Source organism: Procambarus clarkii, chromosome 70, assembly GCF_040958095.1.
Source record: "Procambarus clarkii isolate CNS0578487 chromosome 70, FALCON_Pclarkii_2.0, whole genome shotgun sequence".
NCBI classification, from domain to species: Eukaryota; Metazoa; Arthropoda; class Malacostraca; order Decapoda; family Cambaridae; genus Procambarus; species Procambarus clarkii.
The window spans coordinates 29,301,507-29,373,595 of record NC_091219.1 but is presented as its reverse complement, the minus strand read 5'-3'; the positions used below and the strand labels follow the sequence as shown (position 1 = coordinate 29,373,595).

At 42.0% G+C, this 72,089-nt stretch overlaps 2 protein-coding genes, 2 non-coding genes and 1 pseudogene across 4 annotated transcripts in view; 2 read left to right on the top strand and 3 right to left on the bottom strand.

The window, feature by feature from the left end:
- Positions 1 to 24,506, top strand: part of LOC123775312 (bromodomain testis-specific protein) — a 277,850-nt gene extending 253,344 nt beyond the window's left edge. Inside the window, 5 exon segments of the mRNA XM_045770359.2 lie at positions 2,627 to 2,716; positions 8,197 to 9,794; positions 13,588 to 13,757; positions 15,135 to 15,354; positions 22,146 to 24,506. Coding sequence (XP_045626315.2) covers positions 2,627 to 2,716; positions 8,197 to 9,794; positions 13,588 to 13,757; positions 15,135 to 15,354; positions 22,146 to 22,217 — 2,150 coding nt within the window. The 3' untranslated portion in view covers positions 22,218 to 24,506.
- A 5,353-nt stretch (positions 24,507 to 29,859) lies between these two features.
- On the top strand, positions 29,860 to 34,987 carry LOC123775216 (ELL-associated factor 1-like). Its single transcript, XM_069311844.1, has one exon. The coding sequence runs from the start codon at positions 33,869 to 33,871 to the stop codon at positions 34,616 to 34,618; it is 750 nt and encodes a 249-aa protein (XP_069167945.1). The 5' UTR covers positions 29,860 to 33,868; the 3' UTR covers positions 34,619 to 34,987.
- Positions 34,988 to 41,262: 6,275 nt separating this feature from the next.
- Positions 41,263 to 60,511, bottom strand: LOC138356107 (uncharacterized; annotated as a pseudogene).
- Positions 60,512 to 64,312: 3,801 nt separating this feature from the next.
- Positions 64,313 to 64,385, bottom strand: TRNAV-UAC (transfer RNA valine (anticodon UAC)). Its single transcript has one exon. It is a non-coding gene; the product is annotated as a tRNA-Val (tRNA).
- A 3,876-nt stretch (positions 64,386 to 68,261) lies between these two features.
- On the bottom strand, positions 68,262 to 68,343 carry TRNAL-AAG (transfer RNA leucine (anticodon AAG)). Its single transcript has one exon. It is a non-coding gene; the product is annotated as a tRNA-Leu (tRNA).
- Positions 68,344 to 72,089: the final 3,746 nt, after the last annotated feature.

Here is a 72,089-nt window from a genome sequence, read left to right as displayed (position 1 = left end):
AATGCAAAATGGAAGAAAAACAGGAAATAATTGAATATTTATAATTTCACTGGGTGAAGGCACTCTGCAAGGCTGCGACTGGCACTTGTCAACGCCTGGAGCTCGACTTTGCTGACACTTAAATACATGGATGGCAAAATACTAAAGAAATTTCTCATGACTTGTGAGACAAAAGCTGGAATGTGCAGCGGTTGTATGGTGCCCATATCTTAAGAAGAAACACATTAACAAACTGGAAAAGGTGCAAAGACATGCCACTAAGTGGCTCCCAGACCTGAAGGACAAGAGTTACGAGGAGAGGTTAGAGTCATTAAATATGCCAAGACTAGTAGATAGAAGAAAAAGAGGCGATATGATCACTACATACAAAATAGTAACAGGAATTGATAAAATAAATAGGGAAGATTTCCAGAGACCTGGAACTTCAAGAACAAGAGGCCATAGATTTAAACTAATTTAACAAGAGATGCCAAAGAAATATAAGAAAATTCACTTTTGCAAACAGAGTGGTAGACAGTTGGAACAAGTTAAGTGAGAAGGTGGTGAAAGCCAAAACCATCAGCATTTTCAAATCATTAAATGACAGAGTGCTGAGAAGACGGGACACCACGAGCATAGCTCTCGTCCTGTAACTACACACATGTAATTACAGTACTTCCTGTTTTATCCTCTGAGGTTTCAATGATTTTATAATTTGTTTTTCTTTATTTACATCCACAGTCAGTTATTATAGCCAAATTTTCATCATACATGTAAAACTCAAAAAATACTAATTGTTGTATGATGACTGCATTCCCCTAGTACCATTTGTGATGATAACCACATTCGTATTGATGAAATAGTAGCATAATTTTTTCATGGGTCAAGGTAAACTCCATTACATCCACATAGACCTCTTATATCCATATTTGCATCATACATGTAAAACCCAGACAATAATTGTTTAAATCATCATATGATAACTGCATTACCCTAAGGAGTGTCAATAGATGATAATCGCTGCCTAAGGGGTTCAATATACTGTACTGTATAGTTGCCAGGGCATGTATAAAGAGGATAGGGAGAAAGTAAAGAAACCTAGGGAAGAAAAGCAGGGAAATGATGTAAGGAAAGGAAATGGCGTAAGCAGTGCACAAGAAGAACAGGCTCACCTGGCAACAAAGAGTCAGCATGGCAAAATACTGTCAGCACAGCCTAGCTAAAAGAATCAGAGAAAAAATACTTGGGAGTGGATATATTGTACTGTAACTTTATTGTAATTCTAGCACTAACATCAAAGGCACATATAAACAGGATAACATTAACAGCATATGGGAAGCTGATGATCATTAGAACAGCATTTAAAACCTAAATAATGACATTTTCAAGACAATCTTTTTAGTCTTGAAGTCAACACTAGCTTACATAGCACCGGCATGGAATCCACTCCTCTTGAAATTCAAAACTAAACTTGTTAAAGTGTAGAGGTTTGCAACGAGACTAAGCTATGAGGACAAGTTAAGGAATGTGAATCTCACAACCTTATAGCAGAGAAGGACCAGAGGGAATATGATCACTACATATCATATACTGAGGGATAGACAGCTTCTTTAAACTGAGAGAAAAGCACACAGACACGTATGAAAGCTTGAAATGGAAATGAGTAAGAAATGTAAGAATATACGTTTTTTGTATCCTGTTGTTGTGCTCAAGTGGAATGCATTCAAAAAAGTAGTTATGAAAGCTTTCTCCATCTACACTACAACTTTGAGGCCAAATAAGGTTAATCCCGAGTATCAGGAAAGTTAAAATATAACACATCAGGTATATTAAGGCTTTTAGGCAGGACTTACAGAGCTAGACTGCACTCCCCCATAGTCACTGTTAGGTAAGTACCACATTATTTCCATCACCACAACACCATCTCCACTTCATCTTCTTCGTACCCCCTTTATCACATTATATTTTTTTGTACTGTTTTCGTTACGTGCCCTACGAACATGACACCCCCGGTATTCATTACACCTTGGAGAGGTAAGAACCACCACCACTCTGTATACTGAGATATGGTGGGCTGGGCATACCTCTCTTCATCGGCTGTGATCCAAACAAAAAATACTATATATTCCTAATTCGTAGTTCACATATTGTATATATTCCTAATTCGTAGCTCACATAGTATTATATAAGAGAAAAGTCATATCAGTTTACTATGGTTGTGATTTTTTGGATTACCCGCTCCAGGACTAGTCTGTGTTGGTGCTCATACAGTGAAGATCTTCTACATGCAGTAGTAGTTAACTTTAGATATATTGTAGAATAAGGGGCGTACAATTGATTGGGTTTTGTATTGATTAATTAACATATAAAGTTGTTATATTGTAGATTATGTTTTAATTTATTAGTTTAAAAATAATTCACTTGTTACAAATCTTTTATCAGTATTCTATTTGTAGTCAGAATTTTGAACCAAACTCAAATTTTGTATTACTCTTAGGTTTTTTCTTCACCTGTAAGTTGTTTCCTTCTTCTTTGTCTTTAACCACCTGTATGCCAGTTTTCTATGAACAATTAGATTATGTAGTAATAATATTGTACTTGTGTTGTGGTGCTGGGTATGTAAAATTAGATAACCTTTCATTTATAGGCAAAGGGACATCCAAGGAGGACTCCACAGGCCGCGTACAAAGTTTGAAAGTCACTCTTGGAATTTCTGGAAGTAAAATTTCTTCTACAGGTAAGGGAATGATGATAATTTGGCAGACAATATCCTGTCAATATTTATAAATGATGCCCGAATTCTCTTTGGTTTTAAACATTTTACCCATTACGGATATTACAGATCCTTCTAAACAATGAACCAAATCTGTCCACCAAATCATCCTCATGAAATTTGGATTTGTCAGGAACAAAACCTGGATACTGACTGGAATTGCTGTAAAAACCAAAATGTTAAATATACAGTTTCCAGCTGATTATGTACATTTTCCGAAGGGTCAGCAAAGTATAGGTCATCAAAGGTGCCAGACATATTATTCAGAAAATTAGATACAGGACTGCCTATCCTTAATTATTAATTAGAACAGGTTTCAACATTATTTTGTAGACAATTTTAAGCACAAGGTATTATGTCTATGGGAAAGTTGTTAGACTGAATTTGAAAAAAAATTTTTTGCTAATTTTAATTCTGAAAATCAGAACTGAATATTGGCTCAAATCTCTCAAAATTTATTTTCTGTGGGGAGCCCCGGAGTCTCCCTTGAGCTATCGGGCTGATGTTATCTATATTAGTCTGGTGCTTCAGTTATATTGAGTTCTTATGTCTACCGGGAACCACGAGCTAGAACCTGGGTTCCCTCAGAGAGGCAATGCCATTCTCAGCAATGACCTATGAAAACTCCACTCTGAGAGTATATTTATGTCTGCCGTCGACCGGGGTTAGGCACCCAGAAAGGTAGACGCCCCAAAAAAGATCCCAACTGGTAGAACATTGCAACTCAAGACCAAAACGAGCCCAAGAGAGGGCACCTACCTGGCCACTAGACCGTCAATTCGTCGACTGAAGCCGGCTTGGGTCGACGTCTACTCTGGTCTCGATTTCCTGTCAGGATTTTACCCCCGTGGTGTGCCTGCTGTGTGCTGAGGCATTGGCCAGGAGTATCAATACTTAGTTTGGGCTGCATGCGCTTAGGGTTATCTTTCCTAGGCACCCAGTAAGTTCAAAAACAGTGTTCAACCGGCTTTGCAGCACCAGTGCCTGGGTTTCCTGTAGGGACACTTTCCGCTGCGGGCCCTGGAAACCCCCGTCGGGACTCGGGTGACCATGGATATGTCTTACGAGTCCCATCTCGCTTTGCTCGTGTTTGAGGGTTGTTCGTTGCCCTTGTCTCAGGATGACAATCATTGGTTTTGCCTCCGTTATGCTGCTTGTTGGGTTGACGACACCTTTGACCCGGAATCGTGCGAGACTTGTTACCCACTCATAATCCACTATACTCATTCTTCTTTAGGAGATCTTAGGGGTCAAGCAACTGTCGCATTGCACGTTAGTTTTAGGTTGTTGCAATGTGTTAGGTTGGTTGCCTGCTCGAATGCCCCGGGGATGCCCTGTTTTGGTTTTAGGGACCTGGACTTGGGGCATTTGGTCGCTTTGGTTGTAGGCGCTGCTTGCCCTGTGTGCGAACCTGGGACATTTCCGCGGCTCCGCCTCTTGCAGCAGGTCGAACCAGTCCGGTACACGGCTAGGTTCCGTCTTCTCTGGTCTTTTTGGCATGGGTTTATCACCATTTGTATGGTGATCAGGTGGTTTCGTTGATGGTGTCCCAGCTGAGAGCTTTGTCTTGGCGACAGTATGATGTTTCCAGGCTTTCTTTCTGCCATTTTCTCTTCCTTCCTAAGTTGTCTTCTATTTTGGATTGGGTTGTCTTGTCCTTCTTGTCTTGGCTTTTTCAGGGCCGTCATTTGATGCCTAATACTGTCACCTCGTATCGTGTGGCACTGGCAAAGCTGCTCCAGCTTGCATTCGGGGTGGATGTCTCTTCTGCCCCGTTATGTAAGGTTTCTTGTGCTTTGTTTCACCTCCAGCCTTCTCATGTGCCACCTGAGCCGTCCTGGTCCTTGGACAGCAAGCTCTCCTATCTTTCCTCTCCTCAGTTTGTGGTGGCTCCTTTAGTTCAAGACTGTTTTTCCAAGGCTCTGTTTCTGTTGGCACTGGCTTGTGGGGGGGGGGGCTAGGTCGGGGAGGCGCATGTTCTCCTCCGACGCAGGGGGTTTCTGTTCTTTCGGTCATGGTGGTAGGTTTGTTCGGTTGCAGCTGTCTCCTTTTCAGGGGAAGAATGAGACAGCTGCTTTCCAGAGGGGGTCCTTGGATCATTGATGCTTGGTTGGTCAGGCCGGGGGTGCATTATGTGTTGTGTCGGGTTGCGGCTCTCCGCCATTATCTGCGCGCTTCGGCTTCAGTGGCTGGGGATGCACTTTAGGTTGATCCGGTTTCCCCTCGGTCCCTGTTCCAGGACTTGGGTCTCCCAGGTCGTCTGCAGGGTTATTAAGTCTAGCCAGCCTGCAATTTATCCTCGTGCCCATAACGTTAGGAAGTTTGTTACTTTTACTGTCGTGTTTGGCGACAAGTCTTGAGCGGATATTCAGGCCGAGGGGATTTTGGAGATGGAACAGGGTCCTGGCCACCCGTTATTTGGTTAACGTTCCTGCTCCTGGGCGTTCATGTGTATCTTTGGGTCGCAGGTTGCTGCCAGTTGTCTCAACTTCGTATTAAGGAGTTTGTGGCAGCTGCCTCCCAGGTAAGTCCCCTCTTTTGCTTATCTTTGGTTATGTAGCTCCAGGGAGCCAAAGGGGCTCCCCATAGAAAACCAGCATTTAATGTAATGAAATGCCATTTTCAGGGTGAGCCCTGGAGGCTTTCTGGCAACCCTCCCTCTCTCTGGTCGGCGATTATTCGCGTTGTTTGATGCTTAGATTCTGAACTGGAGTGCTGGGGTACCGGCGCAGGGAGGTCCAGGGCTGCCTGCCCTGCCCTGGCAGTCTAGCTTCCTTTCCCTCTCGGGGAGGGGATGGGCTGCGTGGACAAGCAGCGTGGCAATGAAGTGTGACATTTGCTTGTCTGTTTCCCTGGGATTGGAGGGAGTTCTTCCTCTCTTTTTGGTTTTTAGTTGTAATTGGCCTACCATGTGGGGTTTGCTTTGTTATGGCTACCTTTCTGGGTGCTTAGCCCAGGAAAAGGAAAACCTCAAACCACAGGGAGGTTTTCCAGGACCATTACTCCCTACAACCTTTCTACCGGGGAGGGAGGGGGGATAGGTTCTGGCCCGTGGTCCCGGGTAGATCGAACTCCTTAGACTGATGCCCCCGTCTAATATATCACACATTAGCCTGATGGCTCCAGGAAGCCTCCAGGGCTCACCAAGAAAATAGCGTTTCATTACAGTCACCACTGTATTTTTGTTGGCTTTGGCCTCTGGGAGCTGGGTTGGTGAGCTTTGTGCTCTCCTCTGGCGTAGGGGTTTCTGCTCATTCAGTACTGGTGAATGTTTTGTTCATTTGCAGCCATCTCCTTCTTTTATGGTGAAGAATGAGATGGCAAGCTTCCGGAGGGGTCTGTGGGTTATTGATGCTTGGTTGGCATCTGCCCAAACAAGACTCTTTGAAAGAGTGGTTTCATTACATTCAACAGTGGATATCTGGAGGGTGTCCTTTACCTCCCAGACCTATGTCACTATGGAGAAGAAAACAATTCAGAGGCTGACTACACTGGTAGGGGAGCAGAAGAGCCAGAAAATGCAAGAACGTGGACAAAATTGAAACAGTGGCCAGCAAAGAGCAGGAAGGTGAATGAAACCACCCAAGGAGCCAGAAATAAAAACTGGGATCTTGTATTATTCAACACCCTCCCAGCGAGCATAAGAAATATTGCCGGAACAACCGTGGACATCTTCAAGAGGAAACTAGATTGTTTCCTCCAAGGAGTGCCGGACCAACCGTGTTGTGGTGGGTATGTGGGCCTGCGGGCCGCTCCAAGCAACAGCCTAGTGGACCAAACTCTCACAAGTCAAGCCTGGCCTCGGGCCGGGCTTGGGGAGTAGAAGAACTCCCAGAACCCCATCAACCAGGTATCAACCAGGTATAAGGAACCAGGGATGCAGACACAACAAATAAAGCACCAACCCAGACATTCGAAGTGAAGTGTAGAGAATAAACCAAATACCCAAATGAGCAGAGTGCCAGAGCAACCCAAGTTTAGCATTAACACTTTGTAAGAACTTTTTCAGACAGCTACAGACTCGAGCAACACCAGAAAACACAAAGTAGGTGGAAAGAACTGTATCCCAAAACAAAAACCTTTTACAAGAATATATTAAATAAAATATTTAAATTATTGAGTCTCTGGAGTGCAGGCAAGAGAGTGTACATAATAATTTACTCTTGGGAAATATTAGAGGGACTGGTTTCAAATCTGCATTCAGAAATAATTCCTCATGAGACCAGGTGGTGTGATAAGAAATGCAAAATAGCCCAGTTAAAAAGTAGAAAAGCTAGGAGACATGTCTGTGAACATTAAGGGACCAAGACTTTTCAACACTCTCCCTCTAAATATAAGAGGCATAACTACCAACTTCTCACAGTGTTCAAGAAATAACTTGATAAACACATCTAAAGGATACCTTATCAACTGTGCTGCAATTCATGTCAGACTGCAAGCAACTGTGTCCAACAGACTGGTTGACCAGACCAACAACCAGGAGGCCTGATGAGAGACTGGGTCACAGGAACATTGTTCCGAGAACCAACTCGAGGTAAATATGCTAAGCCCGAAGGACGACCAGAACCAGTGGGGACACAGAAAGGAGGAGGAACCCGACTAGCTGACATTCAGCTGAAAACCACACCAAAAAAGACAAGGTGACCAGCAATCAGGAGGTCTGGTCAGAGACCAGGCTTCAGGGACGTTGGGTTGGTCCTTGAACTCATCAACAGGTACCGAACAGGTAACCAGTTATTGCTGTATTGCTTCGAGATTAACACACCCTCCAGGGTTCTGAATAACATGTGTATAAAGTGTGATAAGGGCAAAATTAGTATGTTTTATTATTCTAATAATATAATGAGATGCAAATATTAGTGACATGTACATATCTATACATACAGATGTTCCACACATTCTGAGATGTAAATAGTACTACAGCCCAGTGCATCATTGCACTGGAAAATAACATGTAAAAACATTAAAATATGAAAAATAATAGTACTTAAAGAGTACAGTATATTCAATGCACTTGGCAGTCAATGCCTGCTTTTGATACTGCTTTTGAGATTGAGAAGTGAGATTGCTCAAATAGGTTTATTTAGTTTGGTTTGTCTTCATAATTTTTCAAGCATTTGTCTGTCACTGCTGAGACAGCCTCATTAATCACCAACCTGTTAGTGTGTAAATCAGTTTACTGAATATAATCCAGAAAATTTATTTGAAACACAAGATTAATATATTTCCTATTGACCCAAGAAAGCTCTTGAATGAGAATTTGGTGTAGCAAATATCAAGCTGGCTTTGATTTCTTTCTATATTTTGTTATCTTTTGGGCTGCCAGCTAGAAAAGCAGTTCCTCAGGGTTTTTATTTTTGATAATGTGAAGCTAAAACTTTCCGAGGCTTTTGCAGTTATTATTAGCATTTTAAATTAAATGTTAATTTTTTGTTTTTTTTCAGTGTCAGAAGATGTAAAAACAGAAGATGTAGGAAAATCAGAATTAAAAAATATATTGACAGGAAGCAGAGTTCCAAAATCACAGTCACAGCTGCCTAGCAAACAGCTTCAGCAACAACAGCAGGACCAGCAAAAACAGCAGCAGGACCAGCAAAAACAGCAGCAGGACCAGCAAAAACAACAGCAGGACCAGCAAAAACAGCAGCAGGAGCAGCTAAAACAGCAGCAGGAGCAGCTAAAACAGCAGCAAGACCAGCAAAAACAACAGGACCAACAAAAACAGCAGCAAGAACAACAGAAACAGCATGAGCAACAAAAGCAACAAGAACAGCAGCAGCAGCAAGAACAAGAAAAACAGAAACAAAAACAGCAGCAGCAGCTTCAACAGAAGCAGCAGCTAGAACAGCAGCAGCTAGAACATCAAAAGCGACAGTTAGAACAACAAAAAAAGGAAAAACAGGAACAGCAAAAATTGCAACAGCAACAAGATGAGCACCAGCAACAACTGCAGCAAGAACAACAACAACAGCAACAACATCAACACTATCACCAACAACCTTCACCACCACCCTCTCAACAACAACAACAGCAGCAGCAACAACAGCAGCAGCAGCAGCAACAACAACAACAGCATCAACAGCAGCAGCAACAACTTCAACAGCATCTTCATCATCATCATCATCATCATCATCAAGAGCAGCAACCCCATCATCCATCACATTCAATACCACAGACACCAGAAGAACATCTACACCATCTTCAGCTACAAGAGCATTTAGAACAGCTTCAACAACACCATCATCTACAACAGCACCATCATTCTCATCATCAGCAGCAACACACATTCTCAGGGGCACCAATAGGTCATAATGTGGCTGGACTCTCTCATCCTTCTGTGTCAAATGGGTTTTCTGGTGATATGCCATTAGGCATGGCTCAGTCATTGGTTAATAGTTTGGCAGGAATAAGTGCAATTGCTGGTTTAGGTGGGTTATCTGCTTTAGGACCAACTGGATTAGAGGGTTTAGGTAGTGCAGTGTCGGGTGGAATGTTACCTAGTCTCGTAGATACGGTTTCTTCAAGTAACGCTGCTATGTCTGTGGCTGCATCCTCTAATGCGGTACCATCGCATAATTCGATGATGGCAAGTGGTCACGATTCTCAACAAGATATACCTTCACACCTACCAGAAACAAGTTTAGCTGATCTAAAAGCAGCGGGTCTTGATACCAGTTTAGGTTACTACCCGTCAGTTTCACAAACACAAGGTGACCCTTCTTTGATGCATAAACAAACAGAAGAACAACTTCATGCAGATGCACAAGCAGCTTTGCAAAGAGAAAGTGCAGCAGAAGCATCAGCACTTGCAAGTTATTTAGAAGCACAAGACAAAAAACCACCTTCTTCAGCACCTGAAACTCCGAAGTCATCAGGTGGAAGCTCATTTAACAAGCCTAAGCCAACACCTAAGAACCTAAGCTCCTGGTCCTCACTAGCCCAAAGTGCCGTCCCATCTCCTACTGCTTCAACCTCTCTCAAGACCTCTGCAAGTGATTCATTTGCTCAGTTCAAGAGAGTTGCAAAGGAGAAGGAAGCTCGGGTAAGCATTCATTGTGTTCAGTATTATTACTATTGAAGTGTAAAATATTGACATTTAAAGTGGGTTATTGTAAAATCTGAAGTAATTGTTAACCATTAGCATGTTTAGTGTTACAGTATTTAAGTGAATTAATATCTGCAGGACAGCTCATTGCAAAGTTTTATAATAAAATGCACTATAAAAAAAAAAAAAAAAAAGAGTCAAAATAAGAGAAGGATTGGATGTTGTTATAAGCCTTTGCTATCAAAATATGTATTGTTGACACAATGGTCTCTCTGAAACTTTTTTATCACTAAATTAAAGAAATAGACGTGGAAATAAGCTATATAATATAGGCCACTGTTGAAAGAAAAAAAATTGTGAATACTGGAAAATTTATATTTATGAACACCAAGTTTTCTGCGGATGGAACCCCTTGTGACTTCCTTAAACTGTAAGCCGAGATGATTACCATCTACATTAGCGGTAGAGTTTTAGAGTCCTTCCAGGGACTGGAGGTAGAACCTCCCCCTTTTCTCCTCTCTTTCCTGAGGATATGGTGGCACAGTTCTTGTCAGTGGCTGTGGTCTGTTGGCCTGTTCTGGCCAACAGACCTTACCTTCTCTGTTCTTGAAGTTCTCGTTCCTGGAGGCAGTCGGGAAGGGCTGATGCGTCGCCTTCTGTGAATCAAGGTAGACCATCAGTGGTCGCAAGCACTTCCTTCCTTCTTCCATCAGGTCTGTGCCGTACTTTCTCTGCTTGGAAAGTATCGGTTGCCCGTGGTTCGCGTTGGCCCTTCTGCGGTTTGCCCCATTGACAAGGCATTGAGGGGGTGGGTTTGCCCAGTTTGCCAACTTCTGGTCCCATGATTAGTGAGTCTTTTGGATTGTTTCGTGCAGCCTGCAGTGGAGTTGGTTGAGCCCTTTCCCTTTTGGTAGTTTGGGTTTTTCCATGCAGTCCTCTCCTCACCTCTGTTGGGTCATCTCAGAATGGGTAGCTCCTGGAATGGTTAAAACAACTGCATTGCTTTGGTGGGTTTACTGCCCACCTAAGCGCTGCATAGTTGCTCCTTTACTGTGATCCCAAAATGGGACTCGCTGGACCTCTAGTTCTTCATCAACCTTTCATTGTTGAACTGGTGTACACGTCCCAGGGGTTCAGTTCTTAGAAGGTTGTTTGGTAGATTTGGGCGCCGGTTAGCAGTACCCTGCCTGGGATTACCTGACTGCAAGTCCTATTATAGTAAACGCTCTGGACCCTGGGAAACCCCTGGGGGCGTGCAGGTCTGAGAGATGTGACCCCAGAGTCCCCCCTCGCTTCCAGCGAGTTTGAGAGTTGCTCTCACCCCTCGTCTCAGGGGTGACTCTCTCTGTCTTTGCCTCCGTCTGCTGCCTGTGGGGTCGGTGACATCTTTTGCCCGGAGTCCTGCGAGTTTTGTTGCTTGTTGTGACTCAGTTACCCAGTCTTATGCTGACTATGTGGGTGCAAGCAGCACGGGCACTGCACGTTGAGCTTCGATGGTGGCAACGCTCTCGGTTGCTTGCTAGTTACCCAGTCTTATGCTGACTATGTGGGTGCAAGCAGCACGGGCACTGCACGTTGAGCTTCGATGGTGGCAACGCTCTCGGTTGCTTGCTCCCTGGAAGCCTCGAGGCTGCCCCGTTTTGGTTGGTGTTGGGGTTTGGGGGTGTTGGTTGCTTCGGTTCCTTCCACGCCCCCTTGTCTTTCCCCTGTTGTGGTCTAGTCTGGTCCCCCCTTCCTGCCTGCATCTGGATCCTTACCGTCTGTGGGTTCGGGGTCGGGGCTGGGCTTCGTTGGTTTTGAGACTCGGGCGGTCTCGGGGAATTCCCCTTCCGGGATAGCGATTGGGGCATTCGAGCCTGTTCCTCCAGCCGCTTAGTAAGAGTCTGCCAGTGGGCTCCCTCCCTTAGTATTTTTGCAGCTGCCCCGGTTTTTTCTTGTGAGGCCGGGGCTTTGGGGGGACGGCTCGGCCTCGGGGCTTGCTGTGTGGGTTCCTGGGGCTGGGAAGGGGCTGACTTGGGGGGGGGCCTAGGGCCCTGTTGGACCCTGCGGGGTTTTTTCTACCCTCTAAGTGGGGCTTGTGGTTATTTGGAGTGAGGTTTTCCTCCCTCCTCTCTGTACGAGTTGTTGGGCATCGGCCTCTCCCCAGGCTTGGTTCCTTGTCCCTTGAGTCAGCTGGTTCCGTCCTGTTGGTGAGTGCTCTTCTCCGTTATTCCTCCCCTTTTTCATGGAACTGGATTTTTCCGTCATGTTCCCCTCTTCTTGGGGTTCTACATGACTTGGTTTCAGGTACGACTGTGCCTTTATGTGCTTTCGTGACTTGTGCTTGCTGCCCCGTTTCACAGGTTCTCGAAGGTTCGGGAAGGTTTTTCGCTTCTTCCCGTATTATTGGAACGTCTGTCGTCTTTCGGTGTTGCTTCCCTCCGGTCCTTTCTAGGGCTTGTTGGTCCTCTTCTGTGCTTATTCTTGGTTTTCAATCCAGTCTCGTTCTTTTGTGCTGTCTTTTCTCTCTGCGCTCTGTCTTGGCACTGCTCGTTTTCTTTACATACTCCTAGTCTGGGACACCGGATTGGGCTACTTTTAGCCCAGTTGGGTTCCCGATTAGGTTCCTTGTCTTCATTTCGTAAGCTGGCTATGTTGTCGCTGCTCATTCCTCTTTTGGCTCCTGTCTCATGAGATGAGCTGTTTCTTCTATTTAGCGGTTCACTCAGGTGAAATGGCTACTTTTCTTGTAAAGTAGTCCTAGTTGGCGCCTTCCTGCCGAGCAGGTTGTGCGGTTCGGACATCGTGTCTTGCTGCATGTGCCGTGGGAGTTGGTTTTGGTCTGGGCGGTGTGCACCAGTGCTGGTGTTTTGCGTCCTTTTTTCTCAGGTGCTTCGCCTCTCGCTCTTCTCCATTCTCCGGTCCGTGCCCCGTAGCTCCTGGGGTGGTCTGGATTGCAGCTATGGGGAGGACGCCGAGGTTTTCCCCGTGTCATGGGTGTGGGGCACCTCCTTCGCCTCTACCCTGCTCTCCTGCGTGTGCAGCTCTGACCTTCTGGTCCTGGCAGTGCTCCTGGGATTTTCTCGGCAACCTTGTGTAATTACCTAAGTGTAGTTACAGGATGAGAGCTACGCTCATGGTGTCCCGTCTTCCCAGCACTCTTTGTCATATAACGCTTTGAAACTACTGACAGTCTTGGCCTCCACCACCTTCTCACCTAACTTGTTCCAGCCGTCTACCACTCTGTTTGCGAAAGTGAATTTTCTTATATTTCTTCGGCATCTGTGTTTAGCCAGCTTAAATCTATGACCTCTTGTTCTTAAAGTTCCAGGTCTCAGGAAATCGTCCCTATCGATTTTATCAATTCCTGTTACTATTTTGTATGTAGTGATCATATCACCTCTTTTCTTCTGTCTTCTAGTTTTGGCATATTTAATGCCTCTAACCTCTCCTCTGTAGCTCTTGCCCTTCAGTTCTGGGAGCCACTTAGTAGCATGTCTTTGCACCTTTTCCAGTTTGTTGATGTGCTTCTTAAGATATGGGCACCACTCAACCGCTGCATACTCTAGCTTTGGCCTCACAAAAGTAGTGAACAATTTCTTTAGTATATCGCCATCCATGTATTTAAAAGCAATTCTGAAGTTAGAAAGCGTGGCTTAGGCTCCTCGCACAATATTCTTTATGTGGTCCTCAGGTGATAGTTTTCTATCTAGAACCACCCCTAGATCTTTTTCTTTATCAGAAAGTGTGTGTGTGTGTGTGCTTACATCAAATAGGTGCAGATGATGGTGAAAACATTTTTTTTTAACAGCAACGTCAGATTATTGAACAGCAAGAGCAAAGAAGACAGCAAAAGGAGCAGGTTGAAAAAGAAAGAGCAAGACAAGAAGCAGAAAGAGAACGTGCTCGCTTGGAGGAAGAAGCCCTTGAGAGAGCCATGGAGCAAGCTAAAGAGGCAAGAGCTACTCAGGAATTGCAAAGGTGCGTACTTTGAGTGGTTGTGTTAAGAATTTAAGCACTATTGTATGGTGCTTTGCCTCCTTGACTTGCTGAATAATAGGAACAAGATGGGATCACTTGTATCCCTATCTAGGTGTACAGTAGGCACATGGAGAGATCACTTGTATCCTAAGCTTTTACTCCTAACCCCTTAAATGTGATGTGGTCTTTGTGTTTATTGTGGGGGCCAACCTACAAAAACAGATATCCACAGGTTATCCACAATGTCAATAAATTTTTCTTACTTAAATAAATATAAAGTCTTTTTTCCAGTAATTTTTATGCTACATCAATGCATACTTGTAAAAGGTTGGAGATTTCCGAGAACCAGCGGGAACGCTCATTAATTGACTGAAAGCTCGTCAGTCGAGACAAATTTTCTGTGAGTGGCTTGCTCGTTATTTTAAATGCTCGTGACTGGAGCTGCTCATCACTCGAGGTTCCACTGTATACTTTATATGAGTGATAAAGCCCTCATCTGGTCCCCATTCAGCAAAAACAACCTAAAGAGATAAAGAAAATAGAGTTTGAAATCTATGAATAACTCTGCCCCAAATAAATGAAAAGTCACAAGTTCTGCCACCTGTGGCTGATTTACATGTCGGCCAATTTCCTTTCCAACTTCACATACTTAGTGAAGGGTATGCATTCTGCACGATATAGAAGCCACAGCAAAATCAGATGAGAAACAAAGAAGAAACAGAAAATCCCTCCATCCCCACCATAAAAAAAAAATATGGTGGGCATAAGAAATTTTGCCATTGGGCAATGTATTTATATGATATATAATAAAATACAGCAAAATAACATACTTACTCATTATTATTTGTGTGAAATTTTGCCCTCCTGGTGGCAATCAGCAATTCTAGAAGGCACCACTACATATTCACTTTGTGGACCCTCCTTACTATTAATTTTCTTCTTTAAGCATCGGACAGGTGCTTGCATCTCTTTATCACTGCATTATCCATGAGTTCCATTAGCTAGAAGGTGTTATTGTTATCATCAGTACTAATTGCAAACTTATTTTCATTCATATTTCATATTTTGATAAATATTTTTGAGCTCCTGGCCCCTTACGTTTACTTTATTGAACTAAAAATGACAATATATATTAATTTTCAACTTGTTGTGGACACGATGAAGGAGAGATTAGGAGATGAGAAGGGTGGAGTATGAAGGAAGGGAAAGAAGAGACAATAAGGATAGGAGAGTGAGGGCAAGGGAGTGGGACAAGGTGAAGAAGGGGAAGCAGAGTGAATGCAATGAATAAACAAATGTAAATATCTGTTTTTATTATTTTTTCTATGTTTCTATTTTCAATGTATGATTTGGCTAATGATACATTTGTTATTGCAGTAGAAGAGAGCCTGTCACCATTAGGGAAAGACCTGCTCCCAGTGCCAAAGTGGCCACTCCAATGACTGCATCCACATCACCTCATCCACAGTTGGCAACACCTGCAGGTCCACCAAGCTCCCATCCCCCAGCCACACCAACATCCTCGCATGATAATGCAAAACTCAGTGATCGCGATCGACAAAAGCTTAGAGAACAAGAACGAAGACGGAGGGAAGCGGTGAGTCTAGATATTTTTTTTTTCTTTAGCTAACACTTTCAGTTTCTACAGTATTAACCCATGGGCTGTGCATTTGTTAACACTTTCGTTGCCCCGGCGGGAGACCCGTAGCGCACCTCATGGTAGCCCAAGCGGTGCGCGACGTTTCTCAATTTTCGTGCTACAGTAGAATGTTTGCAGTAGAAAGCTGTGAAGGGATATTTGCATATAAGAACATATAAGTCTCACTTTGCTATACCTTAGACCCGCCGCACACTGCAAAATAGCCTGAGCATTGCCTGAGAGCTCACCACTCCAATGTTTATTCTCTTCAGCTTTCTCACCTAAATTTTCATGCTACGTCGTTCAATTTGGTATCAAATTGTTCGCAATAGAATTTTGTAAAGGGATATTTTCATATAAGAATATATTTCTCACTTTCCTATACTTTCAATGACAACTCAATAACTTTTCCCTCATTCGTGATTCTTTCACTGCTTTCGTCTTGGATTGGCTCTGTCCTGATCAGTATCCATCTGGAAGTCAGTTTGCAGTGTTTATAAAGCCGGTAACAACAAATACTACATGAGATAAAATAACCAGAATTGGGAGATCGCGGCTGTCACGAACGAGGTCACGAGAACAATAAGCCTCCAGCATGGGTGGCTGCCCACACGGTGGGGTCAGGATGCCATGTGGGATATACAGAAAATGGGAAGAAGTTGGTGCTCATTTTGAAACATGTCCCATAGTATTCAGACGTTAAATGGAATTATGAACATTTTTTAAATTATTGATGCCGATTGTGTAAAGCCGTATCCATACTTATGTTTTTTGACGGATATACTGGCATCAGGTACCGAAAGTGTTAACACTATTGCTCTCTTTGGACACTGCTCGAGTCCAATACAAAAAATATTTGTATAAAATTCATTTTCTATTCGATCGACTTCGGCATAGTTTCAAAATGAGCACCTTTAGAGTCCGCACAATTTGATATCAACATGAAAGATGTAACACAAAACTTGATGTCAGAACACTTGAAAGATTATAAATACGTTTTTGGTAAAATTTTAAAATATTTGTTAAACTTCTATTTATTGTGCTATTATTATGGGACTAGTTTTAAAATGCGCGCCTTTACATTGCGAACAATTTGATACTAAAATTAAAGATGTAACACGAAATTTTATGTCAGAACACTGGAAAGATATAAATAATTTTGTGATGAGCGTCCAAAATTAAAATATCTGTTAAAATTCCAGTTATTGCTCTGTTATTATGGGACTAGTTTTAAAATACGTGCCTTTATATTGCCAACAATTTGATACCAAAACGAGCGACATAACACGAAAATTGATGTTATCAAACTGAACGAGAATACACATTAGGTTGCGGGTGTGATAATTGGATCACGTTCACGGGTAACTTTAGGCTTTGCTAAGGGAGTCATGCTGGGCTTTTGGACAATATATGCATATACACCTTCAGGGAATTTAATTGTTAACACATTGATATCAAAACGAACGACGTAACACGAGAATTAAGGTGAGAAAACTGAAACGAGTATACACATTTTACTGATTTTGTGCGCTCATGGGTAACTTTTCCCGACTTTAGGCTTTGCTGTGGGGGAGTCAAGCTTGGCTTTTGGACCATATATGCATATACACCTGTAGGGAATTCTATTGTGAACACAATGATACCAAAACGAGCGACGTAGCATGAGAATTAAGGTGAGAAAAGTGAAACAAGTATACCATTTAGTGTCGCCGAGCACTTGCCTGCACCGCCACACCTACTTCGTGCATACGCACGGAGTGCACGCCCGGGGCTCAATACTGTTAAGATGCTCAAAATCGCTCCCCCTGGTAAACCTGGACCACCATCACTGTCTCGCGCCACTCAAACGTGTGGGGGTCCAACAGAACGAGTCCCAAGCATCCAACGAAAACAAGGGGACAGTCTGCAAGCCAGGACGACCCTGGAACCTTATAATGCACCCAGTAAGGACACGACGATCCAAACCTGAACGAAGGAGGATCTATTATGGAGGTGTACTCCCGGTCACGCAGGAGGTAAGCCGCGAAAGCCGACCGCACCTCAGGCGGAGAGATGCGGGAAGCCGAAAACCTCCGGAAAGATGGAACCGAAGAATCCACAGGGACACGGATCCGAACCTGGGGAGGAGCAGAACCCAAGTCCAAATCGTACGCAGAGGGGGGGAAAAGAAAACCCCACTCCTTGCAACAATAAGCCCAGCTCAGAAGGATGGAAAATCCAGGCGTGGTCCAATGGAGCTCAAGGCCCCCATGTCAGCTCCTCCCCAACCCCGGGAACCTCCACACCAGGCCCCGGGGCTAAGTCATTCTCCAAAGCCCCAGCCCCGGGGCCGAGTCGTCCTCCAAAGCCCCGGCCCCACAAGAAAAGGCCGGGGCAGCCGAAAGACCCGGAAGAGAAGGGGCCCACTCGTCAGACCCTTGAGCATCGGCAGGAGGAACAGACTCAAATGCCTCCACAGCCACCCCGGACGAGGCAACCCCCGAAACTGCCCGAGTCTCAGAAATCTCTGAACCCTGCCCCGACCCTGAAGCCCTCTGATGCTTAGGGGCCGGAAGCAGGGGGGGGGGGGTTGCGGGGGGGACCGAATGAACCACCGAAGGAAAAGAATGAGGGGGAGCGGATGTAACCAGGGCCGAAGAGGCCAACACCCCCAAGTCCGAGTCTCTATAGACAAAGCGGGGCAGCCTCGGGGCGTCCAGGGAAGCGACAATCCGAGAGCGTTGCAACAACCTAAACCTACCCCGCAACACGCGAGCTGCCTGCATTTGAAGCAAATCATCATCAGACAGGGTGAATTGAGTCACGCACAAGCAACACAGCTTGCCGGACTCAGGGTCGAATGTGTCACCGACCCAACAGGTAGCATGATGGAGGCAAAAACAATGAGTGTCACCCTGAGACAAGGGGACAGAGCAACCCTCAATCTCGCACAAAGCGAGAGGGGCCGCAAGGGGCCTCCTCCATCGGACCCCGAGAGCCCCCGCTAGGTTTTCCAAGGCCCTTATACTGGGTCTGCTAAGGGTTATCCGAGGCAGGGCACTGCTAACCGGCGCCCCAAACTACCAAGCAAACTGTTAAAAGCTGAACCCACGGGACGTGTTCACTCACGAGAGCGAAGCAGGGGGTGCCACCACAAAAAACGACCCCCTAATATAAGGGGGAGGGAGAACATAATGCAGACCCCCACCAGGCAAAAACAAAAAGAAAAGAAAAACCATGCAAGTGGACAATGTACCAAGAGGGAACAGAGGCGGCCGGTGTTCGGTGAAAACTAGCTACGCAGTACCCAGCGCCCCACCAGTGCTATAACTACCACTTACCCCAAGGTAAACAAGGGAGGGAAACCCCCAAACACTCGGGGCGGCCAAGCGCCAAGCAGCGAAAGGCCAACAGAGGTAGACCCAAGGCGACTTGTGGAAGATAACCCCAAGCCCCAAGGGCAGTACTTACAGGGCACTCAGGGAAGGTGACCCTAAGCACATGCAGCCAGAGTACCTGAGAATAATACTCCCAGCTCACATGACCACCGGAAGAGCAGCACTGAAAACAATGAACAGCACTGAGACAAGACTGGAGCTGGAGCCACACGACTATGCACGATCCTATCAGCCGAGGAACTGGGGCGGGGATCGCCGGCGCGAGGGTTTGGGGCTCCCCCTTTCCCCTCCCGGGGAGGGGGGGGGGAGCTGCGCAGACATGCAGTGCGGTTCGTGTGACGTCATGCTTGTTTGCTCGTTTTTCTTTAGGGAGTTCTGTCCACTCGTTTGACGATTTTCGTTGCTAACCAGAATAGGAGTTTATTTTGAGGCGCTTACCTTTCTGGGTGCCTGTCCAAGTCGATGGCAGATATAGAATGCTCCAAAGCACATGTGCATTTCTATGGGCCATTGCTTCCCATGCCTCTGTGAGGGGGCCAGGTTCTGACTCGTGATCCCCGGTAGGCTAGAACTCCACCCACATCGACTGGTACAAAATAGTTAGGCTATCCATATCAGCCATGGATAGCTCCGGGGAGCCTCCGGGACTCACCCAGAAAATGGCATTTCATTACATTCTACGCTGGTTTTTTCACACATTTTCCTAGGAAGCAGCCCATAGCAGCTGTTTAGCTCCCAGATACCTATTTACTGTTAGGTGAACAGGAGCATCAGGATGAAAGAAACTGCCCACGTGTTTCCGCCTTCGCCTGTGATCGATCCCCGGACCCTAGGATTACTAATCCCGAGCGCTGTCCACTCAACCGTCAAGCCCCACTAAAAAAATTCTTATTTATATAAGAATTCTTACATTCTTGTACAGCCACTAGCACGATTAGAGTTTCGGGTTAATCCTTAATCCTATGTTCCCTGGAATACGACCCCACCAAATCGTTTAACAACCAGGTACCCATTTTACTGTTGGGTGAACACAGGCTACAGTTAAGGATTGACTCCCAGTAAATCCTCCCCAGCCAGGATACGAACCAAGGACAAATCACTCGCAAAATGACAGGCGAGTGTCTTAACCACTACACCATGGGAACTGTTGACTTTGAGGTGTATGACTTTGGCTATGGTTCAGCCTGGAGGTCTTGCGATAACAACAATTTGTGCACGTTCTTTGAGGAATTGCCGTTGGAGTGGTCATCCCAAGCCAGCTGTGAAGAGGAGTTCCCTCAAAGATATTTTCACATATTTATTCTAATGTGTCTGATTAGGGTTTTTTTTTTATTTTTTTTTAGTAATATGTTTCAATATTGTCTTTTGAGAAATTTATATAATAAAATGTGTTAAACATCGGAATGCTCAAATATATTCGTGTCACTTAGATGCGCACAATATTGTATGCTTAGAACAATAAAACATTAAGTTTTTGGTGTTATTATACTGTACACATTTTAGATACTGTAAAACTATGAACATTGTCATGCACAATTAGGAACTAATAAGCTGTTATGGTGGCTATAGTAATCTCATAACATTTTCAGAGTTCAGCCTAGTTCTGCATATTTTGTGTGAAATTGGAACTGTATGTATTGAATATATAATATTTTCTCGGTATTTCTAATGTTTTATCATGGTTTCTCAAGTTTGGTTGGTTTGATCAGAGGTCCATCATTTACTGTGTCTGGTAGCAGCTCTTCTCTGCTATCTGCAGGCCACTGGTTCTGCCTTGGTGGGGACGTTATTGATTACCCCTGTTTCCTTGGTTTCCTTTTCCAAGGCTCATATTTCCCAAGTCGTCCACAATCTCATCATAGCTACCCAGCCTGAGGTCTACCCTTAGACCTATGATGTTCACAAATATGCAGCTTTAGCCATAGTTTTCTTTAATATGTCCTGGGCTGATATTTGGGGTCAGGGATTTTGGCAGTCTAACAGCGTTCTGGCTGCCTGGTATTTAGTTTTCCTGGTCCCAGTTGGTCATATGTTGCTTTGGGCTGTCTCCCCCAGGTAGGGTTCTCTTCTTCTTCATCCTAGCGCTTGACTTCTCTCCTTCTCCCTGCTAAGTCCCGTTATTTTATTCTGTTGTTAGCTTCAGAAGGCCACCTGGGAGCTCCCCTAGAAACCCAGCGCTGAAAATAATAAAACACCTCTTTCTGGAGGAGCCCCAATGGCTCCCTGATTCTGTGTCTCTGGTTTGTTGAATCATTATTGGGTTGTACATCAGCTCCAGAGCTGGCTGATAAGGGGATTTAGTTGCATGCTGGGGGTCAGGGCTATCTGATTGGTAGTAATGATCTTCAAGGTGCAATTAGTGCTCCTCCATCAAAAAGGCTTTTCATTACATTCAAAGCTTGGTTTTCTCATTCTCATATTAGATATAGACAAAAATACAAGTCACAGCTTCATGTTATCCTTTGCAGACATTGCTCTTAATTTATAATTTAATTTAATGCTTTTAATTTAATTAAGAATACTTTTGCATTTCGATGACAATACATTCCAATGATGCTAAATCATGTCATTCAATTGCTGTCCATAAACACACTTATTTTCATCATTGTCATGTATAATCTATTATAAATACAGTAAACCTTTGTCTTTGCATCTATTATCTTAGAGAATTCATTTGCAATCATTTTTAAACCAGATTTATAGTTTAAACAAGTAACTTTGAAAATGTAAAAGATTGTAAACATTTTTCACATTGCTGAGCAGTCTCTGAGCTGCTCAAGGAGCCCAGAATATTGTTAGTTGGGAATGAGTGGCCAGATCTCCAAAGTATAAATTTTCAAATCACTTGTGCCTTCTTACATCAAGTATGGCTTCAAAGCAATTGAGATTAGCAATTGAGGTCTCTGAAATAGAGGGAACTTAAAAAATACATTCAGTAGACATCTTTTATACTTGTAGAAAATTAAACATTAATATGATTAAAAAAAATCCATGAGTAATTGCTACCAGCATAAAAGGAAATAGCCTGGAATGGACAGGTCCAGTTTTAGTAGCAATGGGCCACTCACAGAAAATGTCACATACACATATATATCATCACTTTGAAATCTGTATCGATTCCAGATTTCAGGTAGGTGATCCAATAGGAAAGTTCATACATTGTGCGATTTGAAAGTAATGTACTTATTATTTCAAGGTTTTGTGGGACATCAGTATTTATTTATATTTAGGTCTAGGCTTGGAGATTCTATTATAATTGTAGGTCATGTCCTCAGTATTAACATTAATTTTATTGAGTTTTTATATGAATGTCAATGTTTGTTGTTTTTCTTACCTAATTAGCAACCTAATAGAATAATGTTTTTCTTCCAGATGGCGGGTCAAATAGACATGAATCGTCAGAGTGACCTGATGGCTGCATTTGAAGAGCAGTGCGGAAAATAATTAATAAAATTTACCAAAAATATGCTCTGTTCATGTCAGCTCTGTTCCTTGTACACAACTCAACTCAGATATCACCTAAGTCCCATTATTTGACATGTTTTGTACATATAGCCATAGCTGTGTTTATATTTATTATGGTTCTGTGAGAGTTCTTGTTGTTGCTGTACATTTATGTATGAAACTTATGGATGTAAATGTTACATTTTGGCTGTGAAATCGTCCCTTGCCGATGCATGTTGTCAACAGGATGTACAACCATTGGCCTCACTGCTTGATGGCGCTCTATTCATTTGGCCAGCCCTGGATAAAAAAAAAAATACGAGTCCTGTTACTGCTGAAACCAAGTGATTTTTTTGTCATATGAGCTAAAATTGGCCCTTAAAGGTGCCATGTCATGTGACGTTAAGAAAGTCAGCTGTATTGATTACTGTCAAGATCAGTGCAAGTCCTCAGCTGTTTTGATCATTGTCAGGATCAGCACAAGTCCTAGCTTATCAGTTGCAGTGTACCAGAACATAGCAGAATATTATGTTTTGTCCACCTGAAGATATCTTTATTAACTTTGATGACTCACTGAATTCCACTGTTTTTGCTTGCAATTTGATTTGTTTCATGGGTGGCATTGACATGACTATGAAAGATGTTTTGTGGTATGTTAGATACCTCCTAAAATGATAATATATATATTTTTTATTACCTCTGAAAATACTCTTATTTAAAAAGTGAGAAAAATTTGTGAAATAAAATTTCAAGTGCATGTGTGCAGTGGAATAAATGAATCATCATATTTTTTTTTCTTTTACAGTATATTGCTGTATTGGTGCTTCACTGAGGATATAGGACAATACAAATACTCTGCATGTGAATATTGTTTCAATATTAGAAGTGTTCTAAAGATTCTCAGTTGTCAGTTGATATTGTTAATCAGCTGCTGACATATGTTATGGCTTGTTAGCCATACATTTAAACTTTCCATATTGACCAACGATTTTCAACTAAGGAAATGTTAATCAATATTAGACTTAGGAACTTTTTTAATAAAATGTGTTAAAGTATTAGGCCTATAGGCCTGTAGACCATCAGTTTGGGTTTCTTTATTTACATAACCTTTGGTATGGTTTCCTTCATTCTTTATCATCTTCACATCATGTGTGGGAACTCATCTTGCCACATTGCTTAAAAAAAGCTATTTTAAAATTTGGGAATCATCTTAGAAGAAACAATAATATCTAATAAGCAGTGACCATTGATGATGTCTCGATAGGAACACACTTTTTTATATTGCCTCAAATACTCACACTTTGTGGTTAAAACATATGTTGAGTTTTTTACAGTAAATATTGTGGAAAAATCTTAGTAAATAGCCATATTGCAACATGCAGGAGGTTGTGCTATGTCGGTGCTCCAGGGCTGCTGACTTTTGTATATAGCTGTATAGTTTGTGATTATTCTATTTAATAAACAGAGGTGACAACCATGACTTGACTGGCTAGAGGTAGTCAACTGCCACATGCATCACAAGACATACTGGCTTAATAGCATTCCATATTTAAGTAAATTATAGGTGTTCTAAATTTAATATTATTAATCAAAACCTTGAATAAGTTTCACTGGCCAACAGAATTGAACATGGGAAATTCATTTTATACTCCTGTTATAATTAGATAAAATCTGTGTTGGGCAAAAATTTATAGTTAGAATTTTTCAATTTGAAGCTATACAGTTCCTGATCACCAGGAAATGAGGTAAGTGGGGGGGGGGGTTACCTTTATTGAAGAAGAAAATATAATAAAACATCCCCATATCAATGACCATTTGCTATTTAGGGTAAAGTACTTTATTAACTTGGTGGTTGTTTTGCAATTTTTTCGGTTCTAGACCTTTATGAAAAATCATATATATTACAATCAGAAATATTTATTATTAACAGGATTTATAAGGAATCAATTAATTTTGAAATGTTTCCAAATTTAAAATCATATTTAATTCAAGTAAGTTTCTTGGTATTTTGTCCTAAAACTCATCCCCAAAGAAAATGTTCTCAGTGAAAATATGCATAACAAATTTACTTTGTTGTAGTCAAGTTATCTTGATCTGAGTGGGTCTCCAAACATTCAATGATTTATAATCGTTATAAAATTATATTAGAAATGCGAGTTCTTCAGATTCTCGAGACAGAAAATGACCAATGACTATTTCTGGTTCATATAATCTTGCTGGCAGGATTGTAATTAATAAAATATAAATAATATACAAAACCACTGTGGTATTAAAATATTAATAAGAATATTATTACTTTTATATTAGAACCTCAAATTTATTTTATTAAATTTCCATCTTCCTACCTTGTTCTTCCTTGGTTAGAATGAACAAAGTAGGAAGAGGTGCAGATAGAGGGCTGCATTAATTGCTGAATGTTCCAACTCTACAGTATAAGCATGAAACACTGGTGTGACATGAGCCTGAAAGATTCTAAATTAATACAGTTGAGATATACAAGCTAAGATACCTGTGGTAATAATATATTATGATAGGGCGGGTAAAGTGTGTTTTGAAAAGATAGGCAGCAAAAGTCTGTTCTTGTAATAACTGAAGAGACTTAAGTGGTTTGGTCATGTGGAATGAATGAATGAATAATAATATTACTGTGAACAAAGGATATATACACGAGTTGAAGTGGAAGGCTTAGCATTCATTACAGTATTATTATTATCTCTGTTTGTTTGTTGTTACCTACATGAGCTGGGTCATCAACCCAGTGAAAAACTGGAAATAATAATTGCGAAAGGTTATGGATAATAATAATAATAAATCACTGGTTCATTGTTACATCATTTACATTAGCACCACAGATAAGCATCTACTACCATATTGTGGTAATTATCCACATCAGCAACCTACCATTTCTACCAAGTGTACAGGGCTCCTTGTAGATTGTCATTTACAGTACAAATATATACAGTCCCTCCTTCACTACATTGTATACCCACTTAATGGACGGGTTACAGTATTGTTTTAAAATTATGTAATTGCAGAACGATAAGTGCAAAAAATTTACTTTGGCTATATTAACCACATCTGCTTGTCAAACATTACAAGAATTCAGGGATTTTAACTTAGAGAATTAGTATCTACTCAATATAAGGCCCTCTGATTAGCATCCTGCTGGATTTAACAGCCAGTTTTGGGACTAGTATTTGGAGCCTTATTAACCAAGTCAGTGTCCAGTAAAGGTGGATTATGGATGCTATTTAATTTACCAAGCTTGCCACTAAGTAAATGGGCAGAATGTACCAGTATTTTCCTGGAGTATTTGTGGGAATGGTCCTTAGTTTCCCAGGAGTGATAGGGAATATAAGTGTTTTCCAGCAGTGACTGCGGGAATATACCTGCATTTTGCAGGAGTAACCGAGAATGGGACTGTACTGTACTATTGTTTTCCAGCAGTGATTGTGGGAGTGTACAAGTGTTCTCTGGCAGTGATTGTGGGAGTGTACAAGTGTTCTCTGGCAGTGATTGTGAGAGTGTACAAGTGTTCTCCAGCAGTGATTGTGGGAGTGTACAAGTGTTCTCCGGCAGTGACTTAAGGAATGTACCAGTGTTTCTCAGCAATTGTGAGTGGGAGGGATGACTGTTTATGTGGTGGTTTGAGAGGGAGTAGTATGGATGGGCAGGTGGGAAGAATAAGTGGGGGGGGGGGGCTGGAGGGAGGGACGAGTGTTGGTGGATGAGAGAGAGAGAGGGACGAATGTTGGTGGATGGGAGATGGATGAATGTTGGTGGGTGGTAGGGAGGGGTGGATGAGAGAGAGGAAGGAATTTTAGGGATGAGAGAGAGAGGGATGATTGTTGGTTGGTGGGAGGAAACAATGTGTGTGTGGGGGCAGGTGGGATGAATGAATATTGGTGGGGAGGGAGGGACAAGTGTTGGTGAGAGAGAGAGTATATGTTTGGGTGGGAGGGAGGGGATGAGTGTCTGGGTGGGAGGACAAGAGAGATGAATGTGTGCGTGGACAGGAGGGAAAGACGAGTGTGTATTCACCTAGTTGTGCTTGCGGGGGTTGAACTCTGCTCTTTTGGCCCGCCTCTCAACTGTCAATCAACTGTTACTAACTACTATTTATTTATTTATTTTCACACACACACACACACACCCCCCACCCCACCCCCCCCCCTCTCCCCCCCACACCCACACACACATCCCACCCCACCCCACCCACCCACCCACCAGGAAGCAGCCCGTGACAGCTGACTAACTCCCAGGTACCTATTTACTACTAGGTAACAGGGGCATCAGGGTGAGAGAAACTCTGCCCATTGTTTCTCGTCAGAGCTGGGAATCGAGCCCGCGACCACAGGATCACGCATCCGGCGTGCTGTCCAGTCAGCCACTGGTGCCCTGTAGTGTGGGTGGGAGGAAAGGAGAGTGTGTTTGTGGGTGAGTGGGAGGGAGAGGAGAGTGTGTGAGTGTGTGTGTGCGTGGAAGGGGGAGAGAGAGGATTGTAAGTGGAAGGGAGAGAGGAGTGTGTGTGAGTGGGTGGAAGGGGGAGAGAGGAGTGTGTGTGTGGGTGGAAGGGGGACAGGAGTGTGTGTGTGTGTGGATGGAAGGGGAAGAGTGTGTGTAATGACCTAAGTGTAGTTACAGGATGAGAGCTACGCTCGTGGTGTCCCATCTTCCCAGCACTCTTTGTCATATAATTGATATCGTTCGCCTTATGCGTTTTTGTTCTCGTATTGGCATCCTTGGTGATATTTAGCGCCCTCTGATTATTTTGCGCATTTGATGGTGCTACATAGCCTTCCCGGTTTGGTGCCTTCTTTTGATAATTACTTACCTCTTTGTCATATAATGCTTTGTAACTACTGACGGTTTTGGCCTCCATCACTTTGTTGCTTAACTTGTTCCAACCGTCTACCACTCTGTTTGCGAAAGTGAATTTTCTTATATTTCTTCTGCATCTGTGTTTAATTAGTTTAAATCTGTGCCCTCTTGTTCTTGAAGTTCCAGGTCTCAGGAAATCTTCCCTGTCGATTTTATCAATTCCTGATACACCTGTGCACCAGGTGTATGAGTGAGTGCACCAGGTGTGAGAGTGAGTGCAACAAGTGTATGAGGGAGTGCACCAGGTGTGAGAGTGAGTGCAACAAGTGTATGAGTGAGTGCAACAAGTGTATGAGTGAGTGCACCAGGTGTGAGAGTGCAACAAGTGTATGAGTGAGTGCACCAGGTGTATGAGTGAGTGCAACAAGTGTATGAGTGAGTGCACCAGGTGTGAGAGTGCAACAAGTGTATGAGTGAGTGCACCAGGTGTGTGAGTGCAACAAGTGTATGAGTGAGTGCACCAGGTGTATGAATGAGTGCAACAAGTGTATGAGTGAGTGCACCAGGTGTGTGAGTGAGTGCAACAAGTGTATGAGTGAGTGCACCAGGTGTGTGAGTGCAACAAGTGTATGAGTGAGTGCACCAGGTGTGAGAGTGAGTTCAGGTGTATAAGTGAGTGCACCAGGTGTATGAGTGAGTGCACCAGGTGTATGAGTGAGTGCACCAGGTGTATGAGTGAGTGCACCAGGTGCATGAGTACACCAGGTGTATGAGTGAGTGCACCGAGTGTATGAGTGAATGCACCAGGTGTATCCGGCTGGGGGAGCCGGTCGGCCGAGCGGACAGCACGCTGGACTTGTGATCCTGTGGTCCCGGGTTCGATCCCGGGCGCCGGCGAGAAACAATGGGCAGAGTTTCTTTCAGCCTGATGCCCCTGTTACCTAGCAGTAAAATAGGTATCTGGGTGTTAGTCAGCTGTCACGGGCTGCTTCCTGGGGGTGGAGGCCTGGTCGAGGACCGGGCCGCGGGGACACTAAAGCTCCGAAATCATCTCAAGATGACTAAGGTAACCTGTTACTATTTTGTATGTAGTGATCATATCACCTCTTTTTCTTCTGTCTTTTAGTTTTGGCATATTTAATGCTTCTACCTTCTCCTCGTAGCTCTTGCCCTTCAGTTCTGGGAGCCACTTAGTAGCATGTCTTTGCACCTTTTCCAGTTTGCTGATGTGCTTCTTAAGATTTGGGCACCACACAACTGCTGCATATTCAAGCTTTGGCCTAACAAAAGTTGTGAACAATTTCTTTAGTATTTTGCCATCCATGTATTTAAAAGCAATTCTGAAGTTAGAAAGTGTGGCATAGACTCCTCGCACAATGTTCTTCATGTGGTCCTCAGGAGAAAGTTTTCTATCTAGATCCACCCTTAGATCTCTCTATCAGAATTCTTTAAGGATTTCTCACATAATTTATAGGTTGTGTGTGTTCACCTATTCCACATTCTATAACATGGCATTTATTCACATTAAATTCCATTTGCCAAGTGGTGCTCCATATACTTATTTTGTCCAGGTCTTCTTGAAGGGCTTGACAATCATCTAAGTTGTGAGTGAGTGTAATCCTTCCTATTATCAGCAAACATGTTCACATAATTCTGTATTCTAACTGGAAGATCATTTATGTAGACAATAAACATCACCGGTGCAAGAACTGAACCCTGTGGTACTCCACTTGTGACATTTCTCCAGTCTGATACATTGCCTCTGATTACTGCCCTCATTTTTCTGTCAGTCAGAAAATTTTTCATTCATGTTAGAAGCTTACCTGTCACCCCTCCAATATTTTCCAGTTTCCAGAACAACCTCTTGTGTGGAACTCTGTCAAAAGCCTTTTTTAGGTCCAGATAGATGCAGTCAGCCCAACCATCTCTTTCCTGTAACATCTCTGTGGCTCTATCATAGAAACTGAGTAAATTTGATACTCAGAATCTTCCAGATCGAAAACCATACTGTCTGTCTGATATTATATTATTTCTCTCCAGGTGTTCTACCCATTTAGTTTTATTATTTTTTCCAATATTTTGACTATTACACTTGTCAATGATACAGGTCTATAATTGAGGGGGTCTTCCCTGCTGCCACTTTTGTAGATTGGAACTATGTTAGCCTTTTTCCACACATCTGCTACGACTCCTGTACACAGGGATGCCTGAACAATCTTCGAAAAAATGAAAAGGATGTGTGTGTGTGAGTGGGTGGAAGGGGGAGAGTGTGTGTGTGTGTGGGGGGGGGGGGGGTGGAGTGAGAGATGTGTGGGTGGGTGGGAATAACGAGTATGTATGTGGGAGGGAGGGAGTTACATAATTTCCATGAAGTAAAATATATAATTTAGGGGTGGGCACAAAAATTACTTGGGAGAAAAAAATTGTTTAACGACAAATAGGCACAATCAGAGAACACTGTATAAACATCAGAGATCCAATGTTGTTCAGCATCCTCCCAGCGACTATACGAAATATTGCCGGAACAACAGTGGACATCTTCAAGAAAAAACTAGACTGTTTCCTAAAAAACGTGCCGGACCAACCAGGGCTGTGGTGGGTATGTGAGCCTGCTGGCCGCTCCAAGCAACAGCCTGGTGGACCAAACTCTCACAAGTCAAGCCTGGCCTCAGACCAGGCTTGGGGAGTAGAAGAACTCTCAGAACCCCATCAAGCAGGTTAAACTGATTTAGTGATCACGTGATTTAATAAGTTGGGTATAGTGTATAGTGACATGTAGATCATTAAACTGAGGAGATAATAGTGAATGTGGTCTAATAAAATATAATAGCCAAGCAACAGCACCAAGTAGACAACTCATAGGCTTAGCACTATGTATTATTTAAGACTTGCTTCTTATAAAACCACTTGTGCTCAGCCTTGTATTTTATTGTATCTTGCATCTTTGACAATCTCCACTTCCTCCTTTACTTACTTGATAATTACTTACTTACTCCACTTTCTCCTTCCCACCATTTCCACCATCACTTCTTATTGACCTTCATTTCCTCTCTTGAAATTCACTTTTACTACACACACTTGAAGTGGATGCCAAAACCGAAATAATTAAAAAAAAAAAAAAAAAAAAAGAGTCGTATGACAAAGTACAGTACAGTACCAGGAAGATGTGACACCACAAGCGTAATTCTCATCCAGTAACTATACTTCGCCAATCTACCATCATTTAGTCATTCTACAAACCTAAACCATCTTGGTATACTCTCATTAACCTGGCAGTTTATCAACTTTGGCACGTGACATCTCCATGACAACTTGTCCTTTGCTTTTCCTATTCTCTTATTACTATATGCACATCTCAGATTATCCTTCAGCCCTCTGGTAGCTGAAATGTATGCTAATTATTCATATTAAGTCTATTCAGTAGGTTTGCACCTTTAATATTCTTTTCATGTATGTATTGAACAGCCCTGATATAAATACTATCAAACAAGTCACTCATTATACCATTAACACACATGCACTACTTCCTAAATAAATGCTTTTCATGTCCTTTAACAGAACTCGACCAACTACATGTATATACATTTCACTCTCCAGAGTCCTTTATTAACATTGTTATATAATTGCTCACTTCATAGAATGTCCTGGTTTTCAGGATAAAATATTTTTGTGTCTACCGTTCCTTTGAGTTATGTGTTCCTGTGAATCCAACTTTTTTAACATTGCTTGTCTTATGTCTTTCAGCTCTCATATTGATATCTTGATTTATATTTAGGAACTCTTAAATATTCTGTAACAGAGTGGGTGCTATGAAGCACTGTGTTCAGTGCATTCTTTTGATAAGCTATATAATTTTTTTCAAATTCATTATGGCTAAACTTCATGAGCTGTCTTGGTACAAATACCTGATCTATGTAACCACTTCCACCAAGGAACCCACCTTTCTTATCACTGACAAATTTATTTAATTTCATATATTCTTCCAATCACGCCTGGCAGCTGAGTGGACAGCACTTCGGATTTGTAGTCCTGAGGTTCCGGGTTCGATCCCCGGTGGAGGCGGAGACAAATAGGAAAAATGTTTCTTTCACCTCGATGCCCCTGTTACCTAGCAGTAAATAGGTACCTGGGAGTTAGACAGCTGCTTCCTGGGGATGTGTAACTAAAAGGAGGCCTGGTTGAGGACCGGGCCGCGGGGCACGCTAAGCCCCAAAATCATCTCAAGATAATCTCAAGATAATCACAATCGTGCAATACATTACACATAGGGCTCATACATACAGTATTACACTCATCAAATCCAGTTATGTTTACATTAGCACCTCTTTCATTACCACTTTTTCTGATTCTTTTTCTCATTTGCTCTTAGTGTTACTGCTTAACTGATTTTTCAAATTTGTTTACCAGTCAATAGCTTTTTTTACCCCCTCAATGTTGTTTTAAGACTCAGTATCATCAAGATTTTTAAAGATTAATACAGAAGACGGAAAGACAAACGGGAATAATAGGACTAGCACTAGACTGAGTACTGTACTAAAGTACCTGACAGGAAACGAAGGATCATAAAAAGAATTTCAGACTGTAGTGGATTGGAAAGTGGTATCCCACAGGGTTGTGTCCTAGGACCATTCATCCTTCTAATTTATGTAAATGACCTCCCAGAGGGAGGGAGTTTGTACATGTCAATGTTTGCAGATGATGCAAAGTTAATTAGGAGAGTAGGAACTGATGAGCATTGTAAAGTGTTGCAATTACACCTTGACAAACTTCAAGAGTAGACAGACAATTGGCTGCTGGAGTTTAATCCAAGTAAGTGTAAAATAATGAAAATGGGGAAGGGAGATAGGAGAGCTGTATTCAACTACACCATAGGAGGAAGGCAAATGCAAGAAACAATAAGAGAAAACATCCTGGGAGTAGATATAATCCCAACACTTAACACCAGAAGCTCATGTGAACAAGATAATATCAACATCATGTGGGAAGTTAGCCAGCATAGAACATCCTTGAAAATCTTAACAAGGATGCTGTCAAGTCTACACGCTGTCTATGTGAGACCATTAGTTGAGTATGCAGCACCAGCATGACCCAACATCTCTGTGAAGAACAAAAAAAATAAAAACAAAAATTAAAAGTTTGCAACTAGATGAGTACCAGAATTGAGAGAACAGTTACGATGACAATGTGAGTGCTCTCTCACTAACTACCTTAAAGAACAGAAGAAACAAAGGGGGGATATAATTACTACATGCAAGATCCTGAGGGGAATAGACAGTGAACAAAAGAAGCCTATTTTATATTGAAAAAGAGATAGAACAAAGAGACATCAGTGGAAGCTGATGTCAGTTATGAGTTATGATGTCAGTTTGGGAGTTATGATAAGTAAGAATTTAAAACAAAAGGTTCAATGCATGAATGTTCGTAATAAGGCAAATAGTACACTGAGATTTATTAATCGCAGGGTTAGTAACAAGACACCTGGTGTGGTTCTTCAGCTATATCTTGCTCTGGTTAGGCCCAATTTAGATTATGCAGTTCAGTTTTGGTCGCCGTATTATAGAATGGATATAAATTCACTTGAACGTGTCCAGCGTAGGATGACTAAGTTAATTCTCCAAATTAGAAATCTTTCATATGAAGAAAGATTAACAAAGCTTAAGTTGCATTCACTGGAAAGGCGAAGAGTTAGGGGTGACATGATAGAGGTTTACAAGTGGATGAATGGACATAACAAAGGAGATATTAATAGGGTATTAAAAGTATCAACACAAGACAGAACACGAAACAATGGGTATAAATTAGATAAGTTTAGATTTAGGAAAGACTTGGGTAAATACTGGTTCGGTAACAGGGTTGTTGATTTGTGGAACCAATTACCGCGTAACGTGGTGGAGGTGGGGTCCCTCCATTGTTTCAAGCGCGGGTTGGACAAGTATATGAGTGGGATTGGGTGGTTATAGATAGGAGCTGCCTCGTATGGGCCAATATGCTTTCTGCAGTTACCTTTGTTCTTATGTTACCGAACCAGTATTTACCCAAGTCTTTCCTAAATCTAAACTTATCCAATTTATACCCATTGTTTCGTGTTCTGTCTTGTGATGATACTTTTAATATCTTATTAATAAGCAAAAAGAAACTTTGAAGTTCGCATAGTATAAATTGGGTATAAACTGGATAAGTTTAGATTTAAGAACATAAGAACAAAGGCAACTGCAGAAGGCCTATTGGCCCATACGAGGCAGCTCCTATTTAGGAAAGACTTGGGTAAATACTAGTTCGGTAACAGGGTTGTTGATTTGTGGAACCAATTACCGAGTAACGTGGTGGAGGTGGAGACCCTCGATTGTTTCAAATGTGGGTTCGACATGTATATGAGTGGGATTGGGGTGTTAAAACTAGGAGCTGCCTCGTATGGGGCCAATAGGCCTTCTGCAGTTATCTTGTGCTTAAGCACAAAGCTCAAGCTTATTTCCACTCTAAATTCCATTTACACAGAAAATATGTCATTTATGCCCGGGAGGGAGGGAGACCCAGCAGGTGGTGAGGCCTGTGACTGGTCGTGTATGTGTGTGAAAGTGTAGAGTTGACCGAGTCACCATTGATACACAATTTTCCCCATGGGTTAGAAGAGGGCGCGGTGTGTGAGTGGTCTATGTGAGGTGGGTCCCCATGGGGTGTGGCGTATATAAGGGGCATTACTCGGCGAACATGTACTTCCTTCCCCCGTCTCCTGCGACCTGGAGCACCTCCACCAACCTCTCCATATATATAGTGATTTTCTCTTTTGGTTTTGCCTTGGTTTACCCCCTGTGGTAGTGTGCTTGACCATTATGGCATATAAGCGGGGGTTGGATGGTCAAAAGAAGGACCTGAAGCTGGGAGAGACGTTCAACAAGAACTACAAGGATGGAGCTTATCACACCATACGGTATGACTTTAAGCCAGCGAGTGTCGATAAGCAAAAAATGGGAACAGTGGAAGTGGAAGAGAATCATCAGGTGACGGTTACTGTCCCCCATGTTGAGGGTTCTACCACGTCCCAAACTGTATATAAGGGAAACCATAAGCCTGTTGCCAAAGAGTGCATCCTCATCATTGACCACGTGACTGGAGAGATTGTGCTAGAACGTATATCACGAACTATTAATGTTAAGACCACGAGACCTGATGGCAGCAGTCGAATTCCTACGCAGCGGCTCACATTAGAATCGTCTTCACGTAGAAATTCTCCTCCGCAGAAGTCTTCTCCTTCCCATCCCGTTTCACATGGCTCAACCAACACACTCTCGAGACCTTCTCCTTCCCATCTTGCATCTCCACATGCCAGATCTCCTCTTCCAAACAAAAGTCCCAACAATAATCACTGGACAGCTCCGGGATCAATGCCAATGTTGGGGCTTAAGAAATCTGATCCTGTCAAGGAAATGAGAGAGTCTTCAAGTGATTCAGACAGTAATAGCAGTTCCTCTTCCAGTAGTGATTCAGATTCCGAACAAGATACAATGGCTAAAAAGACAAACGGAATGAACTACATAATTGACGACCTTGAGTTGTCATCAGTTTCTGAAGATAGCGATTAATCTACAAGCGAGAATTGCATCCTGTCTATAATTATAGGATTATAGACAGAATTTGCGTCTATAAAAGCAAATTTATATGTATAGGGCATACACATTTGCCTTTATGTTTTTAATAACTAAAACAAACCATTGTTTTCTTATACTTTTCTAAATGTGTGTGACCCAATGTTTATAGATACTGTAAGGGGTTTGGATGGTCATAACATAAGTGAATCTTTGTCTCTGGCATCTTCAAAAACAGGTGTGTGTTGTATAGTATGCTTGTTTCACGGTGCATAAGATCTTGCAACTTGTTTGGTAATGATGTTTGCAATTGTAAGCTAAACAAATTAATTTGCAAATTAATAAATGTTAATTTGTTAAATATTGTACTGTTGTTTTATTATTAAATCAAAACTCCTAGTTAATTGAAACTTTATTTTGAGATGAGCTTTGCCCACTATTAATTTTGTCATTCCTCTTCATGTGATAAACTCCCATGGTTGAAAAATATAGCTTCACTAATAATTGAACTCACAATACAGGGGCCTCGTTGCGCGCAGGACTTATAATTCTGTGGCGCGGGTTCGATTCCCGCACGAGGCAGAAACAAATGGACACAGTTTGCATGTTTTCTCTTTCACAAAGTTGACACATTGTGTACTCGACATTTGGGTTTTGAGAAAGCTGCCAGATACGTCTTCATCCCAGGCGTATTCTGGCCTGGGATGTGTGACTAGTGTGAATATATTGCCTAGGAAGAAATTAATTAGTATATAAGGAGTACTATGCACCATAACAGAGAGATATCACAGTGATAGTGTCAGCATTAGAGTATACTGATAGTATCACAGCAATAGTGAGAGTATAGTGATAGTATCAGAGCAATAGTGAGAGTATAGTGATAGTATCAGAGCAATAGTGAGAGTATAGTGATAGTATCAGATGTTATGATCCCAGGTAACCTGAAGAACGAGTCTCCCCAATGTGAGTTATTCGGTGATCTGGACCTGATTGAGAGGTCAGAGGAAGTATAGATATATGAAAATATATTAAATACTTGACAAATGTCAGTGAATAGTTTAAAAGCATGAGAAAAGAGGCTGAACATGTAAATAAACGACATGACATGAGATGTCGATACTTTGCTGACATGAGGCTCGCGGTATGTCTCGACCTTACTTGAGCAACAGAGGTCGTGAGAGTGGGTAGTGCTGTGCTGAGTTCCTGGCAGAGGAGGAAAACCCCTAGTTGTGTGCTCCTACAAGAGAAGGCGTTTATGTATGAAGCCTGAGGACGATATAAAGTGCTCAAGTCAGGACTAGAAGAAGCCTTGTGAGGCAGTCCTATATTGCGATTTTGTGGGCGCCATTGTGAGGACCAGGACCTGAGGGCCCTCCAGACATAAAGTCTGCGGTAAGTTAATATAACAGTTGTTGCAGTAGTCGCCAGTGTTTGATCGTGTGCCCAGTGATCATGGCAGGTGTTTATATATATAGTATAGATATTTTATTAAGGCTGTAAGCTGAAATAAGAGAGTAGATCGAGATAGGAGAACATATTGGAGGGAGTAGTGATGCGTCCTCCCTCGACGAAGGTCAGTGCATGGATGACTGAGGGGGAAAGTCCCCGGCTGGCAGAGGCGGCCAACAGCATGTCTCCACATGCCGGAGATAGACTCGCCCAGGGTGGGGGAGTACCGTCGTGGCGATGTGTTAGAGTTTAAAAATATGTCGGATGGAGGACTTTTTGTGAATACATTTAATTGTTTTAGTAAGGAAACTTTTTTATTGGCATGGCAATGGAACTTGCAGCATTGTTTGGGGAGGAGTTGATGGAAGAACTTCGAGGCCAGGGAAGGAGTTAATGGAGGAAACTTCGAGGCTGGAGTATACTGAAGTGTATACTGAAATCTGTGAGAGAGCAGAACTCCAGATATATAAAAAGTCGGAATTTCAAACTGCGAATACGTGCAGAGAGCCAGAATTTGGCTCCAAAATATATATGGCTCAGGTATCTGATTTGGGATGTTTGGGATATTTTGAAAACTGCAGGGGGGGTTTAGGCAAAATGTGACCCACCTCCGCTTTCAGTAATTGACAATTTAATAAGTCAATATTGACTTATTAAATATGTGCATAGGTGACATACTTAACATAATAGTTTCCCTTGAAAAACTTCATAGAAAACACCGACCTTACCTAACCTACTTAGTATGTTAAGATAAGCTTCGTAATTACAATTATTACCTAACCTATACCTATAATAGGTTAAGTAACAATTGTAATTACGAAGCTATAAGATGCTTATTTTAACATACTAAGTAGGTTAGGTAAGGTCGGTGTTTTCTATGAAGCTTTTCAAGGGAAACTATTATGTTTAGTATGTCACCTATGCACGCAACTAATAAGTCAATATTGACTTATTAAATTTGCGAGAACGGGTTGTGTTTTGTCGGTGTTGAAGAACTCTAGTTTGAATACAGCCAGGCTTGGATTTTCGTCCTCTATATTGTCCATAATATGATGTTGAGGTCGCTCAGCGATCCACCGGCTAGTCCTGCTGGTAAAAACAGTTTTTCCGGCCAGTAACTGACCAAGTCCATTCCATCCAGCGGAATGCCCCAATGACCCATTCATAAAATTTAACATGCTCATTATTCAAAATAGGAATTTTCTCAAATAAAAGTTAATATGATTAGAAATTAATTAGCATATTGTTCATATTTAGGCATTAGTTAGGTTAGTTTTTAGGTTCTGTTCGCGAATATTTGTATTTGTGCAATCCGCCCTCGACTCTTAAGTCCATTACATACAACGGTCGACCCCCACAAACGCATTCATAAATTTTTACATGCTGTTCATTCCAAACGGAACTTTCTCAAATGTAAATAAATATTAAAATATATTAGCATATTGTGCAAATGGGTTAGGTTAGGTGTTCAGGTTCTGTTGGCGATTATTTGTATTTGTAGTACGTGGGTGAAGCATTTACACCATAGTTGTGGCTCAAACAAAATTCGTCAGTGAAGCACTTGTTCCGGAAGTGTTCGAACGAAATCAGTTGAGAGTTGTGTGTAAACCGTTTATCATTCATAAACAGGGGGTTTGGCGGGTGCATGGAATCACTTTTGGGTCTTTGTTTGGAAGACAGGCTGAGGGGCAGCTGGCAGACCGCACCACAGCGTAAAGAAACATTTTGCGAAGCCAATGTTTTGAGGATGAGACTACTCGCTCATGAGGACACTTATCACAGCTTGAATCTGTGACCTTGAAAACTCTTAATTCGACAACTATATCACCAGAATCTCTATATCAGATGCAAATTAACAGATAGTGGGTGTCAGTGTGATATATCTATCACTGAGTCACGTAGATCTCTGAACCCAGTAAATAAGTCTAGCTTTGTCCCTGAAGTCTTCCTCTCACATCATCAACCATTTCCCAGCGGCCACAGAATCCAAGAGTGGTGGTGTTGGTTCCATGTTGAATCAACCTTCATTAACGTTAATTTAACGTTGAATCAACACTGATTCAACGTTACACACAAATCACAATAGCGTGATACATCAAATGAACAAATCCACAAGAGCCGTGATAAGGGTTCGAACTTACGTCCAGCGCGCAATCGATTAAGAACTTGTGTCGTAGCGCAATCGACTAAGGCACGTCTAGACGTCTAGGATCATCAGTAGGCAAATAGGAATTCATGTTAATGTAAAAGTCGAAGACAAATTCTTCTAAGAGACATTTGCTTTAAATGTTCAACTTAAAATTTCGCATTTATTGAATACTTTGTTCTTAGTTACAGCACTATAATTTAGGGATTCACCTCTATAGACAGACTAACTGTTCATTAAACACTTGCTAAATATACCATTAAAAGAGTAAATAATCGAGAACTATTGTAGGAACCGACTTGTGAGATTTATATTTATTTAATTTATATGAATTTATATTTACGTTAATTTATATATTACAATAGCCATTTGTATGGTGTTAAGTGGACTGTATTTCTGCAATAATCTCACAAATCGATCCTTACACACTAGGGGGGGGGGTTATATTAAATTTATATATATGCAGCCAATCAAACTACAGTATTAACTACATATATTAGTAAATAAATTGGAGGTGCCCTATCTTATTGTACAGCAGGCTTAGTCCACCAGATATAACCAGGATGTAGACACCAAATTATCCTCGTTTGAGGCTAGCTTCCATCACCCTGGTAACTGATATACCAAGCTTGCGTCCTCTTCTTGACCTGTCAAAGGGCACTAGCTATAAAGCCGGAATCCTAATATATGACAGCTATATCAGAGAAAACACTGTATATTAGATAAGGAACAAGGCTTAATTACTTGGGTTGAGTCGATCATTTGTGTTCTAACCGGTTCGCCCTATATCTACTAACATTAACTGGCCAGAAATGATTAGATAAATGGGTTTCGGAAAAACACTTCCCTTGTGGTTGTTGACAGCGTGTTGATGGCAGAACACTACTCTGATCTCCATAAGAGAAATTATAGGAGCTGTACTCGCTCCAACGACTCTGGTCTTTTTCAACAATAGCTGCCCACTCTCCACCACTGACGCTACTGGCTATCCTTGTCCAATGTCAATAAGTGATAGAAGGGTCACATTTACTTTATTTTGATACTGATAATTAAGTTAATTTATACGTGATGTTTTTATGATGGTAAAAGTCCAAAGACTAATGTATTTAAGAATAATTCCCAACAGAATAGGTGGTGAATTTATAGTACTATGTGGCAATGATATCCCGTTTTCTATTGACGGAAAATTCCACTACAAGCTATATTTTCTATGGGTAACTTGTTTATACAACAACACCCACATTATCTGACTATTGCATGTAATATTATTAAATGGTGTCGGGTTTTCCGACAACTATAAAGAATATAAAAAACAGAAGGCTTTTGGTCTATACCAAGATTATCTACTAGGAACATTATACTATGTCTATACTAATATGGCTATACCAAAGGAAACTAAGAGTTGGTATAAATGGGGTTAAGTCAGAGTGGGAAAATGTTGTCAGTGGAGTGCCTCAAGGCTCTGTTCTGGGACCTCTGTTATTCATAATATATATAAATGATTTAGATTCAGGTTTCAGCAACAATATTCCCAAATTTGCCGATACAAAAATCTGGAGGGAAATAAACATGGAAAGACTCTCTATCACTTCAAGACGATCTAAATAGGGTTTTGAAATGGTCAAAAGATTGGCAGATGCAGTTTAATGCTGACAAATGTAAGGTTTTAAGGCTAGGTAATGATGATATAGTTACAAGATACGCTTAAAACAATTAAGGGATCCTACTTCTATTATGAACATAAGAATGAAGGTAACTGCAGAAAACCTACTGGCCCATAATTGACCCAACACCAGGTGTTCTATTACAAATCTTCAGGTTACCTCAGGTTCAGATGCAGGCTAAGGGAGCCGGTGGCTAAGAGAGAGAGAGAGAAATGATTAAGCCACCCAAAAGGTGGCTTGGGCATGAATAGCCCATAAGTGGTGGCCCTTTTGAGCCATTTCCAGTATCAATAGATGATACTGGAGATCTGTGGAGGTGCGACTGTACCCTGCATGACGGGAGATGTCTCTCGTGCGGCGGCTAAGCGGACAGAACACTGTATGCGTGATCCTGTGGTCCCGGGTTCGATCTCGGGCGCCGGCGAGAAACAATGGGCAGAGTTTCTTTCACCCTGATGTCCCTGTTACCTAGCAGTAAATAGGTACCTGGGAGTTAGTCAGCTGTCACGGGCTGCTTCCTGAGGGTGGAGGCCTGGTCGAGGATCGGGCCACGGGGACACTAAGCCCCGAAATCATCAAGATGAGCTCAAGATTACCTCGAGATGATTTCGGGGCTTAGCGTCCCGCGGCCCGGTCCTCGACCTGGCCTCCTTTTTGTTACATATCCCCAGGAAGCAGCCCCTAGCAACTATATAACTCTGGAGTACATATTTACTGCTAGGTGAACAGGGCATCAGGGTGAAAAACTGCCCATTTGTTTCCGCTCCACCGTTGATCTAACCCGGAACTTTAGGACTACGAAATCCCGGACGCTGTCCACTCAGCTGTCAGGCCCCCTTCAATAAATAAATTCCAGTGTTCTATTTGCCTTATTACGAACTTTTATGCATTGATTAAAGGGCCTATTTGATAGATACAATGTTGAACGGAATCTTGAGTTTTTACTGCAGCCTTAGCAAGGGCGTCGACTATCATCTTCCTGCAGGCCAATGTGAAGGAATCCACAACATTCTGAATCATTGGTAGAAATCCAATCTGAAATGATGAAGTAGGAATAGACAAGCAGAAGGCTCTCTCCTAACTCATCATACACTACTAGTATTAACAATAGTTGAAATTGAAATAAGTTTATTGAGGTAAAATACACACAAAGGGATGAGGTAGCTCAAGCTATTCTCACCCCGTTCAGTACAACGTGTTAGTACATACATAGACACACATCACAAACAATAAACATATTACCAAACATTCTGAGAGATAAACATATACATTTCCTCCTTCACAAGTAGTATGGTATTATAGTTGGCCGTACCGAAACATAGAAATTAAGTACGAGAGACAGAAAAAGTATAAACAACAATGCAGGTAAAACAAAAAACATACTTAAAAAATAATTTATTGTATAAGCCGTTTAAGTAGATCACTTCATTTACTTTTGCACCTTGCAACACAGAATTAAGAAATACCACAACCTACATTAACACCACAACTGAATAACGCATTGTTGAAAAGGAGAGTTTTTAAATGGATGAACAAATATAAGTGATAATAGGTTCATGAGTAATTAATTATCAAAAGAAGGCACCAAACCGGGAAGGCTATGTAGCTCCATCAAATGAGCGAAATAATCAGAGGGCGCTAAATATCACCAAGGATGACAATACAAGAACAGAAACGCATAAGGCGAACGATATCAAAAGTATCCGAATCACCAAGAATTCTATCGAGGGACAAGTGACCGCGAGGTAATGGTTCATGAACACCAACAAATGATCATTTATTAAGAAACATTACGTAATTTTGGAAGAACGACCTGGGGCCAGATTTCCGAAGCAGTTACGCAAGCACTTACGAACCTGTACATCCTCTCAATCTTTGGTGGCTTTGTTTACAATTAATAAACAGTTAATGAGCTCCGAGGCACCAGGAGGCTGTTTATAACAATAAGAACAGTTGATTGGGAAGCTTTCATGTATTTTGAAAACTGTTTAATAAATGTAAACAAAGTCGTCAAAGATTAAGGAAAGATGTACAGGTTCGTAAGTACTTGCCTAACTGCTTTGTGAATCTGGCCCCTGATTTTTGAGGATCTGAGAAACACACAAATGAAACTATGTAGGATGAAGGTCATGATATTAAAATGAAAAACACTTCATATGAGGACGACGAGACAGAGGAAGAACGAGAGATAAATAGTAAAAGAAAAGGATAAGATAGCGAGTTCATGGTAAAGAGAGACCGAGACGGGAAGAACGGCAGCTCGCAAGACAGATAGGAAGAGTGAGCAAGAGAGACTGAAAACATATACACAGCTGTTCCAAAAGATGTTATCAGACTGTGCATGTATTACCCCATGTGTGCGAATGTGTTAACTAACACGCTCATTGCCAGAGCCGAGCTTCACCTTCTACTCCACTTTTGAGATTCCAACTGACTGGTGTAAAGGTTCCTGACCCATCAAATCTACATTTGAAGCCGTGTATATAGCCCTTCTCTACAACTCCACTTCGTAGTTCAGTCAGTTTATTCAATGTGTGGAACACAGGAACTAGGGAAGATATGCTATGTTCGAGTGTGGCTGAGGGAAATATCTAAGAGGTGATGCTGTTTCCCGAGCATAATTATGAAACTGGACCTGGCTCGAACTAATGAAAACCAGTCAAGCCTCGTCCAACGTGTCAGTAAGTGTAGTATAGTTGTGACCTTGTGTGGCTGAAGGTAGAGTGTGCCAAGTGTGGCTTCGACACCATCCAGGGGTAGTCGTCTATAATGCAGACAAGGGTATCTGTACTATCCTGGCTACTGCTGCCTGGACCTCGCTGGCAAGATGGGTGTCTGTGTTGTGGCTTTCTGTTGTCCGGGGGGTGTCAGCTTCCGGTGTTCGGTGGTTGTTTGCAGGTGGTGTCAGGCGGGTGTGGGCATTAGATGCCGGACAGGTTTGGGAAACTGGTTCAAGTTGAGTACGCACATCGAATGCCGGGCGGATGTGAGCATCGGATGCCAATCGGGCATGGACTGGCAGGGCTTGCGTGAGCATGGTGACCCCGGCTTGCGTAACACCAGTGGAGCGGAAGGTCGAGGAACGCCAAAGTGGAACAACAGAGACTCCACATCACAGCCTCTTGGTCCTGCTTCTCTCCAACAGTCTTCACTCCCCAGCCAGTCTTGGTGCTCGTATCCTCACCATTACTCTCATCCTCTTCCACCTTCGTATCAGCGTTATTCACCTAAGGGTAAAAGACTGTTTTCTGACTTAATTTTAATCTTGGTTTACCTAATTATTACCATCAGAATGATACTTATCCACTAACATCGACAGAGACTCTTATCACCACCTACATAATCGCCATCTGGGATTAGTGTACAATGAACAAATTCCACAAGGGCCGTGGTGAGGGTTCGAACCTACGTCCGAGAGGAGCCTAGACGTGCCTTAATCAACTTTGCTATGACATGGTAAAAGAATTGCAACCGGGATGTTCAACTGACCTCACACGGATCCTGCAGTCTCTCAGAGACACAGACCAGGATTTTACACAATTCCCCCCATGTACCCGAGCGCTGTCAATAAGCTGTTCTACCTCTTCGCCCTTACTTCATTACACAGAAATCACAATAGCGTGATGCACCAAATGAACAAATTCACAAGGGCAGTGATGATTGACAGAGCCCAGGTGCATAGGGAAATTGTAAAAACCTTGTTTGTGTCTCAGATTGCAGGATCCGTGTGAGTCAATTGAACTCCCGGTTGCAATTCTTTTACCATGTCATAGCAAAGTTGATTAAGGCGCGTCTGGGATCCTCTCGGACGTAGGTTCGAACCCTCATCACGGCCCTTGTGGATTTGTTCATTTGATGCATCACGCTATTGTGATTTGTTTGTAATGAGAGCGCTGAATTGGAGATAGTCGGGTGTAGGGAAGGAAAAGGGTGAGGGTGCAGTAATGGGGAAGCTGAGAGCAGTGAAAGTGATAGAGGGAAGTGGGGTTCGTGATTGAGGAAGAGGGAGGGGGGATTTGGTGGAGGACAGTGGATGGTAGTAGAATGAGGGAGGACAGAATATGGTATGGTGGAGTTGGGTACCTGCATGGAATGGGCTTTGCTTGGCGCCATTTTCATCAGCATCTTGGAGGCAAGGCTCCTGAAGGCAAGGATCCAGCTTCCGCCTGGGGTGACGTTGAGACTGTTGTTGTAGGACTTCGGGGAGTGTGCGAGGGCGTTGCGTGCAAGGGCGTTATAGTGGGCGTGGTTGACGGTCACCAGGCCCCATACGCCTTCGTCGTCAACGCCCTGGGAACCAAGCACATCCACTACCTGTGAAAACGAGTGTTCAAGTGAGGTGGGGAATGAACGCCCCACCGGACCCCCTATGTTGGTTACTGTGCTGCAATGCTCGTGCTGCTCTGAGCCAATTGAAACTTAAATAAGAGAGGGATGATATTGCTCAAGATATTCTCACCCCGACTCTGAGTCAATGTCCCTTCAAAACTTTTTCAGTTATTCATTGTTATAGCCAATGATCATGTTTCATCTAAATCCACTTCAATGTGCTTACAATTTACTTTTTATATGAAAAACATTGTCACACACACAAAAAAAAGGGGGGGGGGCCTGATAGCGGAGTGAAGGGCGTTATGGACTCTTAATCCTAGGGTCCGGGTTCAATCCCCGGTGATGGTAGAAACAAATGGGCAGAGTTTCTTTCACCCTGATGCCTCTGGTACCTAGCAGTAAGTAGGTACCTGGGAGTTAGACAGCTGTAACGGGCTGCTTCCTCTGTACTTACCTAGTTGTGCTTGCGGGGGTTGAGCTCTGGCTCTTTGGTTCCACCTCTCAACCGTCAATCAACTGATGTAAAGATTCCTGAGCCTACTGGGCTATCATATCTACATTTGAAACAGTGTATGGAGTCAGCCTCCACCACATCACTTCCTAGTATATTCCATGTACTAACTACTCTGACACTGAAAATGTTCTTTCTAATGTGTGTGTGGCTCATTTGGGTACTCTGCTTCCACCTTGTGTCCCCTTGTGCGTGTACCACCCGTGTTAAATAATCCATCCTTGTCTACCCTGTCAATTCACCTGATAATTTGGTATGTGGTGATCATGTCTCCCCGAGCTTTCAGTCTTCCAGCGACGTGAGGTGCAGTTCACGCAGCCTGTCCTCATAACTCATGCCTCTTAGTTCTGGGACTAGTCTAGGTGTCATACCTCTGAACTGTTTCCAGCCTCGTCTTGTGCTTGACTAGGTATGGGCTCCATGCTGGGGCTGCATACTCCAGGATTGGTCTTACATATGTGGTATACAAGGTTCTGAAGGATTCTTTACACAGGTTTCTGTGTAGTAGAGTAGAAACCTGCGTAAGCGTCTGTGAACCTCCAAGAGAGAGAGAGAGAGAAAGTAATATGGGTCGGGAGTCAGTAGATTAGACAGCCATCCGTTAGAAAGGCGAGGTCCAAGATCTAAGAGCTCGATCCTGCAGAGTAAATAACCCCCCCCCCCCTCACACACACACACACACACCTGAAGGTTGGGGCAGTGGGCGCCGAGGGTGGCCAGCAGGAGGTTGTGGCCGCAGTACTGCAGCTTCAGGACACGGAGATGCACCATGGTGGTGAGGGCGTGAGCAGCCAGCCCCAGCTGCCGTCGGCTCAGCGTCCAGGTGGAGTCCTGCGACCACACACACATGTACCAACAGCCCCGTCAACCTTAACAAGAGATGTAATGAGCCACACAGGAATAATTTATTGCAAAAAACATTAAGTTTGGTTTTCTAAGCTTCAGTGCTAGTTTGGGCTAGTTCCAACCGAACAAGGAGATGGTAGTTGTGTCGGTGGGGGAGGGGGAGGGGTGTATCGTCTTACCTTAAGCTGAGCGTTACTTCAGTTTATCTCATGATGCTGAATATTAAATTACCCTGTTACAGATGTCTGCACACGCACGCTGATGACCCCCCCCCCCCTCCTCCCCACACACACACACACAATCAATGCCACAGAGACAGTAGAAAGAATATTTTCAGTGTCAGAGTAGTTAGTAAATGGAATGCACTAGGAAGTGATGTGGTGGAGGTTGACTCTATACACAGTTTCAAATGTAGATATGGTAGAGCCCAGTAGGCACAGGAACCTGTACACCAGTTGATTGACTGTTGAGTGTCAATCAAGAGTTATTACAAAGAGCCAAAGCTCAACCCCCGCAAGCACAAATAGGCGAGTACACACACACACAACTTGCAATCTATAAAAATGATAGCCGAGTTGACCCTCTAAATTATAGGCCCGTGTCATTAACAAGCGTGGTAGGCAAAACAATACAAACAATAGTTAAGCCAAATGGGTAGAACACCTGGAGTTATGACATAATAACACAGCAGACAGTATTGTTTTCGAACATAATGTCCTGAGTAACAAATCTACTTAGTTTTTATGATAGAGCCACATTGATACTACAGGAGAGAGATGGTTAGTTTGGCTGTGTCTATCTGAACTTAAAAAAAAAAGGCATTTAACAGAATCCCACAAAAGAAGCGGTTCTTGAGACTAGAACATGCTGGAGGAGTGACATACTTCCGACATAGATGAAAATTTTTCTAACTGATTACCGCCCTCGTATGTCTAAGACGATATACCTGACTGGAGGAGTGTTACTAATGGAGTACCACAGGGTTCAGTTCTTGCACCAGTAATGCTCACCGTCTAAATAAACCATCTACCAAAAGGAACACAGAATTATATAAACATGTTTGCGGATGATGCTAAGATACTGGGGAAGATAGACTCAAGACGATTGTCATGCCCTTCAAATTGATCTAGATAAATTAAGTCCTTGGAGCGTCAAGTGGCAAATTAGGGGCCTGACAGCTGAGAGGACAGCGCTTCGGATTCGTAGTCCTGAAGTTCCGGGTTAGATTCCCAGTGGAGGCGGAAACAAATGAGCAGAGTTTGTTTCACCCTATGCCCCCTGTTACCTAGCAGTAAATAGGTACCTGGGAGTTAGTCAGCTGTCACGGGCTGCTTCCTGGGGTGTGTGTGTGTGATGGAAAAAAAAAATAGTAGTAGTAGTAGTAGTAGAAACAGTTGAGAGGCAGGCCGAAAGAACAGAGCTCAACCCCCGCAAGTACAACTAGGTGAATACAACTGAATACAACACACACGAGCAATCGCAAAGTTATGGAAATGGGACTATTAATTTATTATTAACATCTTTATTGAGAAAATTAATTACAATTTTGCCTAATCTGAGGATTTCGATTAAATCTTATTAAAGTGAGGATAATGCTGGTATTCACTGTCACAGCAGGACAGAGGGTCATACATAAGACAATAGGTCTAAACTGTAGGCGGAAGTACATATATATCATGGTTACAATCAATGTTTTAATGTATGGATATGTGAAAACCACTTTTGTGCACGTCACACAAGGGTAGGGATGGGTTCATAAGTGATACAGCTTAGAAGTAATAAAATGTTAACATTGTTACTTCATTTCTTTAAAATGGACAAGCAAATTTTGGATAAATTGTTAAGATGTCGTCCAGAACACCCGAGTCAATGAAACAGTTACACAGTTGGTGGTACAAGAGGCCAGGAGGTCTAAAGTCCTTTACGGTTTCACATTCAACAATATAAGTGTTCTAGTGAATGCATTAAAGGTTTATCACAGAGTTTACAATCTGAATATTCTGGTAGTGGCTCAGCCTCACTAACCTGCCAGATGTGCCTATAACCAAGGTGAATTCGCGCAATGACTACATCACATTGCCTGGTCCGGTTACTGTGCTGACCATACAAATACCTATTATTACAAAACTTGTCATAACTTTTAATACTGCAGCTTTCAGGTCTCTGGACATTTCTTAGTTCTTCAAAATCTCAATTAATTTCTTTAATTTGTATGTTTCTAATAATTGCATTAGATAGTCCAAAGTTATAATCAATGTCTTCTTTCCTGCAAGCCTCATTGGCCAATCGATCTACAAAGTCATGTTTTCCAACTCCAACACGGGATGGGATCCACACAAATTTTATACAAGTTATTATCATTGGCAAAAATTCCATTCCATTTAATATTACAAGCTACTTCCGACATACATTGTGATGGGTTATTTAAGGACCCATCTGCCAAAAGTGCTTTTGGCTAACTGCCAAAAGTTAGAACATCATTCAGAAACCTAAGTAAGGAGGCATTTAGGGCGCTTTACACTGCCTACCTGAGGCCAGTCTTAGAGTATGCCGCCTCATCATGGAGTCCCCATCTGAAGAAGCATATAAAGACACAGGAAAAGGTTCGAGGTTTGCAAAGAGACTCGTCCCAGAGTTACAAGGGATGGGATATGAGGAGCGCCTGAAGGAACTGTGCCTTACGACACTAGAAAAAAAAGAAGGGAGAGGGGGGGGTACATGATAGGATCGTATAAAATACTCAGGGGGGGATTGACAGAGTGGACATAGACGAAATGTTCACACGGAATATTAACAGAACGAGGGAACATGGGTGGAAGCTGGAAACTCTGACGAGTCACAGAGATGTTAGGAAATTTTCTTTTAGCGTGAGAGTAGTGGAAAAATGGAATGCACTTAAGGAACAGGTTGTGGAAGCAAATACTATTCATAATTTTAAAACTAGGTATGATAGGGAAATAGGACCAGAGTCATTGCTGTAAACAACCGATGCTCGAAAGGCGGGATCCAAGAGTCAATGCTCGATCCTGCAGACACAAATAGGCGAGTACACACACACACTAGGGAACGCAGGTGGAAATTGAGTACCCAAATGAGCCATAGACAATAGAAAGAACATTTTAGTGTCGGTAGTTAACAAATGGATTACATTAAGCAGTGATGTGGTGGAGGCAGACTCCATACACAATTTCAAGTGTAGATATGATTGAGTCCAATAGGGTTAGGAACCTTGACAGTAGAGAGGCGGGACCAAAGAGCCGAAGCTCAACCCCCGCAAACACAAGTAGGCGAGTACACACGCGCGAGTACACACACGGATGAGAGGACACACACACCTAAACAAGATAACACACACACCTTGATGATAAGAACTCATCTAGACTACGACTGTTACGACCCTGGGTTCCTCAGTGGAAACCAGAGGTCAAATTAAGCACTAAATAATTTAGCTTACATTATTTTGTCGATGCGCCTTTGTTCGTATCTTCCTTGCCAGACATAAGACGAATCTTGTTTCTCACAGAGCATTCAGACTCTTGAGCTTGTTGTGAATTAAGTATAACAGTGTAGTAATTATTAACTATCCTTAGAACGAGTAAACAATATTGTACGTCGGTGAAGATTTGTAATGTGTATAAGCTGCACGATTAATTAGGCTCTTCCTGGCAACCACAACAACTCGGGAGCTCGGCGGCTGGACGCTTTTATCCTGTGTCTAGTTTACCAAGCTAAGTAAAGTGCTGTATTCTCGTTTTCTGGCATAAGTGTGTAGTAATGTGTATAGGCTACGCTAGTGTTTATATTGCTAAGTTACTCTAAGGGGTCTCAGTGGAACGATGTGTGCTCAAGTGGTAGCAAGCTACCTAGAGTCCTTGCTAGTGTCCCTTGCCTAGTAGACTTTACCCTAGCTTGTCCTAATTGTAAAACCTTGTATCCTGCCCATGTAAACCAAGGCTTTTAAAGTAAGGTAGTGTGGTAAAGTAATTATTGTTATTTAAGGTATATGGAGCATTGTTAAGAGGGTTTAATAAATTAGTTAGTTTTTGAGGTGTATCCATTACTCCTGTTGTAGTGGCGTAGTTGATTGTATCCCAGATGACAGATCTGTTCTAAAACCTTAAAGCACAAACAGGAACCTATGTTCCTTGGGGGCCGGGCCTAATTGTGCCACTACCCCGATACATCTTTACTCTAACTGCTAGCCCTTCTCCATAATACTCAAGATCCCCCATAACAGCCCGTAAATTCATAACAACGACACATGGATGATTTAGCACATACAAGATGGTAATGACACACATGAATGATAATCACAAAACACTGAGCACACCTAAAGAAGCGAACACCCACACACCTGAAAGCTCAGTTCCCTGAGGCCGGCGAGGCGAGGCAGGAGACTAATGAGGTCGTCGCGGTAGAAGGTCCTGACGTGGACGAGACGAAGAGAAGTGGTCGTAGCAGAGAAGAGCAGATCCAGCAGCCTCAGACTCACTGTGTCATACACCCGCCAGTCACGTAGCACCCGCTCCTGCAACACTTTCTGATTACCCTCATGCTCCAACACTTTCTGATTACCCTCATGCTCCTACAACACTTTCTGATTACCCTCATGCTCCTGCAACAGATATAATAGGCTCCTGCAACACACACAATAGACTACTGCTCCAGTAACATTCCCTTCCCCTTCCAGTAACACACAGCTAATAGGCTCCTGTTCCTGTAACAGATAATTGACTCCTGCAAAACTGAAATAATAGGCTAATGCTTCTGTAACACAAAGATAATAGACTCCTGCAACAGACAATATGTTATTGCTTCTGTAACATAAATAATAGACTTCTCCCGCAACACAAAAATAATAGGCTCTGTCACGACACCAGTTACGTTCCTCAACCAAAAATATTTACACGTCGTCAAATATTCATAGCAGGTTTATGCAACATTTTGTGTCCAAAACTGCAACTGTAAAATATATGCAACTTTCTCGTGCAACACAATATTAAAGTGAACAGCCTTGCAACTTGGTGCAATATATATATTATATATACATTGTACAGCTTCTGCAACAATTAAACTGCCATCCGTCAATATAGGTTAATACGATATATACCTTTCGTTGCTGCAATGTCTTGCTGGATATTACTGATTGGTGCAATTCTGACAAAATAGAGAGTTTACAAAGCTAACGATGTCAATGACACGGTAAGCCATTGCTTCATGGTGGCACCTGACACTGGAGTGTCATCATCACCCACTGCTTCATGGTGGCACCTGACACTGGAGTGTCATCATCACCCACTGCTTCATGGTGGCACCTGACACTGGAGTGTCATCATCACCCACTGCTTCATGGTGGCAACCGAGTCATACTTGCAGACCTTCGCTACGCCAGCAACAGCAGCTGTTCAACCAAGTTACCAAGTACCATAATACTGGCACAGGTGGATTACGGATGACCTCTTACTAGAAAGGTTGTCAAGGAGGTGCAGGGCCAGGCGGTGCATGTTAGCACGCTTGAGTACCACTACAGTAATGTTTACAAGTCTCTACCAGACGACAACAGTAATATCTACAAGCCTCTACGTGACAACTCAAGTAATATGGAAGTCTCTACAGGACAAGACAGTAGAGTGTTGTTTACATGTCTCTAATGAAAAGTCTCTACAGTAATATTTACACATCTCTACGTAACCGCTACAGTAATGTCTACAAGTCTCTACCAGAAAAGACGCTACAGAAGCAGGCCACTGCAGTATTTTAAGACGCGGCAATGCTAGCCAAAATTTTCCCCATTATCAACATTCTTCACATTCTTATGTTCTCTTCTATAACTGGACACTTTAAGCAGTTATTAGTTTCCGATAATTTCTCTTTTCGTAAATGCAAAATATTTTTGTGTTTAATATGAAATCTAAAAGAAAACCCCCGGCTTAATTTGTCTTCAACACCCGTGGCGCCACGAACGTGTCCTGCTTCCTTCCTTCGCGCTACAATAACAGGATACTAGAGAAAGGAAAGCTGAAAGAGGATAGAAAGGAGAGGGAAGATAAAAGTGAGGGGTGGAGACAAATATTATTTTATATAATAGCCATAAAGACTCACAGGCTGCTTCTGCACCTGCTCGACATCTGTGGCTGCACCTCTGATTATAAAGTTAGCTCACACCTCGAGTATCCTCCACTATTTGGAAACATCTGTCCATTATCCCATCCCGACTTTTGGGCAGGGTAGAGATCCGTGAAGGGTCAGCTCAAGCCTCTACCCGTCTAGGCCGGTCCTCAGGTGAACATCAGAAAGATGTTACTAACGGATGAAATCTAAACATCAAGGTGGCACCACTGGCCATTTCCCTCAGCTCAATGAACACTCCATCAGCAATTACTCATTCCTCTCCTGACACGCATCAAATGTTTCATAATTTTTTGTTAAATCCAGTCAGACGAGGAAATCAAAGATGCAGACCATAGGAGAGACTCCAACTTCACTCACCACCCGGCATAAAATTTACTTGCTATTAAATATAGTCAAACTTACAATAAAGCAAATGATAAACCTAGGCTTCAAAAGGATCTGTTAAGGCAAAAAGAGAAGGACCAGGCTTGAAAAAAAGGAGAGAAGGACCAGGCTTGAAAAAAAAGAGAAGGACCAGGCTTGAAAAAAAAAGAGAAGGACCAGGCTTGAAAAAAAAGAGAAGGACCAGGCTTGAAAAAAAAGAGAAGGACCAGGCTTGAAAAAAAAGAGAAGGACCAGGCTTAAATAAAAATTTTGATGAACAGCTTTTATTACATTTTCCTGCTGCTGATTAACCACCAAAATTTTAATTTAAAACTGGGTAGAAGAAAGAAAAAACAAAAAGGAAAAGAAACAGGAAGAAAAAGAAAGTTAAAAAAAAGAGAAAATGAAAAGAATTAAGTAAGAGGAGGGGAACGCTATGAAGAGTTGAGGACACGCAAGAATGAACATAATAAAGAGAGAACAAGCGAATAGTTCAGAAACGGGAAATAGAAGACAAAGTGGAAATGAAAAATAAAGAGTCGAGATGAATATGGAAGCAAAGAGAAAACATAAGAGTAAAACAAGTGTAGAGGCGAACACACACCTGCATACGCTGGCGGACGATGTGAGGGAGGTGGGCGTGAACTATCTGCGTGATGTGCGCCTTGTTCCCCTGCCAAGACCTCTTCTTTGTGGCCCCCGTCAAGAGTGTCAACACCGCTGACTCCGCCAAGGCCTCCAGCTGCGGCGCCTGCGCCCTCCAGTCCTCACCACCAAGATTTACCGCGCCATTATTACCAGTGTTTCCGTTAATAGCGTTAATTCTGTTGTAACCATTGTGCACCATCTCTGTTGGGAGGAAAACCACGCACCTAAATTAAATATGACTTTCAAAGACTCAAATATTGCTACTAATCTATTCCAACGCAAATTGTGACCGAATGTCCATTTGAATAATTAAGGAATAGAGGACATTAAAGAATAGTGTGAAAGTGAACACTTTGATAGGGAAGTCAATTAGAAGCTTGGGGAGATCAGGAGAGTATGAACAAAAGATGAACATTCATAATCCCAATAAGAACAATGTACTGTTCTGCGATGAGACAGAATAATTACATTATATATTTTCAGACTTAAAAGCAAAATATTTATTCTCGTATTAACAGTAAAAAGCTTAAATCTGTTACCAACAGTAAAAATTAATCTGTTAGCAACAGGAAAAGACAATGTATTAACAACAGCTAAATGTTACATCTACTAACGATAACACAAAGGCTACATCTATTAACAGTAGTTAAAGGCTAAATGTATTAATAAGAACAAAATGTTAAATCTAATAAGCTAAAAAATCTCACTGAACTTAGTTTCGTCTGTCCCGACTTTCAAGTTTGGAAGTTCAATTGAACTTTAATTATCTGCTTTGTGATCATTCAAAACGCACCTTTACGACATACGGTTCTATAACTCCAAAGTTTGAGCTGTATGGTTGGGTAACAGTAGTTAGCCGAGTGATATGTTCATTTTATTTCCTCAGCCCATCCTCTATGACAGGGGCGGGCAACCTTTTTAAGTGTGCGCGCCAAAATCTCCAAATCTCCAAATCTTTGATGCAAAATTTTCTCGCATACCAAACGAAATTTTGGGGAGCGTGTTATTATTTCCTGCCTTAAGTATTGGGAGAACTTTTCAAATAATCAAATATCACACTAGTGCGGTACAATCAAAGTATATTCCACGAGTGATTATTTTAAGTCGTGTAAGATTGCATGAATGTAAAATTTACTGCCGAAATTAATAAAGGTCGTTCTTCCCTGCTGATAGCACGGTTATTTTTTTTTATTGGCCAAAATGCTAATATCAGCAAAAGACTAAACCATAATTCTGAATCTTTTTTTATATATATCAGATTAATCAGCCATAAGTTTTTTCAAGTTTCCCAAATATATTCCAGCACCCACACTCAGTCGTTTTACTTGGCTAAAGCACAATAAAATAAAGAAAATTATTATATTCTGGGATTAATTCTTAATCCCTTAAGAGTAATATATACAAATTAAGCAGCTCAGAAAATCTCATCGTAATTACCCTGAAACATGGTGAAAACTTAGATATTTTATTCAGTTTATTTATTTATTTATTTATTAAATAAGTTAAATTTAATTTTATATTAAATTATTTCTTTAGAGAGCGCACTGTATAGTTTCAATTTCATCCCACTAGTAGCCTCCTTTACAAACTTGGATTATTAAAGATCAAATTTAAATATTTCTATATGTTGTACCAAATCAAAATTAATTGACTGATAAATTTGTTACTACTGGCTATTCTACGATTTCAAGAATGGTTAATAATATGGATATGGACAAGCTTAGCTGTCTTTGTAGAATGCAGCCTGGTTAACAAGCAATAGACATGTCTGGATCATGTAAACTGTCTCCTCGTTGACCATGATGTGGTTATGGCGTCGTCGCGTGTAACGTGATAAACTAGTCAAGTTCCTGCTAATGTGTCATGCCCTCACAATTTCACGTGCCGGAATGTTACATCAGAAACAACGCAAAACATCTATATGGCATATGACATTGATCAGTATTAAATTAATGTTGGATTTAACCGTTCCGGGTGGTTTATTCTACCTCATAACCGGCTCAACATTATAATTATATAGCCATTTAATATTATGTAAAGTAGAAGAACCGGAAACAATGTACTTCCCAATAATTTGGCGAGATCGCTGTGTTAAATGGCTCAAAGATATCTCTGAATTCTCGAGAATATGTAGCGCTACGCTGCGTGCGCCTCACGGGAAGTCAACCTTGATGGCGTCGTCTCTGTACAATGGCTTCTCCGCCTCCCTTCCTGCTCCGGACGCGTCCAGAACGGTTCGGTTATTATTTCGAGAGGAGTTAGTTTATTTAATATATTTGTTTATAGATGATTCTGTTGATCACAGGAAAGTGATTTTTATTATTCATCGTATTCCACAGACTTTAAAGATTATTTTAAAGATGTTTTAAAGATTATTTATTAATATTATTCTTGAGTGAATTTAATTTTGGTGACGTGGCAATGTAACATTTTCTAGTAGACCCGCCGCCAAAAAATTTTTAGTAGGGTTAACCAAGGTATTTGATAATTATATTTTAGTATTTATTTAACATAAAACAGCAACTCTTTTCTTACATATTATGTTAAGGGTTAATAAATGATGTCAAATTTCTACACTGAATACACCTCCCAGGTTTTATGAAATTCGTTTCGTAGATAAGCAAATCAAAAGTTACTACAATTATGCACCTTCCTACAGTAATGGTGCAGAAGTCAGTCGACGTGTGGCCGCCTGGCGAGTGGCCCAGCTACTGAACGGGACAAAACTTGGGAACCAGTGTATCACAGAGACATGGCTGAGAAATCAGCCCGTTCTCACGAAGGTTTCTAACGTCAAAAAACTGTCGTACTGAAGTGTCTTATCCTAACTTGCCAGAGGAACCGCGAACAGAAAACGGAACATTACGTCAATTTCGTGAGCAGCTATCATTTTCTCGTATGACAGTTTTTGGCTTTAGGTAACGTATACGTCAAAATGCGATGTGCTATTAGGAGGACGGGTTGGTGAACATGCCATGTTTGTTTCATTCTTATTACTTAAACAGTTGTCAGTGTGTTTCTTTATTGCATTTTATTTGGTGTCGATCAACTTAATAAAATTGCATTTTATATACAATTCAGCGAAGAAGTTGAATATTTGTTTAATTATTTTTTTATGGTGAGCCTTGGGCTTCGAGTGCCGGAAAAAAGGTCGTTTGCGTGCCAAGAGCCCAGCACACCCCTGCTCTAGACCAAGCTGAAAGTCATATTGATTTCTGAAGAAGTTAAAGTCAGTATTTGACTTGTATAGCAGCTAACCTACTGATAATTGTATAATAAATTTTATTTCGGAAATAGATTAATACTATATTGTGTGGGTTTAGGTTAGGTTTGGTATAGTGAAGTAGATTTAGAGCAATAGTGATTGAAAGTGAATGAAGTACATTACGAAACGTCGTCGTCCCTTCAACTTCTAGTGTGTGGTCTGGTCAACAAAGTACATTACGAGTTTAGAACGTCGTTAAGTATACTATATCAAATGCTGACTTACGCAGATTTTAATAGTTCACAATTTGACTTTACTATGAACCCGACGCCGTGCTTTGACGATAGGCTGTGTTTACACTACGTCTGCTCAGCCCGTTTTCTTGATTTGCTATTGTAAAAACTAAAATTTTACTTTACCAGAAACGTACGAATCCAAGCAACCCATCTAAACCATCGACTCCGATGCATAGAAAACGGATATTTTTGTGAGCCGTTATTTCATGTTAATTGGTGGCATTTGTGACGTTGAATAAGTTAACGTAAAATTAAGCGACCGATTAATTGAGCGGACTGGCTGGTCTGCTTGCTGCCGGAGCTGACGAGTTCAGGTGTTGGAGGCCGACCCCAGACACACCGACTGTAGAGGTCACCTTCCTCAGCATCACTCGCCAGACCACCACCGTCCTCAGCATCACTCGCCAGACCACCACCTTCCTCAGCATCACTCACCAGACGATAACTTACCTCAGCATCACTCCCCAGACGATAACTTACCTCAGCATCACCTCCACAATACCAGTTAATGCTTCCTTGTGCACTACAAGTAAGAAAGGCCATTTATTCATTCCCAAGAAGAGAAAAGAATTGATCAATATATATATAGACTGCCTGCAGTGGCGCCCAACACCCTAGTTGACCAAACCATTAACTAGGAGGCCTGGTTAGAGACCGGTTGGCTGTTGGCTGCGAGGACATTGATCCCCGGAACCAGCATAAGGTAGACGCAAGTAGGTAGATGACTGGGTCAGAGAGTGGCGTGGAGGGACTCACTGGGCCCTCCGAGTAACAGGGGCCAGACAATGACAAACTTCCTCCAACACCTCCGTCCTGTGTCAGCCAGTCCTGTGGCCGCTCGTTCTTGGCAGGTTAACTCTTTGTATTGTGTACGATGTGGCAAATCAAGAGAATAGGCTGAACACACGCACATTTCCCATAGGAGTGAGTTATCACATTGTATTGATTTTTGAGTACTTGGTAGAGCAAGGAGTAATCTCCCTCCAAAAGAACTAGAAAGCAAGTGGCTGACGTGCCGAAAGGGAAATTATGAGATGAGAACATTCCTAAAGGATATACCATGGGACAATTCAGAATCAAGTCCGTACATGACATGATGGACTATGTCACCCAAAAGTGTCAGGAAGCAGTAAACAGGTTTATTCCGGCCCAAAAGTAAATAATTGAGAAGAAAAAGAAGAATCCATGATTTAATAGGACATGTATGGAAGCAAAGGAACTGAACAAAAGGGGGTAGAAGAACTTCCGAAATAACAGAACATCAGAAAGTAGAGATATACCAGAGAGCCAGGAATGAGTATGTCAGTGTGAGAAGAGAAGCAGAGAAAAAGTATGAAAATGATACAGCAAATAAAGCCAAGACCGAAACAAAGCTGCTCCACAGTCACATCAGGAGAAAAACAGTGAAAAAACAGGTAATGAAACTTAGAACGGGTGAAGACATGTACACAGAGAATGACAGGTGTGTGTGAAGAACTCAAGAGATTCCACGAGGTTTTCACAATAGAATGAAGTGAAGTCCTTGCGCTAGGAGAGGTGGCAGTAAACCAGGCGGCCTTGGAAGGGTTCGAAATTACCAGACATGAGGTTAAGAGGAATCTGTTGGATCTGAACGTGAGAAAGGCTGTTGGTCCGGACGGAATCTCGCCATGGTTACTGAAAGAGTGGGCAGAAGTACTTTGCTTGCCACTCTCCATAGTGTATGGTAGGCCACTGGAGACCTACCAGAAATATGGAAGACAACAAATGTAGTCCCAATATACATAAAGGATGACAGGCAAGAGGCACTGAACTTAAAGTAAACTAAACTCAAAGAGTTGTTGGGTTGGATTTACTTAGAGTATAGCAATGACGTTTGAGCGGTGGAAATATGGCAAGGTGTGGGATCCTACTCCTGCCCCCGAGCCCAGTCATGACAGTAGTTACAACACCAATTTGTTCAAACATACAGGAATGGACCTTTGAACCCAAAAGTACACTTTTTAAATTACTGAATTAGCCCAAATGGCTTACTTAAAAACGTAAAAGTAACCGAGGAATTTAACCTGACTTCACCAAGCAATCATCGGCCTAAGATACGCTATCTTAGGCCTAATATTGTAAATGTATATGCTACACTAGGCTTAGGAATGTTTAAGTTTGGTTTTGGGCTTTTTATTCGTGCCCTCGACAAGACTAATACTACAAAACATTAACATTGTTGGCTGCAACAGTATTTTTTTACGTTGGACCAAATAGTTGCTATTAGTATTATAATGTTAGAAGGATGGTTGCTGGCTCCATTACCTACCAACCAACCTCCCTCCCTCCAAGGATGATGAATATTCAGTACGGTATTCGAGTCATTTCACACAAGGCGTGCGCAGGTGTTCATTCATTAGAGACACCTTTAGAGAATTAATAATACACAAAATCGTGTATTTTGTGAAGACAAGAAGAGTGCGCGCCCAGTTCATAACGAGCTGGGCGTCTCACAACCCGGCCTCTCTAATACCATCTAGTATTTTGACGAATAAAACCCATAAGGCCAAAAAATCGAGTTACTAAAAATCATAGCGACTTGCAAAATTGACGTGATAACCCGTTTTCTATTCGTTAGTCCTCGGTTAGGTTAGATTCGGAGGAATTAACGTTGTTAATGGTGGAGAAGGCGGGCCGCCGACCGACCGCGTATACCTGGCTCCTCACCCCGGCCCCTTCTACTCACCCGTCAGATTCCAATAATGCTTATTGTGGGGGACAGTAAGCCTGTAAATATAGGCCTATTGCCGTCCTTGTAGCTCGAGTTACAGCCCCGCTCCTGTGTCAGGTAAGTCCACTACAGGTTCACCATAGCCCGTGCTACTTTGAACTTTTTGTTCCTTTTAACCGAATGTAGGAAACAACAACAATGTCCCCTGAAGACCGACTACTGACCTTTACCCATGATGCAACCCACAACACTTGCTAAACTACCAGGTAGCTATTTACTACTTTACGAACCGAGGCATCAGGTGAAATGAAACGTGCCCAATCATTTCTGCCTTACCCGATGAATGACCCCGGCTCCCTCGGTTGAGTGCATGGAGGACAGACAATTAAGCTTCATGGATCATGCACATCGACAGCTTGGTAGTTTGGCTGGAAGGGAATAACCCTAAAGTTGTTCACTAAACCCTTAGTTTCTCACTGTTCTCCCGATTGACACTTTGGAAAAAATAAACTTAATTTGTCCAGTGTCAACCAGATTTTTCAAAGTACAAAGGGTATTAAATGCATCAACATGGACAGCTTATGTTCTCGTGGCTGCTTATGTTCAAGTCATTTTATCCTGTCTCTGTGTTAGCTCGGGGTCTTTAAGTGGGTAGAATGTAATTGTGTTAAACTGGTTGCCTATTGCTGGCCTTTACTTTTTGATGTGAAGCGCGTCGCTGATGTCCAATCTTCTGTTGCCGTTATACCTGTTGATTATTTCACTGAAATAACCGACATAACAGAAGACTGGACATCAGCGAGGAGCTACACGTCAAAAAATCAAGTCCAGCAATCAGTAAACACTTAACACAATTATATTCTACCTACTTCAGACCTTGTGTGTATTAATTACACACAAGTTTCCCTAAATATACAAACCCCACGGAATAACAGATCAAGGAAAACATTTTTCTGTGCGAGACAAACAAGACCAAATCAAACAGTACTCATTAAACACAAACAAGAGCATATTGTTGATACATGCACTCAACATGGTTCATAAGTGGTCTACCCCCACGGCAGCCTATTTTCTCGATTTGCCTCCTCCAAAAATTTCACCTAACTAGAAACGTACAAACCCAAGCAACCTAACCTATCAAATCCGATGCATAAAAAAAAAGTAATTTGTAGGCCGTTACTTGTCACAGTAGGTTACGCTACATAACATATAGGAGGCGTTTTTTACGTTGAGAGGACGAGTTGGCGCGTGTGCACGCAAATACATAATGGAAAAAACGTTGATTTAAAATCCTAAACATCCCGTACATACACACAAATAATAGTCCTAATGGTAAAACACCTTCTAACGTCACCATTATACACAGACGGTTATGTTCAAATGTTAATATTCAATACACATCAAAACAAACCATTAAACATCACATTTTACGTGACATCGTTAAAAAGCAATACCTTTGAGATGATCTAATGTGAGATTCTGTTACAGAAACTCTCCTGTCCTTAAGCGAAAAGAATTTCACTGATAAATGAAGGAGCAGAGCGGTCCGACACCCTCACTCCTCAGCTGCACCAGACAAACTGTTCTGGTGGCTGACTGGTTTGTAATTTGCTCCAGCTGTTGCCAGAGATTACGAATATAGTTGTCAGTTGTCCGCCAGAATTATCCTGACTTGCGGCTTATAATGCTATGGTGTTTGTGGACTACGTGCATTATAATGTAATGTTTCGTATTTTCTGTGTATTACACCTTTAAATTACATAGATTTGTGATATAGGAGATAATTGATTCTGTAACCACATACAAACTATTTTTTTCCTGAAAGGAAACAAGCGCTGAGAGAATTTAATGATTTCTAGTCAAATGTGACGTCAACCAATCATGTTTTGTTTTTTTCAGGGATATTCCTGCGCGGGCCCTAAGCCTCTGGCTGGCCCACTAAGTGTTGCTTGTTTCTGTTTTACTTGGACGGAGTATGAGTATTTATGACTCGTGTAGTCGCTTCAGTAAGATTTTGCCATATGTGTTTAATAACTTCTGCTCTGTTGAATCTAAGTTGAAATCTTAATGGGTTTGTAACTGTGCACTGTGTTAGATAATGTTCCAGTGGTCTGTCGGGCATTTCTCCACAGTGCTGACATTTCCTCTCATCTTCCGGAACCTGTAAGCCTATTTCCCATGCACATGGGTATCCAAGCCTGATGCGATGTAAGTGTACTTCTGTTGCTCTACTGCTCCCTTTCATCAAACTAAGTGGTTCGTAGTTGGTTGAATTATCATGAAGATCTGACAGTCACATGGTTAATATTGTGTGTGTTTACTATTTGTGCCTGCAGAATCGAGCTATTAGCTCTTGGACCCCGCCTTTCTGACCAATATATTTTTCCTCTATTATGTCTACTACATATTCTACTACTCTTTAACACACATCTCAAAGAAGCAGCCCGTAACAGCTGTCGAACTCCCAGGTATCTCTTTACTGCTATGTGAACAGGCGCATCAGGGTGAAAGAAACTCTGCCCATTTGCTTCCGTCTCCGCCGGAAATCGAACCCGGGCCATTAGGATTACGACATCGGAGCGCTGTCCACTCAGCCGTGAGGCCCTCTGTGTATTCACCTAGTTGTGCTTGCGGGGATTGAGCTCTGCTCTTTCGGCCTGCCTCTCAACTGTCAATCCTTCAACTGTTACTACAGCCTGCACCGTAACTACTAATTTTTTTCACACACCTACACACACACACATCCCCAGGAAGCAGCCCGTAGCAGCTGTCTAACTCCCAGGCACCTATTTTCTGCTAGGTGAACAGGAGCATCAGGGTGAAAGAAACTGCATAACATCATCAGGACAAATGGGGGGACCCTTGACAAGCCGACGGCTTCCTGTACACGTCGAGGCGCCTAGTGAGACGTTGGTCCCTCAGGTAAACTGAGGAGTGAGTTGTTCTCCGCCACTCTGTGTGGGTCTGTATGAGCTTGACTGTGTACTCACCTAGTTGTACTTGCGTGGGTTGAGCTCTGGCTCTTTGGTCTCGCCTCTCAACTGTCAATCAACTGGTGTACAGATTCCTGAGCCTACTGGGCTCTATCATATCTACACTTGAAGCTGTGTATGGAGTCAGCCTTCATCACATCACTGCCTAATGCATTTTTATCTGTTAACTACTCTGACACTGAAAAAAGATCTTTGTAACGTCCCTGTGGCTCACTTGAGTACTCAGTTGTCCACCTGTGTCCCATTGTTCACGTACCACCCGTGTTACGGGCGGTGTGTGGGTCTGCTTGATCTTTAGTTTGTGTTGGTTTGTTTGACCTTGATTACACAAGGCCTTGTGTAATCAAGGTTTCTGTAATCATTGTTTGACCTTGCCTGTGTGGGGGTTTGTGGCCCTACATGACCTTGAATTTGCGTCGAGTATGTGGGTCTGTATGACTAAGTATGTTGTGTTATTATAAGTAGGTCGTCCACTGCTTGCCTGATCGTTGGATGGAATAAATTGAAAATTTGTCCTTTCATGCTGCCTCAGATATATTGAATTTTATTTTTAAATGAACAATAACCTAGAGCCCCAAAGTCACGGAAGTTATTAACTGTTTGATAAATGGTAATTTAATCTGTCCAACAATTTCGGTAAAGTGTAATGCTTCACATGAAATAGTGTAAGTTTCTAGATGTTTGTAGAGTTGCTTAGGGTAGAAAGCTCAAGTATGATACAGAACCAATAACATTATTCTTGCATGACTCAAAACCCATAACATTGGTCTCGTAAGACAGAACCAATAACACTGTCCAGTGTTCTGACACACCCTACTCATGTGATTCAAGACCAATAACATTGAAATTCTCTGTTATCTGTATGAATCACATATTCCCGTGAGTTGAATTATTTGGTCTAATACAAGGCCGACATGTTACAATTTCTCCTTGCAAGAGTATATGAATTTGTTTTTGCTCTCTCTCTCTCTCTCTCTCTCTCTCTCTCTCTCTCTCTCTCTCTCTCTCTCTCTCTCTCTCTCTCTCTCTCTCTCTCTCTCTCTCTCTCTCTCTCTCTCTCTCTCTCTCTCTCTCTCTCTCTCTCTCTCACTCTCACTCTCTCTCTCACTCTCTCTCTCACTCTCTCTCTCACTCTCACTCTCACTCTCTCTCTCACTCTCACTCTCACTCTCACTCTCACTCTCTCTCTCTCTCTCTCTCTCTCTCTCTCTCTCTCTCTCTCTCTCTCTCTCTCTCTCTCTCTCTCTCTCTCTCTCTCTCTCTCTCTCTCTCTCTCTCACTCTCTCTCTCACTCTCTCTCACTCTCACTCTCACTCTCACTCTCACTCTCACTCTCTCTCTCTCTCTCTCTCTCTCTCTCTCTCTCTCTCTCTCTCTCTCTCTCTCTCTCTCTCTCTCTCTCTCTCTCTCTCTCTCTCTCTCTCTCTCACTCTCACTCTCACTCTCACTCTCTCTCTCTCTCTCTCTCTCTCTCTCTCTCTCTCTCTCTCTCTCTCTCTCTCTCAACCAACATAATAACCCTCTCCCCCCCCCCCCCCAAACACACACACGTAACCAGACGAAGCTATTAGGCTTCGGACTCAGACTCAGGGAGGCTCTTTTAAATGCATTAGAGAATACACAAGATTACTCTACCGCTCGGACAATTCCTGCTCTGTAAAGAATCTAAATTGCCCATAATCACATGAATTCGCTCTTGATTTACAATCGGGAATCCCGAGTGGGACTGAAATGGTTGGGCACGTTACCTGTCACCTAATGCATCTGTTCACCTAGCAGTAAATAGGTACCCGGGAGGTAGGTAACTGTCATGGGGTTGCATCCTAGGGAGGATCTCGATATCAGCCAAAAGAGTATATATATTCATAGGCTGCCTGTCCCCAACAAAATTCATTATTGATTATTATAAGTGCAGCGAACCATGGTCCTGTATACATGTTAGCGCAGCGTATCATGGACCTGTATATAAGTTAGCGCAGCGCACTATGGAACTGTAATAAAAATATTCCTAATATTTTCTAATATTCTAGTATTAGAACTCCTAATACTCTAGTATTAGGAGTTCTACAATTCTGATTTGCTAAGACAGGGTCAGGTCCCCGACGCCCTGCTGTGTGGAGTGAAGGGGTGACTATCACAGATTATCATCTCTGTATCCCACATGGCTAACCCGCTCCTTATATAGTCATCTTCAGCACCACCCTCTATGTCCCACTTCTTAACTTAGATGACTTTGTATTTAATTAACTAATTCATAATTTTAAGAAACTAATTTTTTTCACTAAACGTCTGAAATTTCTCCGTGTTCCATAAGTATAACGTTTTGAGTTACATTTTAATCGAACTATGGAAATTGCATCAGTTTTATCCTCTCTGCCAGATGGAGAGGGCTGAAAAACAATTTAATAAAGAACTGCTCCCGCCAGGGCTCGAACCTGGGACCTTCTGCGTGTAAAGCAGACGTGATAACCACTACACTACGAGAGCCATTGAATCGCGTGATGCCTAATGCTTTATACTAGGTTTGTCTATATTTTTTAATCGCTGCAGGTTGTATCTTAAACAATAATTTGGAACGTAATATACGTTATATATCGAGGTACCGCTGATGTCAAACTTCTGACCTTCCCCAAGAAATGCGGCCAAGATGCAACCACGCAACAGTTGGCTAACTCCCGGATACCTATTTACTGTTAGGTGAACAACAGTAGCATTAGGTGAAAGGTAACGTGCCCAAGAAAGGTAACGTTTCTTTCCCACCCAGGCTTCGAATCCGGGATTCCCGATTGTGAGTTGAGAATGAACTTTGAACACTTGCTTCTCAGTATCCCATAATTCAACACATAATCCCTTCTCAGTAATCCCATCTTAATGCCAAATATACTTAGTTCACCTTGTGATGTTTAACAATGAAACCCGTTTTCTGTCATTACTCGTTAGAAAACTTGGCTGACGGATTTTCAGTTGTACTCAGTTGTTGTACTCACCTAGTTGTGCTTGCGGGGGTTGAGCTCTGGCTCTTTGGTCCCGCCTCTCAACTGTCAATCAACTGGTGTACAGATTCCTGAGCCTACTGGGCTCTATCATATCTACATTTGAAACTGTATATGGAGTCAGCCTCCACCACATCACTTCCTAGTGCATTCCATTTATTAATTTAACTGCTTTGACACTGAAAAAATCTTTCTAACGTCTCTGTGGCTCATCTGGGTACTAAGTTTCCACATGTGTCCCCTTGTTCATGTCCCACTCCTGCTGAAGAGTTTGGCTTTGTCCACCCTGTCAATTCCCCTGGGAATTTTGTAGGTGGTTATCATGTCTCCCCTTACTCTTCTGTTTTCCAGGGACGTGAGGTTCAGCTCCTTTAGCCTTTCCTCGTAGCTTATACCTCTCAGTTCCTGGACGAGTCTGATGGCATACCGCTGAATCTTCTCTAACTTTGTCTTGTATTTAACTAGGTATGGACTCCAGGCTGGAGCTGCATATTCCAGGATTGGTCTGACATAAGTGGTATACAGGGTCCTGAACGATTCCTTGTACGAGTTTCTAAAGGCAGTTCTTATGTTGGCCAGCCTAGCATATGCCGCTGATAATATGTAGTCGAGTGCGTACACTAGTTTATTGGTAAGTGTTCAAGAAATGTACATGTATTTAATTCAAAATGATTTACTTCCAGAAATCTTAGCCAAATATTTGCTTGGTAAGTGCATTCGCTTGTTTGTTAACTTATTACTGCAGCCCAATAGATATTCATGCATAAATAAAAAAAGGTAAAAAAAATAATAAAAAGTAGATTAACTAGCTCACCACAATAAATTATAATAATAATTGTTTTATTAACAAGCTTAGGTATACACAGCAATGTGCTGCTACACTATTCTATTTGAAAGATTACACTGTGTAGATAAAAAAACTAGCTGTAAGTTCATCTAATATTCCCATCTCAGGATGATTAGCCATACACGGAATCAGGGGAGAAAATACCTGCCTCAATAAAACACAAATCAACTCTGACTAAACAGCACTGAATCATGGAAACATTACATTATAATTACTCTTACCAGTTCCTACAAGTGTCCTCTCAAACAATGTCTTTTCTTTTTTAACAAGCTTAGGTATACACAGCAATGTACTGCTACCCTATATGAAAGATACAGTGTAGGTCAAAAACCAGCTACAAGCTCATCCAACATCCCTACATCACAGGACGGCCAGTCATCAGGAGAGAACATGAAATGTAAGGCTGAGATCTATTAGCCTCCATTAGCATAATCTGGGTATACCACATAATAACAATAATTTGTATTCAGTTTTTTTTTAGAATGTTGGAGTTCTAGATAGAGCTTGTATATACTACACCTAAAGTCACTAATACGCACAGCGTTTCAGGCAAGAACAAACTTAAATTGTTAAGCTTAGATATAGGTGTGATTCACTTCTTGAGCCTATTGTGCTATAAAAGAATGTAAATGAACGGTAAACTACATAATTAACTAGCATATCACGACTGTAACTTTCTATGTCATAATAATTTTAGGTTTCAGTTCCTGAGCCCATTAATAATTTGATTTAAACTTACTTCACTACCACTCACAGGATAGGTATAGGGCGCATAACAAATTAATGAAATCAATATAAAAAGTAAGGGCCGCGATCTATGGAACCATTAGGATGTAAGTTTCGTCCTAATCACACATCAGTTGATTGACAGTTGAGAGGCGGGACCAAAGAGCCAGAGCTCAACCCCCGCAAGCACAACTAAGTGAGTACAGTCAGACCTTGACAAAGTACTTAGGAGAGTGCGAAAGATAAGTTTCATAATTTATGTTTCACAATATTATATTTCACAATATAAATTTCACAAATACACAAGTGTGGGTTTATCCTGTTATAATTCAATTCACTGTGTCGGGACAGGAAGCCAGAGTGTTCATACACGTTTTGGATTTTATCGAGGTCCACCTTCGATATTACTCACCCCGCCCAGGATGCAACCTTACAACAAGCTAACTAACTTATGAGTACCAAACTCACTGCTAGGTGAACAGAGGCATTAGGTGAAAGGAAATATGCCTAACAATTTCTGTCCTGCTCGGGATTTGAACCTGAAATTCTCGATTGCGCGTCGAGAACGAACCCGACTGTACTATGGGGGACCCTTTATATCTACATTACCATTAGTAATGTAGACATTACCATTACTCATTATTATTAGTATTATATCCAGCGCATAGGTTTGAATCCTCAACACGGTTCCTACGGATTTTCTCATTGATACATCACGTTAGTGTGATTTCTCTCTGCACAAAAATAATAATAATAATAAAACCAGTAGGAATCATGAGCAGGATTCAAACCCATACATTTGGTACTCTCAAACCCCCCACCCTAGACCAGTACACCATGACATACCCGATAATACATTATACAACCTGGGATTCAATTGAATCCTCAAGGCCAGGGTTCTGAGGCTTCCACTGAAGCCTACTCAGGGATTTACACAATGACCCCGTGTACTCCAGCTATGGTTCAGGGGTTCTACCTCCAATACCAGCAGCTGGTGTCAATGATTATTGACACCACCTGCTGAAGTATCTATGACCAAATGTAAACTCTGTCAGTCAATCTCATACTCTTTGTAATCTATAATCTGTAATATAGTATAATGTAATTTATAATCTCATCCCTATGTAACTGAATACGAAAATTCTCAAAATTCTGCCGTAATTATATTACAGATATTCAAGAAATATGTAAGTTATTTCATTCAAACTGACTAAAGTACCAGAAACCTTAGCCTAATATCTACAGTTTGCTTACTGCAGGCAATGCGTACAGTTGACTATATGTCCACCGCCGCCCTTGATATGAGTGTACGGCGCATACTGTGTAACTAACTCACCACAGGTATAATGAGATTCTTGTGGTCCGGTTTTTTAACCAAATGTGCTGTAAGGGATTATTGACAAGAAACTGTGTTAATAACTTATAAATACTATTACTTGCTTAGCTAAATGAATTTTTGGGATCAGTTCCTGAGCCCATTAAGTGCCTCTGTAATCTTACACTACCGCCCACGGGATGTGTATGGGGTCCACTACCGCCCACTAGATATGTATGGGGTCGACTACCGCCCACGGGATAGGTATGGCGTCCACTACCGTCCACAGGATGGGTATGGGGTCCACTATCGCTCACGGGATGTGTATGGGGTCCACTACAGTCCACGGGATGGAGTCCACTACCGCCCACAAGTTCACATTAATTTTAAACAGATGGATTAACTTTTAAATTCAACGGTATCTATGATTAAACAAACCATTAATTAACGGAATATAAACGAATAAAAGAGTGAAAAGTTCGTGGCAGCGGTGGGATTCGAACCCACGCCTCCGAAGAGACTGGTGCCTTAAACCAGCGCCTTAGACCGCTCGGCCACGCTACCTATAAATGCTGCAAATAAACGGCCATTTTGAAGCTTTTCATTTTCTAATTACTTAAGGCTTCCATCTTCAATGGCCTCTAATGGGGAGAGGATGTCGAAGCCTTTCCAATATATACCTTTTATAGTTTAATTTGTTTATGGACCCGTACCCCACCCTGTTGGCGGCAGTAGACAAGTTAGTGTCATAAAAGCACCAAACATACGAATGTTTTCAGTAGCTATAAGTACTGTAATTTTGAATGATAGGTTGCACAAAACTGGTTCAGGAACACGGCTCAAATGATTTATAACATTAGCAATTAAAATTTGTGACAAATTATATATAGTTACAAACTGTTTACATTTGTTTAAAATTTTTGATCAAGTTACAAATTAATTAACTTAAAATTAGTGTTGTTGTTGTCTAATTACAGTGCTGTAATTATTTATATGTTACACTGAATGGTCGTGAGGTAAGCAGCTAAGAAACATTGACAGTGAATGATTAGGATGATAATGACAAAAAATAGTGATAGTGAACGAACAGGGCTGATAGTGACGGTCTCGCTTCATGCAGGTTGGGGAAGATAGTGACAGTGAAGATTGGGGAAGATAGTGACAACGGTACCGCTAGTTAACCATTGTTGTTGTTGTTTTAGATTCAGCTACTCGGAAGAAAAAGTTCCAAGTAGCACGGACTATGGTGAGCCCGTAGTGAACTTACTGGCACAGGAGCGGTGCTGTGACTGTATGGCCAACTGCTAGTTAACCCATATGCAACTATTATCATTACCTTCCTCTCCGTCGCTCTCCTTCACCACCTTCACTACCCTTTACCATCCTCCCTACTCATCACCACCTTCCTCACCCTTCACCATCCTCCCTACTCATCACCACCTTCCCCACCCTTCACCATCCTTCCTACTCATCACCACCTTCCCCACCCTTCACCATCCTCCCTACTCATCACCATCTTCCCCACCCTTCACCATCCTTCCTACTCATCACCATCCTTCCTACTCATCACCACCTTCCCCACCCTTCACCATCCTCCCTACTCATCACCACCTTCCCCACCCTTCACCATCCTTCCTACTCATCACCACCTTCCCCACCCTTCACCATCCTCCCTACTCATCACCACCTTCCCCACCCTTCACCATCCTTCCTACTCATCACCACCTTCCCCACCCTTCACCATCCTTCACCATCCTTCACCATCCTTCCTACTCATCACTACCTTTACCATCTTCCCTACTCCTCATCACTTCGTACCATTTACTACCTCTCCCATCGTTCACCAACTATCCTACCCTTAGCCACCTTCTCTACTCTTCAATTTTCCTTCATGGTTGTAACCATTCCCACTAAATATTGTCTTCATCAATAAATAAACAGCGTAAGAGAAACTAACGTTTAATCCCGTAGAAAATAATATCCTAGATGAATCTCATGTAAAGTAATTGTCCAAAGAAGACACCAAGCCGGGAAGACTGTGTAGGATTGAGTCTATTATTTAGCTAGATTGAAAATTAGTATGATTTACCATTTAATGCAAAGACATGAGGCACGACCCCGACTCGCCTATGACCATCCCTGGAAAGTTTAATGAGGCTAGCCCCAAGCGTGGGACCCCCAACCTCGAATAACTGACATACAGACAGACTAAAAGATATTCTATTTTACAGATATAGATACAAAATATGTATGAGTCAAATTTCACATTATTCAATTTATTGCAATAAGAAACTATAATTTCATACTTTATCTCATTTACTTGCCTATAGATGCATTATATCATCAGCGAACTTTCATGCTCGCCTTTATCAACCTGAGATAATATTCGCTTTTATCATATTGAGCCAAATCGGATACAATTTAATCTATGTCCGGTATTTAGGACTCTGGCTGTGTCGAGCCGCCGGCCGCTCTTCCAGAACTGGCCACCTCGCTTCCTTAGATAATGGAATCGTACAATAATTCCTAAGAGAACTCGCTTCTTACGATTTCGTACTCATTTTTAACTACCTTAGACACCTTGTTGCTTAAGCTGAGTGGCTCGTCATCCAAGACGAGCGATTCGCTCGTATAAACTGACTTCTAGGTCTTTAGAATGTGCGACTCGTCGTCTAAGATAGGCTACTCCATATCTACGATGAGTGGTCGAGTGTTGTAGGTGGGCCGGACAACATTCAGTATCTTGGAACCGAAATCCCAGTAGATGGCGAGAAACAGGAAGAGCAACAGAATGATTATAGTTAAACTTCTGACTTCCTCTTTAAAGTGTACGAAAAGCAATTAGTACTTCATTTTCTAGTCAATTTCAAACGGACGCGTTGCTTCACTACCACAAACATTGTCATCAACGAGCGCCGTTACCTCATTATCACCACCACTGATGTTAACGAGAGCCGGAGCTAACTTAATTTAGCTTAACCAAACCTACCCAGCATCACTGTCGTCAATGGGAACCGTTGCTTCACTACCATTATTGTCAACAGGAGCCGTTGTTTCTCTACAACTGACGTCAACTTCGCTACCACTGACGTCAACCGAAGCCCTTGTTTTACTACCACTGACGTCAACTGGAGCCGTTGCTTCACTACCACTGACGTCAACTGAAGCCGTTGCTTCACTACCAGTGTCATAAACGGAAGCCGTTACTTCGCTACCAATGGCGTCAGAGGGAACCATTGCTTTACTGCCGCCGTCGTCAAAGGGAGCCCTTTCTTCACTTCCACTGCCGTTGTCAGGAGAGGCAGGGAGCCTCTCCAGGTCTGTCTCTGGCTCAGGGTCGCCGCAGATGCAGCACAAACAACACCTTATAATTTCCTTAAGTGTCATTTTCCTTCGAATACTTATGCTGTTTTCTAATATTTTAGACGACAACACGAGGTACGTCTACTCGTAAAACTTACATACGGGAAACGTCAATATTAGCAATGTTGGAGTGTGTGTGTAGTGAATAACAAGTTTAAAATATGATGTCTTAGCTTATAGCAAGGTTAGAATATGATGTTCTCTTAGCGTACAGCAAGATTAGAATATGATGTTCTCTTAGCGTATGGCAAAGTTAGAATATGACGTTCTCTTAGTGTATAGCAAGGTTAGAATATGATCTTTGTGTATAGCAAGGTTAGAATAGGATGTCTTAATGTATATCAAGGTTATAATGTGATGTCTTAATGCATAGCAAGATTACAATATGATGTTCTCTTAGTGTATATCAAAGTTATAATATGATGTTCTCTTAGTGTATATCAAAGTTATAATATGATGTTCTCTTAGTGTATATGAAAGTTATAATATGATGTTCTCTTAGTGTATATGAAAGTTATAATATGATGTTCTCTTAGTGTATATCAAAGTTATAATATGATGTTCTCTTAGTGTATATCAAAGTTAGAATATGATGTTCTCTTAGTGTATATCAAAGTTAGAATATGATGTTCTCTTAGTGTATATGAAAGTTAGAATATGATGTCCTTTTAGTGCATTTCAAGGAAAGTAAATTTCTTTATTCCAGTACAACCTGGTTTAAAGTGAACATTTTTGTTGCCCTTGTTTAAATCCCACCAGCCTTGAAGGTTGGTGTGATTTAAAATTAGACCTACGATAGGCCTAGGAGAAGTTAGATTTTGTTGACGGTAAGGTTGTTGCTATTCCCTTTGCTACACAACGGTGATCTTGTGGGTGCAATAGTACATATATTTTGTACGTTCGTCCACACTCGCAATAAATACTATCATTCTTGGAGTATGGGTTGA

Excerpts from the sequence above, each read along its gene's own strand:
- LOC123775216 (XM_069311844.1), top strand. The coding sequence starts at position 33,869 with ATGGCATATAAGCGGGGGTTGGATGGTCAAAAGAAGGACCTGAAGCTG.